At 38.4% G+C, this 72089-nt stretch overlaps 1 long non-coding RNA gene across 1 annotated transcript; it reads left to right on the forward strand.

Annotated features, from left to right (window-relative positions):
- The first annotated feature begins 15967 nt into the window (after window positions 1-15967).
- On the forward strand, window positions 15968-47216 carry LOC111941163 (uncharacterized). Its single transcript, XR_002869877.2, has 3 exons — window positions 15968-16087; window positions 30887-31030; window positions 43699-47216. It is a non-coding gene; the product is annotated as an uncharacterized LOC111941163 (long non-coding RNA).
- Window positions 47217-72089: the final 24873 nt, after the last annotated feature.

Here is a 72089-nt window from a genome sequence, read left to right on the forward strand (position 1 = left end):
TTTATTGATTTTGAATGAAAATGACACTTGCTGTAAAGGATTGATGTTCAAATTTATAAATACATAACAGACCAGAATTCCAACTCATTCTGTACAAAGTGGTATTTTTTTTCTTTTTCTCAGTCCCAGGATGCAAATATTTTAGTGGGTGTATTAAAGCAAAGTCAAACATTTCTAAGTAACATTTTCATGAGTCAGAGGTGTTGAGTTCATGAATGTGATTTTAACTTTAGCCAGAGCAGTGAGTGACCTGCACTTCTGAAAGTCAAGCTCTCAAGTCTGAATTTAATTTGGCCTTTGCAAAATAAATAGATGAATTGTTATGGCATTTCACAAGCATTAAAACAAACAAACAAACAGATGTTGTTTTGAATAAAAAATAAATAAAACATAGGCTCTAGAGGAACCATTTCAGTGGGAATCACAACATTTTACTTTATTCTGTTGGAAGTGGAAAAATCTATTTACTTCCACATGAGGGTATAAACAGAAAGGTTTCCCAACAAACTGAAGAAACAACCCCAAACTGGCATTTTCACAGCACAATTAACAACGTTTAAAAAGAGAAAATAAAACTGCATGATACCGTATCTATTTCCTTCAACACTCTCACTCATCTGCTGACCACACAGGACTCCACATCAGCTGTAAAAGCCATAAAACTCACAGCACAAGCCAGAAGCTCAACATATAATATCCCAAAATGCTTGTTAAAATTGGACAAGAGGGAGCTCCAGCTTTGCTTTCTGCTCTGGATTTTGTATTCTGAATGTCAGTGTGTCAAGCAAGTAATTCTGTTTCCTTGCATTCCACTGATAAAATTTTTTTTGGTTTGCAGAGGTTTAATTTTTAGATTGAATTAATGTTTGCAAAAGATATTTCAAAGATGTTTCCTTGTAACTATTGTAATAGGACTTCTTAGTATTATTGCCACTGATAACAAATCCATTTAATAGCTGCTTTTCATGTTATCTGTTCCATACATCCTGTTTTTAATGAAGGCTGTTTTTCAACATCCTCTGTACTTGCAACCCCAAAGACCAGATATCATCTTTTTTAATTTCGTTGTAATAATAGAGGCTACTTGAAAGTATTATTCTAGACATGAAAAGAGATTTCAAGATCCTGAGGTAGGTGTTTTTTCAGACAATACTATCAAAGTATTGTCTGAATAATACTTTCAGCTGAGAATGAGGTTCTTACTGAGATTAATATCTGACCTAAAATTCTGATTATTTTATGTTGAATCATTTTCTCTCCATCCTTTGCCTTGAGAATCACAGTCATAGCATTTGGGTACGTCACACTCAAGTACAGTTTTTTCCTTAACAAACCCTCTGAGAAGGATAAATGATCTCTATTCCACAGAAGAATAAAATATGGTGGGCCAAAAGCCTTGTCTGTAGTCACATGAGCCATACTCAAGAAGGAGAAAAAAGATAAAATCTATTGCTATCCATTGTCACCCAGCCTGCCTAGCAGCCAGGAAAAGAAATGAAGATTTGCATGAATAGCTCTTTAGAAGTCTTTAAATAGATAATGTGTCCCCAAAACACATTTAACACCAAGGTGTAAATCATGTTCCTACATCAAGATGATGGCTGGAGGATTTGTGTTGTTATTGCTTGGCTCATGTTGACTGGGGACTAGGTTCTGTACAAAACCCATCTTTGAGCACTAAAACAGAAGTGTTTGTTTCAGTGCAGTGTGTCTTCATCAGGGATGTCTCAAGTCTGACTGGTGACATACAATGATACATATTTCATCAGCCTAGTTAACACAGGCAGCTCTACAGAAGTCATCCTTATATTCTGTGGAAATTTTCAGAAAGAGTAGCGAGCTGTGTATCTGTGATCACATGCGTGAGATTTATATTTGCACACAGTTGATAAGTTTTGAGACAGTCCTTCCAGACTTTCTTAGTTTCTTTGGATGCCTTTGGATATTTGTACAGAAGTATAAGAAACATATAAGAGTGTTTTCCAGGGTTGAAATTCTATCTGTGTGATTAGACCTATTTAAAAAAACAAGTATTTGGTCTAATGAACTCACAAGGTTGCTTCTTTAGTCCCCTCTTGAGAGACATTTGTGGCATGTGAAGATATCTTAGAGCTGAGCAGAAGAACATCTCTTAAGAGGTTCTTTTTGATAGAAAATTATACTCACCAGACTTCTGGACATGAAACTTACAGATTATTTTCACTTTGGAGTGGAACTCTGAAAATTTAGCCTTAAAAGCACCTAGGAACTTGCAATCAACCTACTTGATAAAAATGATCCTTTCTGACAAGTTCAGTTTTCAACAAGACTGTCTATGGCTCTTTATCTCTAGGAAACAGCATTCACAGGAAAAAACATAGATAATATTTTCATAATGTACATTTTTAATACCCACTCAAGAATTTTCACCAAAAGCTAATTTCAAGGCTTAGTAACATCAAATCTGCCTGAGCATTTTCACTTTGTGATGGGAAGGGTTTAAGGGGAAGTAGCTTCATGCTCATCTCCTCTATACCAAGGTACATATAGACTGGGAAAAGGCTTTGCAGGGAAGGCAAAAAAGGCTTTATTTGTTTTTTAAACCAATTTATTATAACTGAAAACTGATCACTTCTTGTACTCCAGATGACCTTTTTAAAATATTTAGTCCTAGAAGTTTACTCAAAAGCTGAAATAAATTTATAGGGTGGATAGCACACAAAAATAATCTCTCTCATGTACACACAGCCTTTTAAATAACATCCTCTATGAGGCACTAAAGCTTTAATATCAACAATATTCCTGAAATGAGGGTAGTGAAAAAAAAACAAAACATGAAGTGCAGAAACTGCTATCAATTCCAGTCACAGTGGCAGAATGACTCTAATAGCTGAGACGTTTATGAGTCATAAATTACCATTTATAAATGCAGTGTTTAGCATTCATTTCAATGGACAACATATGGTAGCAACATTTCCAAATAGCTTGAACTGATAAATAGGCCAGTGAAGTGGCTCAATTTGTTAAAATGCTAACACATTAACTACTGCATGTGGTGGTGGCATGTTTGCATCCCTAACACTGCCTGTCTGCTTGGGCCTTATGGAAATAGACACTTGCCTTGAATTTATGAACTGGCAAAGTCAGTCTATTTTTCATAATGATTTATGAGGAATCACCGTTTGCAGACTGGGTGATCCATCTATGACTGTGTTAGCCTCAGTCCCGCCACGGAGCGTAGCATGACTGCATCCCACACACTTTAACCCCTGGTACCCTGTCTGGAGAGCCTGATGATTCCTTAGCAATGCTTGGATCTCCTCAAAACACTTTCTCCTTATAAAGGATTTAGGTAATGCTTTGAACCTGATCATTACTACGGTGAGATAGGTTAGCACACAATGATCAGCTGATGACTCACCTGAGGTCATCCCAGCTTGTATTAAAATCGTGGTGTTTCATACACACCATTCACAGCTGCTTTTGCTTTAGTATTATGTAATAACAATCTCTTTTTTCTCTTCAGTAAAGAGAAAAAAAATCAGTGCTACGTTTGAAGAAAACAGAAATGGCCTAGCAACTGTGACATTACAGTAATACAAACTTTGATTAATAATTATGGAGCTTTGGGCTGTATTTTTTCATACTCTAACTGTATTTAATTAGCTTTCTGTTGTCAATGATTTTTAAAAAAACACTTTTGTGCATAAAACCAAAGCAAAACCCCAGGTGTCCAAAATATAGTGGAGATTGATGTGTTCAGATCCTCCAGCACAGCTAAATAAAAACTACCAAAATTCAACACATCAATTTCTTTTTCTTTTTCCCCTTATATTTTTTTCCTTTCCCTTTCCCTTTCCCTTTCCCTTTCCCTTTCCCTTTCCCTTTCCCTTTCCCTTTCCCTTTCCCTTTCCCTTTCCCTTTCCCTTTCCCTTTCCCTTTCCCTTTCCCTTTCCCTTTCCCTTTCCCTTTCCCTTTCCCTTTCTCTTCTCTTTTTTGTTTCTTTTTTTCCTTTCTCTTTTTTTCTTTTCTTCACTCTTCTTATTTTTTTACCTGTCTACTCTCTTTTACCACAATTCTCAATAACATTCACTGCATGGCTATATTTTTTAATGGGAGAGGAGGTTCCTTCATAACTTTCTTTCCTCATTGCTGACTGTAGAACTACAGATTCACAGGGCTGTTCTGTGACAGACTAATAATACGTGAGATACAGTTTATCAAAAATCAAAATCACTGTGGAGCAGGTTTCTGCATTCTGCTAACACTATAAAAAATATTTTGGGTGTGTTTCATGTCAGGTTTAAAAAGAATAATAAAAAAAAAAGATTACTGAGTGCTTTGGAAAAGGACCATCCCCTAAAAATGGTGGGTGTCATCCAACAGAAACATCTACAGTGGAGACTGTAATCTCCAAACTTTTTAGGGACAAATTCATCATATTATAAAGTGGATTTATAAACCAGGTCAGGTGAATTTCTCTTCATCAGCTATAAAGAGAGACTAAAATTTTGATCGAGCACCAACTAAGAACATATTTATCCTTTCCTAATAAGGTTTTTATCCTGATAGAATTTTGTTTTGGAATGAGGATGCTTTAATCACAACAACTGCAACAATATTAATATGAATGATGATAATGACAGCAATAACGATGATAACAATGAAGACAAAATGCAGTGCTGCCTATTTAATCATTTTATGCAGGGTGGGTCCAATTGTGTTAGGTATAATAGAAACTTTGGGAATTAATCAAATGTGCTAAACTAAGATTCTGAAAAACCAACCACACATACACACAAATGTGAGTTTTTTCTTCATGCTTCAGGAAGGGAATAGAAATGGAGTACATCCTTGCTTTCACTTGATAAATCCCCTAGTCCCATTTACGTTTGTAATGGCAAAACTCTAGGTATGTAATCTCAAGGTGAGTAATTCAAAAGTCCTCTGCCCATTTCTACAGAGCATCCTTCAAGAGGAGGTGCTCTGGTAAACTTGTATTTTCAATTTCTTCCCAGAAGGAGCTGAGAGGCTGGTGTTGCTCAGTATTTACAGTTTCAAAATGTGGGAATATATAAGGATTGGTTGCATTATTGATTTTGAAGCTGCAACCATTTGAGAAGTGATGCTGCTCAACAGTTAAAGGAAATAGCTTAGGTAACTTCTCAATCTTAACTGCTAGAGAGAATAAAATGAGCAGAATTCAACCTTTCACACTGGGATCAGTAAAGAAAGCAATGAAAACGTCTATTCTGCAATGAAAATGTCCACCTGCAAGCTATTCTTTGTGTTGGTTTTTATGTTTAAAACAGTTTGTATGGAAATCCCAAGCTTTCATGAGTGGTTATTGCTAAAAGAACAAATCAGGAAATTTCAAGAAAAGGAAGAAGGTCTGTCTGACTATGAAACATGATCTGAAACTTACCAACATGTGCAAAAGTTCTTCAAGGGAAACATTGTCTTTAAGTGCAAGCTTCTCAATAGGCCAGATGCCCTCACAGACTTGATTTCTGGAGAAGCTGGGCAGATCACCTCTATCTTTAAAAAAATCTTCAGAGAATAATATCTGGTCAGCACTTTAAAAATCAAGCCCTGAAAACTGACCTAAAAATTATCATCCCAAAGGATTTAGAAGTTTACTTTTTATTTAAGGAATGTCCCTTCACATTACAGTTGTATTTTTCCCTTATGGTTGGCAAAACAGACAAGACAGGATTGTCTCTGCTGATCACACATAGCTCAAGGTGGTGTGGAGCTGAGCTCAACCCAAATATCTGAGGAGTATAATACTATGGAGAGGGGACTTTTTCTCTTTTATACTTCAGAGATTGCCCTACAGAGTCCTTTCAGATTGCCTTAACAGCTTTGCCACTGTACACCTCATTAGTTCTTGCTCTCTCTTAACGGAACAGCTGGGTAAAACATGTTTAATTTATACCCAGCTTAGGACTGAAATATATTCTCCATAAAACTTTAAAAAAGGAGAAAAATGATATAAAAAATGTTCCTTCCAGCATAACCATCACTAACAAATAATGAGCTTGTTTATCATTGCTTTTTTATGTCTGATACTTCAGGCATTTCAGAGCCCTTTCCAGACTATTATCTACTGCCCTTCAAACCCTTCATGTTGTTATCCTGTCTTTTATATCAGTAATAGGTTTTAAGACTCATAGTAATGAATGCAAATATATGACTGTTTTAGGGCAATAAAATTGTTCTGTAGCAGTTAACTACGCTCTTTGCAACAGTGAAAAGCATTTTAAATTAGCAGTTGGAGAAAACTAGGACATTGGAACACAGAGACAATATAAGTGAGCAGCAATCTATTGGCTGTTACCTAATGGAAAAGTTAGTTCACTAATGCTCAAGTCAGTTGTTGATCACTAAGGGCTGCAATGTAAAGTTTGACTCCTGTCTAATGTGTTGTTGTTAGCTGAAATGGTTTTCTAGAGTTTGTGTCTAGACTTTATCACAAGTTTTAAAAGAGAGAAAATGTGGTAGTTGGTTGTTGCTGCTATTTTTTGTTTGTTGTTTTTGTTTTGTGTCATTGAATTTTCTTCATTTCTAGAAGTTCAGCAATTTTTTCTTCTGTTTTTCTCCAGTTTTTCTTCAGTTTCCCAGGAATCCCTACCTGTAGTAACAACTTGGTGATGCATGTGGGTCCTTTCCAGCTCAGGATATTCCATGATTCCATGTCCTGGCCCTAGTTACAGCAAGAAGCTGGGAACATGCATCTCTAAACATAGATATGGGTAAGCAAGTTAAAACCAGAGGCACTCTCTATCCACCTCCTTGGAGACAAGAATCCATCCATTAGGATAATAGTGTTGAAGTCATAATGATGCCTGAACATTTTTACTGTCTATATTTTTTTCATCTATTTGTTGCTTTGTAAACTGTTAATACATGGCTATACAGCTCCTGGTATTTTTCTACCCTTTCTCCTAGATTTTAGAATAGCAAGCTAACCACCTAACACATTCCTGAAATACTGTTTAGTCTTATTTTCAAGAGGACCTCCACAAAGAATTTTTTTTTTTTTCTTTTCCAAACAGAATCTGAGAGGACATAAGAAGAAATGGGACAAAGAAGCCCTTGGACCAATTCCAGTGGGGCAGTAGCTGGGCAAAATTACCAAACCAATATCTTCTCTGAGTGGACAAAATTTGTTACATTTGTGCTAAGTTGTTAAAGTAATAAAAAATGTAGAAATCCAATGTCATGTGGTCCCATAACCATAACAGAGTCACCTGGAAGTTCCAGATAAAGACATTTTAACAGTCGCAAGAGTTTTGTGTTTTGCCATTAGGCAATGATAAAGCCGGATTCAGTCTTGCTGCATTCTGGAGGACTGATGGGTGACCAGTGCAAAGATACATAAATCTACACTGTGGATACTACTGCTCCCCTAGCTCAAACCATCCTGTAGGGTGTCCATGAGAAAAAGGACTCCACAGTTCTCCACAATGCTCTGTTCCAGGGCTGGCAGCATCCCACAGCACGAGGATGCTGCTGTTCCCACACTCACAAGCCCTGCTCATAAGCTGGCTGAGCTGGGTAAATCTGAGTGGTTCAGGTCTCTGTGCCATGCTTCACTTGTGTCTTATGTCCAGATCTCTAGCCCCAGATCCTCGAAAGAAAAGCACTAGAAATCTCCTCTAAATGTATTTAAGCTCCCTCCAGTAAATCAGGGATAATAGATGGATGACGCTGTCAACTGCACAATAGAGAGGATAAATATATTAAAACTTCAGAGCTACTAAGTTACTCTCACACTGAGATTATTTAGTTCTGTTTCTCTGATAGATGGATGAACTTTAGCACATTTTTTAATTCTTTCCTTGACCATAGTCAGTGCTGTGGGAAACTCCTCGAAACTGATCTGTCAGCCAACGATCTGTTTCCTGGGTTATAATGATCTCTAATTTTGTTAGTGGCAAGATGCACATGAAGCAGCTTTCGCTTCATTTCCTTATGAAGACACCACACTGATGGATGGCTTAATTCAAAAGCCAATGTGTTCTTGCAGAAGAACTCCACATTCAGAGTCCAAATCCTGTCATTTATGTCTGTTTAATATCTCCTAAATGTGTCTTTGTTTTTGCCCTACCTCTACTGCTAGAATGAAATAAGACTGGTTTAGTCATCACTTCCATCGATTACTATTCTGCTCTCCTCCTTGGTTCTTCCCATCACCCTACACAAGCAATCATTCATCTTACCCATCTTACCCTGTGCTCAGACTTTGTGTAACAACACATTTATTCTGTGTGCATTTTCACTGGAAATGCTGCCTTGGGTGAAAAATGTGCTTAACCGAAGACAGAGTTGTCTATAGAAATAAAATATTTATTCTCATAATTTTATTGTAAACAAAAATTGATTCCTGTTTTGTTCACAAGCTACACAAATAAGGGGTAGAGGAGATGTAGCTTGGCTGACCAATCCCCTCTAAGCTTGCTTAGCAGTCAAATACCCAAGAAAATGAAACTTTGCAAGTTTAGGGTTTTCAATGATTGACACATACAAAAATGTCAGCAAAAGTGAAACATTATTCTTGCTTTTTTTTTTTTTTTTTTTTTTTTCAAATTTCCTGACATGCTTGTGGTGCAACTAACATTTTTCAGAACAAGATACACAAAGAAGATTTTAGTTCTACCACCTATTCAAAATTCAGTATTCAGTCTTGGGCAAGTTATATGTGTGGGCAGTATCATTGCTCAAAAGTATGGAAGTAAACAGCCTCCAAAAGGTCATTCTTAAAAATGGCATTTACTGTTGCTGAGATAAAGGGTATTTGCTGTGAACTGGATTTTTATTTTTTTTTTTTAATATCTGGTGTTGGTTTTTTTTTCTTATAAATTTAATCTGTGGATTTTTCAGTTCTCTCAAAAGCTTGATTAAGATGAGGTGTAATGGCAGAGAGAGTTTCTGGAACCAGATGATGTTCCCTGGAAATGGAGGTAGTATTTGCATTTAGACTGTTCAGTGATGTTCTGGCATCCCTGAGAGTTCAGCTTGCACACTTTCAGCACTAAATCATGTACAGGTAAGCCGGAAAAGTCATTATCCCTGTAAATACACAATTAGGAAAACTAGGCTGTGGTCATTTCCATCATGTTTCACAAGCCCTCAGTCCAGCTAATGAGTTTGTGGACCCTAAAAAGTGATTAGATGTGGCTGTTTCTCAGTCATGACACAATCTCAGTGATTTTATTCCAGACCCAAGTGATCTACTTTTTTTCTTGGGTTTCATGTAGAAAATAATATTCTAGTTATGGCTAGCTGAACTAACCATGGTATTTCTTTCTCTGCAGTGAAATGGTTATAAAACTGGACCATTCAGCCCATTCAGACCTGAGTTTTATATAATAAGGACTGCCATAATATAAATAAATAACAGAGAAAATGGGGCATTAAAAAACATTAATGCCTCCAGATTTCAGCACATTGTCACAAAACCTGCTTCCATTAATTTTCTACAGATTCAAGAAGCAAGTCTGACTTTTCAGACGATTTGCTGTGGAAATGCATTGAGAATTACTGCTGCTTTAAAACATGGAAAGACACCCACAAGGATCTCTGCATGGAGCTAGCTCAAGCACAGCAAGGTCAGTGCTATGGTTGAGCACAAAAATGATGTTAAACCCAAGCTACTATGCTTTGTCCCTGTACCAAACTCCCCAGGACTACTTAATTCAAGAGAAACATGCAGAGATGCCCTGTTTCTGCATGGGGCTGGCTTGTGTCCTCCGTGCTAATTAACTTGGGCTCTGAACACCATGAGAAGAGGGCTATCTGGTCTTGAAATAGCCTTGGAAGCAGTTTTCTTTCACGTAGTGCTGTGCCAGAGCCAAAGCTCTGGTGGACCCAGCTGGCTGTCACCAGTTCTGTCAGACATGAGCTGGCTCTGAGAGTGGCATTCATCTCATTTAATGTTGGATGTCTGCACTACAGACATCTACATCTCGATTAGTCACCCTTGTCTCCCTTTATAGTCAATGGAGAGAAACAAGCATGAGTCACCCCATCCTAAAACAGACATCTCAAATGTGGATGAATCATGCCTCAACAGTGTCTGTTTTGTGCAGGCAGTGAGAGGAAATGATGGAAACACAGGACTGATGTCAGGAAGGAAATCAGAGCTTGGAATTTACCGAGTAGCAGCACTGCAGGAGAAGAGTATTTGTGGGACATACAGGTAAGCAGAGACAGAAAAACCCACATAAACTACTTATTTATGGTCACATGGCAATTACTTTGAAAACCCAGGAGCCAGAGCATCATCTCTGAGTCAGGATGGTCATTTTGGTGTTAGTTTCAGATTAATGATAAAAACCACTGTGTTTTATCAATGACCTACGTGCATTTGCCTCCTCTAAGGCAGATGATTATGTATGATACACCTCTCCATAATTTGAAAACACTATTTGAAATAACAGCATTATTTGAAATAAGTGAGATACAGAGAACTTCACTGGGTTTGGTGATCAATTTTGATACCATTTGTTGTTCATTTTTTCTTTTCTTTCTGGTGATTTATCATAAAGAGTGAAGCCAAGCTGAAGTGGTGTCCCATGGCTCCTATAATCCAGGCAGGTTACTTCATCTCTTCACTTACTGCATTTACTGCCTCAAAAGGTACAATAACAATTTTTTCATTTCTGCCCAGTAACTTCCCCTTAAAAAGAAAATTTAGTATTATGTAATGCTATATCACAGCTGGACTTTCTCCCCTCTAATAGTGACAGAATTAAGTTTTTCATCCAAACAAATGAGAAAGCTTATGCAATAAAATTTGGATGTTCACAGAATTCATAGTTTTGGGCAGCCTTTGCTTCTGACTTTTTTTGCATCGGCAAGAAGCCTGGGGGGTCCTGTGGTCTAAAATAACAAAAATCAGTGTGAAATTAAAAAAAAACATCTAAATGTGACATTCTTCCACAGCTTGAAGCACAAGCAGTTAGTCAGGGGTACACAATGTGATGCCCTCATTTTCTCAAAGTGGAGCTCTTTAAAGCTTGCATCTCATGCCTTTCCTTTTGACATTCAAATTGACTTTCTGCATTTCATAATGGTAGTTCCTGACTTGCTTTTCACTTTATCTGCCAAACCCAGTGCTGGGTCTTTCTCAGATGCACAAGAGTCAGGGATAAAGCTGACAGAAAATGCATCACTTATTGCAGTCATTTTGCTAAAGTACACCCCAATACCAACAAAGTAAGACAGGAAATTATTAGAATTGGACTGCTGTCATCAACTGCTATTTCATCAATTGCTCAGTTTTCTGACAAGCCCAAACTCCTCTTAGCTTTAAGCCATTAAAAGAGTAATAATAATAATAATAACAATCATAATGCATCCAGAGAAAAACAAGGCAGCACTTTAGAGATAAAAATACAGTGTTCTTTTCAGTGAAGGCTATCATCTCCATGTGAGCTACCACAGAAATGTCTCCAACCCACTCTTCCCAAGCTACTGCACTGCCAGGGTGCCTTGTCTGCCTGGTCTCTAGGATTCTTGTTTCTGCAGGAGTGAAAGGACTTATCACAGGGTCTGCTCTCATAATTCCCTCCTGTCTGTTGGAGAAGGAATGAGACACTGAGCAACATTTTACTTGAAATGCAGGTGATGGGGAAGAAAGTACCCTCTCAGTACTGAAGGAGCTAATTTCTGCTTTTCAGCTTCTAGGAAGTGTTATTGCTCTGTAGAAACACTTGCTGGCAATCCAGGCCCCTGCTCTGCACATCTACCAGAGAGCCCTACCACATGAGTTCTTTGGGCATGAAATATTCCCCATTGTGTAACTGGACAATGTCCAGCCTACAGTGCCCATGGCTCTACAGCAAAGAATAATTAGGCAGATTTTGGGGCAGAAACCACACATATTCTATTTTTACAGACGAACCAGGCCAAATTATCCTGTTTAGCACCACCAGCCTGTACCCAAACAATCCCATTGACCTCAGCTGAGTGTAGCTAAGAGGAGAGCTCAGCCTCAGCGCGTGTCTCCTACGGCTGTACCACAGTGTGTAATTATTGCTGTTTGTTATTTCTATTGCTTCAGAACCCACAGGATCAAATAAAGATCAGGATACCAACTGTGCTGGGTGCAGTGCAAACATATAAGCAGTCATGGTGCCTGCACTGAAGAGCTTACAGCTGTGTCTCTTAGGAGAACATTTCTTCGTCTAATAGACTTCTCTATTAAGAACTGTTAATTGCTTCACTCAGCCTAATTTTTTTTTTTGTGAGTGTGCCTAGTTTCTTCTATTTTTCCTGCCTGGCCCCCCTAGATCATCTTTAATAATTCTCCTTCCTTCACAGTATCAACAGCTTTCCACGCTGGGCTGACAATTATTATTCCCCTCTTGCTTCTTGATTTTCAGATCAGACACTTCTCCCCCAGTCACTTTCTGCTTTTTTTTTTTTATTATTTCTTTAAAACAACTATTTGTCCTATTCTTTTTATTGTGACAATGCTTTTGGATCATTATAATTCCAGCATGGCTGAGTGACACTACCTGTGCCTTCTCTCTGAGCCATGATGTCATGTTCCCTTGAAGGACTCCCCAAAAGCACATTCACACTCTGCTATTCCCTTTTCCTGTGTTTTACTACCAGAGAAATGGCTCATTGTCACCCCACAGGTTTCCTTCGCTGTTGCTACCTAAATATCACATCTTCCATTTGCCAAATGTCTGCTTCAGATTACCTCTTTACACACCTCTCTCCAGAGGCATTAGATGATTGGTTTTTTCCACTCTTCCAGGCTGAATCTCTTTTCACTGTTTCCTGCTCATATTTCTAAGGTCTCTTGGTCCCTTTGTATAACTTTTGCGCTTTAATTCACACACAGCAATCTCAGCAGACCTTTCCTAGGGGAGGGTCTCTGTGGCTTTCAGAGGCAAAGTGTTCCCACTGCAGTGCAGTTACACCTTAAAAGGACCATGGGCTTGCAGTAGAAGCTCTGACTCCCATCACTGCAACTGTGATGCTCCATGGCCAGCACTGGTTTCTACTCCACTACTGGAACAGCAAAACTACGCTCCTGAGAGGGATTTTTCAGAAATACAATGATCATGTTGCTTGTTTCTTATAAAACACGTACAGTGTTGAAATAGTGGTCACATTAGTCCATGAACAATTTAACATTCTGTTGAAGTTCCCCATAAAAGCTCCTTAAAAGAAAGAGTATTCCTTAAATGCAATTGTGATCTGGTCTGACATTGGCTGCCAGACTAGAGCAGGGCATGGCAGAAATGGTGGGTGGTTCTTCTTATTTCTATGCATTTTTAAAGGTTGAAAATCCATCAGACAGCTTTAAACTTGTAGTCATTAAACATATCTTGTTGGACATTTCTTGCCAATCAAATTTTCAAGAGGGAAACCTAAAAAAAAAACCCATCACATCTGGCAATAGGTGGTTAGACACCCCAAAGGAAATCTCTTGAACCACTTTCAAGAGGAGAAAATTTTCTTGTTCTTTCACTACAAGCACTATCTCTCATCAAAAGTAATTTTCTTAACATTATATAAGATGCAGTCCCTACCTCATTTCTGTTTGGAAAGCAATCATGTAAGGATTAGGTAGACACCCTGTTTAGTCTAGAAAACTGTACTAGCTTTCAGAGATTATAGTGCTCTGACAATTTTCCTAATGAGAAAAAAGTAGGTGACCATGTTCCCTTTGATGGTATCTGAATTTGATACAAAGACAAGTCACATCAATGATGTCATTAAGTGGGAGTTATTTTGACTAACCACTAATGCCAAAGCACTTTTATTACCAAAATTAATTTGCTAATTGGTCTACTGTTATCTTTTAGCTGTTTCCTTGGAACAATCAAAAATGGTGGGGAAGAATTACTTAGTAAATGGAATCTTCTTCAGTCTCAGACTTTTGACAAAGTTGCTTCAGTTTAAGGGACCCTCATTCTGTAATTTAAACTTATTGTCTATACCTTATATGCAGGCTTTAACATCAGTATATTTAGAGTTTTTTAGCTGGGATTAACTCCTTCCCATACGTGGCAAATCAAATTACCACTTATTTGCTGCATTTAAGAATATCATCACATTCACAGAATCACAGAATGGCTTGGGTTAAAAGGGACATTAAAGATCACCTCATTCCAACTCCCCTGTCATGAGCAGGGACATATTCCACTAGACCAACGTGATCAGACAGTGGATTGTGGCTCAGAGGATATGTGATAATAATTAAGTATAGTAACTTAAATATGAGTTTTGTCTCTCTGAGTTGCTTGCAAAAATATCAGGCAAAACCAAATGATGGGGGATAAGGAAGAAAATTTGTTTTGGTACACGGAAACATCCAGATATTTTCTACTGCTCTGCAACATCACTGAAAAACCACAGAAACAGTGGCTAAATGTAAATCTCACTTTACATCTGTTCAAGCATTTAAAAGTTGGCTATCTAGGTCCACTGCATTCTTCATACTCTCACTAGGGGAAATCTGACAATTTACTCTGAGGTTACACCATTTAAAACTTTAAGTACATTTGAAGAAATACTTTAGTGCATGGGCTTGATTTTTTTTTTGCTTCAAGTTAAACTAATTTCTACTGTTGAAAGAAATGCTTCCTTGGTTTAGGGGCAGGAAAAAGAAACTTCTCTGCAGTAGATTAACTAATTCTTTATGTCATAAGGCTACTTTGTAATGATCAAAATTAAACCATATTAATATTGATAGGATATCTTCTGCAGGTTCTTGAGCAGTTTTGAACATATCACTTCAAGAAAAGCATGGCCTGGGTATTCAGAAAACATAATTAGGGAGGGAGGGAGGTCAGAGGGGGTCTGGAAAAATGACCTAAGCATAGGGATTGAAAGGATTCAGGTTGTTTAGTCTAGAGAAGATATCCTAGGGGTGCTGCTGATAGCAGTCACACATTCTTCCTCAGTCTTCCTGAGACCACTGCCGAGGAAGAAGAAATGATGTATACATGACATCTCTGGCAGGAAGCTCCATACGTAATTTCAGGAAAAAAAAAAAAATTAAAATAAGAGTTGTATCAGTGAAGATAAAAATGCCATGGAAGAGAACATCTTGGAAATTTTTGAGTTTCCTGTGTTAAAATCTTGGGCCAGGGTAAGAAGGGCTCCAGACTGCTAAAGCCAGTGGTCTGCTCAGACCACAGAAGTGATATATGAATATCCCTACTTTTGCCAGGATGGAAGGAGACACCTGAAGTACCCAGCAGTCATATACACACAAACTCACAAAAATCTCATTAAATCAAGATAATGCACACAGCAGTATACTGTATTGTAAAAAACGCCTCAGCTTCTGTCGCAGGGTTAACTGAACTTACCCCTAGCTTTGTGCATTGTTTCATAATCATAAATGTATTTGTCTTAATTGCTTATTCATTTAAATGCATGCATGATAGGCCTGACCACCTTTTGCCAATGCATTTCTTTTGAGATTTCTTTTTATCTTCCTTTTCAGATTTTGCATATCTTTTGTTTCAGTAGCTGTCACTAGATTTTGCATAAAAGGTAATGCAAAAAATTAAAGCAAATACTGTGAATACATTTTTCTCCTGTCTGAATATGAAGTCCTTCTCACCCTGGCCCAGTGCTATCACACTTCCACCAGCCTGGGGGCTTTTTAGATGGAATCTGAAAGGAAGAAACAGCTAGCTGAGGAGCTGACAGAGAGCAATTGAAGCAACACATCCCCTGACAAGTTGTTTCAGCTTCAAGGTCAATTAGATATTTTTCAGTCAAATAAGATTCTGAGCCCCCGTGTACGGCCGATCAAATTGCCCAGCTTTCTTATCTTGCCTCTCCTTTAAACAGCTTGTCTATGGCTACTGCAGTGATCCTTTCTGGATGAAAACTCTGGGGAAGAGTGTCCTTCATCACAGTGTCTCAGGCTCATTTGTTTTGTCAACAAACCGCAGTGTTTTTGAAGCTGCTGTGGGAACCACAGGGAAGATGTTACAAGCACAATAACGCATTGTCTGAGGAAGCATTTACAGGTAGCGAAGGAGTCAGATGTCACTGGAACATGTTGCTTCTTATTTCTGTGGTGAGGCTGAGCGAAAGGAAGTAATCCATGAAAGACACCCAGGTACACTCATGCTTTCACTTTCATTATTCTATTCACTGGTTGCAGCGAGAAGGGATTTAAAATAATTGTTTAAACTGTGCAAGTTCTAAAATGGCTTCCTGCTGACTTAGAGTGTCGTATTCTTGCTGTCTGTCTGCCTGCACTTCTAAAGCTTATATTTGCGTAATATCTATTTTGGCACCTGCATATTGACAGTAATGGAGAGTGATGATTATCTGCAGAGGATGTGGAGGCAGTGAAATATTCCCCATTGTCTTGCAAGCCCAGCTGGGTCAGACTTCAAACAGACTAGCCACCTCTGGGTGAAGGAAGAGAGGATACCTTTCTTTTCACTGCCTTTTCATATTCGGGCTTTTCTCTGTTCCTCCTGATTTTTAAGAAGTTGTATCTCATTAATGGGCACAGTCAGCAAAAGAATGTAGTACAAAATGCAGCTCTTTTGTGCCTTATAATATCTACCTGGTGTAAAATGTAGATTTTTTTCAAGCAATGATGATGCTTTCTGATTTCTCCTGGGCTCTGAAAGACCTTTGTCACTTTGCTGTTGTAAAAAATTCAGAATAATGTTTCATAAAATCAGAGAAAGGCTTGGGTTGGAAGGTACCTTTGAAGCCATCTAATTCCACCCCTCTGCCATGCTTAGGGACACCTTCCACTATCCCAGGTTGCTCCAAGTCCTGCTCAACCTGGCCTGGAACACTTCCAGGGATGGGACAGCTTCTGTGGGAAACCAGAGCCAGGGCCTCACCACGCTCACAGGGAAGAATTCCTTCCTGATATCCAGTCTAAACCTGCTGTCTGTTTGAAGCCATTTCCCCATTGTCCAATCACTTCATACCTCTTGTAAATTCATTCTAAGGTGAAATAAGTTATTGCACTGGGTCCAGTTGTCTCAAGTTTTTTGAGCTGTTCCATTTAGATCACAACTCTCGGTGTGGGCTTGTCACAAAATGTACTTGCAGGTCAATGCTCTGATCTTTACTTTTGGGATCTCTCAAGGTTTGTCCCATGTTATGGAAGAGCAGTGGTCACAACCTCTTTCCTCAATTGAATAAATAGTTAAAATAAAAATACTGACCTGAGAAAAAACAGTACCAATCAACTTTTTCTTCAAGTGCAAAGACTGCTTCTTGGATTTTTAACTAACTCTGCTCTGAAAAGGGACATGGAAATAGGCATACTTTTATCAAACAGAAATTAACAAAAAAACTACCAGATTTTTTTACCTGACACGGTGTGGATAAAACTCAGAAAAATACATAAAGTCAGTTGAGGCAGGCACTACATGATGAATCAGAATAAGGTAAGACAGGACAAGACAGAACAAAAATTAGATGAATGCCCAGAAGTTTGTTTGCTTCCCACCAGCACAACCATTTCCATCTCACATTCATTAATCCTTCATGAGCCTCAAAAAATTGAGTTTATTAAACCAGATTGAAGTCAAACCACCCATGGATTTTCAGCATGATTGTGATTCAGTTCCCCCTTTTCACACAGCTACGAAAAATGTAAATACCTTGCCATGTCTGTGTAGAAAAATTGTGAAGAAATAAAATTTGCCAGTGTCTGGAAAACAGAGAATTAATTTCACACAAATCAAAGGTTAGTGTTTATTTCCACCCAGGGTGATAGAAAAGATGCACTTCTATATTTGTAAAAAACACTTTAAATTAAGTTGTCTGTTTGGCCTGCAAGGGACAGAGGTGGAATTTTTATTGTTTTAATACTAAATATTAATTTGAACAAAAATTACCATTGGATTGATACTTGGTTATTGATACAATCTTTATCAATGTTAGGACACTGCAGGAGTTAGCTTTTCCTGACTTATTTATGCACTCTAAATATAGCAGTCATGCATCAAATAAGAAACACATTTATAAATAATTTATGGAAGATGAATAATGGATTGTTAGATGTCTTAATAAATGACTAATCAATCGTTATAGAATCCACAGGTCAGAGGTTACTTTTAAACATGGCTAATAAACTACATGAATAATAAGCTGTCCAGAAAGCATCATCCTTGCAACTGCATAGAAAGCCATTCATATCCATAATATGCATAAAACAAGGCCTGATGAATAATACAATAAGAAACAAAATGTAAAACACACACATTTGTTGAGTATACTCCTGAAAACCATTCATCCTTCTGGTCTAGGGGTTCTAAAGCTGGCAAAAAACAATGGGAGCTTGAAAATTGTCCGTGAAGATAGGGGTACCTCGTCAAAAGCATATTCTTGGTTTTCATCTGGTTTAGGGAAGGTGCAGGTATTGTGCAAATCTTTTATAAGATCAGGACGTGATTAGCATGGTGAGGGATATAGGTTATTTCTGTACTGTTGCTACTCAAGATTCTTTCAGAGATCTATCTATATTTGTAAACAGGAAGACAAGTTTCCTCATCAGCAGTTCCTTATGCTACAAAGAACTTATTCTGCAGCATATTTAGCTGGTGGATGCACAGACCAGTTACTAATGGCAAGCAAGACAGACTGCAGAAAATCTAAAATTGGTAGGATTGTAAAAGTTGTAGGACTGCAGCCTGACCCCAGACTGGAGTATCTGAGCAGCACCTTACATGTCCATCCTGTAGATCTTCACTGTGCTCCTGCCCAGCACAGGAGAGGAGCAATGGAACACTCTCTGGTGACCTTCAAAGCCTTGTCCCTGAGTGGCAGGTTATACATATTGCATAGCTTTGATTAACTACTCTTGAAGGCCTCAAAAGAACACAATAATGAAAAGAAAAGCCAGATATAGGCAGCAAGCAATGCAGCATTTGGGAAAATGGAAACTCAGGCTGTGGGCATTTTTCTTCCTGAAAGAGTAAGAATATATACAAGAAAAAACTACTCTTATCACATTTTTAATAAGATGGCAGAATTAATTCATGGTACAGTCTTATTTTTGTTTTTCTTAAACCCTGAGCTGTTTCTGAGAGCCTTTAAAAGTCAAGAAGTCTATAAGACTGTTTCAGCATGTTAAATAATCCAAAGGAAAAACCTGAAAGACAACTGAATGTGTCAGCTAAACAGTTTAAGCTCTCCAGCTTTAGTCTCTATAGGCAGCAATTACATTTCGAAGGAAAATGTTTTACAATTGTAATTACACATAATAGGAGGAATGTATTTTTTCCCTTTATCCTACTCCCATGGTGAGTCAATTTAATTTTTAAATACAAGAGACATAATTGATTTTAGCCCTAGATTAGTACTGAAAATGATCTATATGTGCTCTCACTAATGGAACAAGAGAATTGGCATTCCTTGGGGACCTTAACCCAACCCCGTTCATGGCAACAATTATTAGACCCTGACAGGTTAGCTACTAGGAAGAGGGGGGCATAGAATACCCTGCTGATTAACAATCTAGTGAAATAATTAATGTTATGCTCTTCTCATTTAATTACGGATTATTCACAAATATATTATTATTAGAGACCACAAAGGGAAGTGGCTGTGCAGAGTTTTGACTTCATCTGTGCTGCTTTTAAGGCCTTTTGTAAAGGGTTTAGGGAAGCCTCTTGCTTTGATTTGCTTCTGAGCATATCTTAAACAAATGGGGAGCTTTTACAATTTCATTAAGGTCTGATCCAACAGCCATGGAAATAAAAAATTTCACACGGATATCAGCAGAATTATATCAGGCTTAAAAGTATTATATCAAGAAGACGTGCTTGCTTGATATATTAGAGTAATTGGTGAACAATCAGCAACACTGCACCTTGTTCAATTTCTAATACCTTGTTTTTCCTGTGTGTCATAAGAGTTTATATCAATCAGAACACGTCCTTTACAGGCTAATACGAATAGCAAGAATAGGCACAAGACTTCACATCTGAGTGTATATTTTTTTTATCTGCAATAATCTCAGTAATTTTAAATGTCAAGTAGTTTTTTTTTTTAAATAAAATGAAAGTGAAGTGAATAGAAAAATGTTCATGGCATCTGGGAAATGCCAGTCCCTGTGGTTCACTGACCAGACAGATAATTTATGGGTAATTTGGCTCACCTATAATTTCAAGTGACATACACACACGGGCATATAGACTAAGCTACCTTACTTTGATAGGAAAAATGTGCTTTGTTCTGCTGAATATTTGTCTGTTTTCTGGAAAATAGGATCTCCCAGATCTCACATGAGTTGCAGTCCTGCTGGTTTCCAGTTGGATGAATCCTGGGTTTCAAATGTATTTTATGTTCTCCACCGAATTTGCACAAGGACGTAGATATGTCAAAGATAGGGAGAAAATAAATAAAAAACAAACAAACAAAAACCACAAAAAAAAAAAAAAACCAAAAAAACCCCACCCAAACAAACAAAAACAAAGCAAAAGAGCTCAGACTTTCAAACATGGGAGTTCAGAGTTAGACTCATAGCTAATAACACTTGGTATTTGTAGTGACAACATGCTTGTGTTGTAGATCTTCAATCCTTTCCACCATCCAGAAAATAAGAACAGAGAAAGAGACTCTAAAGAAGGTGCAGTGCAGATTTTTTAACTAAGCCATGTGGTCAGGATGTTCTTGCCATTCTTGTTTCTTGCCACACAGAATTTTGTGTGAGGAAAGTCTTGCTGAGTCCTGCTGAGCCCAGGCTAGGCAGGCCACCAACACATTCTCAGCACTAAACTTGTACAATAAACTCTGTCCTGGCTCCTTTCTCTGCGTACTCTTTTTGTCCTTGATTTTCAGCTACTGATTGGGTTTTTAAAATATATTGCCACTCTTATGAACATTTATTGAACAACACAGGTAATAGTGCAAATCTTCACTCCTTCAGAGGGATAAGACTCATCTGGGAAGGATCATGATGCTGACTTACAGCAACCCACAAGAGAACAAACTGATCAGAGCCTGGGCATGACACATGAGAACCAATGTTGAAGATGTCCCTGCTCAGTGGAGGATGGAGTAGATAACCTTTAGAGGAGCCTTCCAACCCAAACCTTTCTATGATTGTGTAATTTTACGAGTGTGTCAACAAGTGATATCAATGCCTCACTTCAGAAGCATTCTGGAATCATCAGTGAGAACATACATGCAAAGGAAGTGTGTTATATTGTTAAAAGAGTAAATAAAGCTGCTTTACACCAATGGCCACACTTAAGAATCCCCTAGACTTGTCCTCAAGTGAAAACTCTGCAAGCACAGGACTATGTCTATTTGCAGCAAGCATCTCTTGAGGTGTATGGCAGCCCAAAGGGTTACACATGGCACTTGCATTTAGCAATATTTTGTATGTCTCCTATGGCTTTACAGTTACAGCTTTGTGCTCTGTCTCATAAAGACCATTCTCAGTCTTAGCAAAACAGACATGAATAATAACATCATCTGGTCTGGCCTGGAACAGGAAAAACACTGTTTCTAGATAAAAAGAGAAAAAATACTATTCTGGAGTGTGTGCAGCAGAACTTTGGGAATGGAAATACGAACACAAAGCTAGTCCCTAGATAATGATGTAAGATATCAGCAATCAACTGTCCTTCTTGGTGTCTCTCTAGCTTTTTTCATCACTTCAGTTTTACTGCAGGACTAGTGCAGCCTTGCTCTTGTTTTGGACTGGACCAGGATGACATCTGACCTTCTCAGAGCACAGGAAGAACACATAGATGAAAAATCCCCCTTTTAGAAAAGCCAGCAGTGTAGACAGTGGCCCACAGCTGTTTACCATCACTGTGCAAGGCGACACAATATTGATAAGGGATAATTCAGTGGTACAGCTTTAAATCTGCTCAGAATTTTGAAGTCTGTTGAGGAAAACCAACTGCTAACCCATTATGCTCAAACTTTTTTCTCTCAACACACATTCTAACAAAAAAGAAAGAAAAAAGAAAAAAAAAAAAAGCACAATGATGTGTGTGCAACTGGTACTTCCTGGCTTCATCTGTAATGTAAGAGAGAGGATATGGATTCAACTAAGAACAGAATTTTCCAAACACCCAAATATTGCCTGAAGAAATGTGGGGGTGTCTATTGCGGGAGATGTTAAGCTAGAATTTATTCTGGTAAAAGAAAAGAGAGGTTGAATGCTGGGTTTCGTTCCCTGTTTTCTGCTCTTTCAGGGTTTCTCTCTTTTCTGATACATAAACAGGGAGGCTGTGATATCATTCTCCTGTGATATCATTCTGATGACTTCCCTTCTCCGTGTTGCCCAGCAATAGGAGAGGAGGCAATGGTGGAAAATTATGTCCAGAAGTTCCCCCTGAACATGAAGAACAACTTCTGTCCTGTAAAATGACTGAGCACAGAGCAGATTGTCCAGACAGGTTGTGGAGTCTCCTTCACTGTGGATATTCCAGACCTTTCTGGACACAGTCTTGTGCCCTGTGCTCTGGGATGATCCTGCTGGATCAGATGACTCGCTGATATCCCTTCCAGCTTGCCCATTCTGTGATTTCGTGATCAGCTACCCCAAATGGTCATGTATAGAGTGCTCCTCTCCTGACACTGCTTGTGATTTCATCTTGAATGGATGAAAGTGGGATGCTCTGTCTGAAGCACTGCTTACTGGGGCCCCCCTTCTACTATCCCCATGGGACTGGAAGTATAAGCCTTACCAGATGCACTCACAGATTCAGCCCCACACCCTCACAAGCAAATTTTCAATTGAAACTGAATGTTTCATGATAATATATTTAGGGAAGGACAGGTGCTGTTTATTCCTACCTTTGCATTTGCACACAAATCCTTATTGCCTTACTTTCCAAATAAACACAAGCTTTCTGTGGCACATCAAGGACGACCAGCAGAGTGCAGCAACCATTTGAGAAGCAGGTTTTGCACGTTTCTCTTTTTAGCATGTGCCAGGACAAAGAAGAGTGCCCTAAAGGCAGATTTCAAGCCCAGATGTGCACACACACCAGTAACCAGGACTAGAAATTCCTCAGTGAAGCACTTCCAGAAGGCTGCTGTAGAAAAGAGAAAAATTGTTCTTCGTACCTAATTCTGTGTTAATCAGTCTAAGCCAGGAAAAAAAAAAAAAAAAAAAAAAAAGATGCAGAAACTGAGAAAAGAGACACTAAATGCACTTTTTTATATACAAGTAGCAATTAAAAGGTCTAAGTATCCTGCTGTGAGGTCCATTACATGGACATTTTTCATCCATTTATTGATGATCAGGATAATGATGGAGAGTAAGCTTTCACAGTTTGACCACATAGAGGCTCCTAGAAGGTCAGGGAGGCTCTGCTGGTGAGAGGATGGCGCAGGATGGCTCCTGGCTGTGGCACTCCACGTTGGACACACCAAAGGCAGAAATAAAAAAGGATGTTAAAAATGTTATCAAGCCACTGATTCCAGGCAATGCATAGTAAACAGGAAGGATAAAGTAGGTTAAAATTGGGCTACTGACTTCTTTTAATGTGCCTGAAAACAAGTGTGTAAATAATTCATGCAAACTCAAAAAAGGATATATGAAGACTGACAGTGGATCACGTATATTTCATTTCCTCACGATAAAAGGTAGCTGTCCTACCTTTTAAGAAAACATCTTGTTCAGTTTTTAAGATGAAGCACAAAGCAGACCAACAGCAAAGTGACTGGTTTGAAGAGTAATTCACATAAAGGCACCCAACATGATTTCTCAGAGGGGTTGGAAGTATTGTGAGAAAGATGGGATTTCCTTAGCCCCATTACACAGATTTACCTAGAGCATCCTCTGTGCTGGATAGGACAGGGAGTACCATAGACAGGCCATAAAATTAAAAGCATTATCTTCCCTCGTGTTTGTTTAACAATCTTGATGCAAGTTTAACAATTGGAAGGAATTACAGGTGAGATTTTTGGTATATTATGACAAAGCTGAAGACATTCAGCAATTCCAACACCTTATGAATCACTTTGTATGGAATGCTGGATAGAAGGGAGGATAACTCTTAGGGCTTCTTAAAATGCAGACCTTGAAATATAGGTAAGAAAAATAACTTTTCTGTGTAAGAGATCTAGTACACATTGTGATATTCAGGATTTAACTTTCAGATGTGTGTACTTATTATGGAAAATGGTAATGGGTAGAGAAAAAAAATCATAAAGCAGCAGGTGTGAAAGAGTTCAAGTCTCTAGATTATTTACCTACTCCTTCTCATTAAATTAGATTGCTTCCATATACTTAGTGGTGTAAATATCAGTTTAACAACTAAATTTGTAGCTGAATTTGGTCAGAACCTTTCTGAGGTATTTATGTTCCAAATCCAAGTACTTGAGCTGATACTTATTCTTGTCTTCCCTATTCAACCATGGGCTTGTAAGTTTTCTTCCTGGTTTCCCCTTACTTGATCCTAGCTCCACAGGAGAATGTCATAGCAGATAATTCACTTTGCCCCTTCCTGAAAACAGCTCCTGCTTCTGTAACATGCAGCTGGGTACAGATAATAACTGAATGCTGGGCTGCCCTCAAGGTCAGGCCTCCAAAACCATGCACACACTGCCAGGAGCATCCAAAGGAGATTCTCTCCCTGGTTTCAGTGCTTTATATCCTTTCCTCACACATTAAGAGATCTAGTCTTGCACTTTTTTACCAAATGCTGGAGGAGTATAATGCCACCCTCAAGCCAAAAAACTCAAAACTTGGTCTACCATGATAACAGTTTATTGAGCACAGGCTTACAGAGGAAAACTTGTGGATAATGGGTGATGAAAAACCCATGAGCCAGCTGTGTGCACTCAGAGCCCAAAAAGCCAAATGTGTCCTGGGTTGCATCCAAAGGAGTGTGGACAGCCGGTACAAGATGATTTTCCCATTTTGCTCCTCTGAGACCCCACCTGGAATATCATTTTCAGACCTGGTACCCCCAACAGAATGGAATTGTTGGAGAAAACCCTGCTGAGGTGGTGGAGAATTTGATAAGAGGGTGGGAGCACCTCCTCTGTGAAGACAGGATGAGGAAACTGGGGCTGTTCAGCCTGGAGAAGAGCAGGAACGTGGAGACCTCACAGCACCTTCCAGTGTCTGAAGGGGGCCTACAGGGAAGCTGGACAGGGATCCTTCATCAGGAGCTGTAGTGGCAGGACAAGGACTAAAGGGGTTAAATTGAAAGACGAGATATATAGCTTAAATTTTAGAAAAAAAAAAAAATCTTTACTCTGAGGGTTCTGGCACAGGTTCCCCAGAGCTGCTGTGGCTGCTCCGTACCTAAAATTGTCCAAGGCCAGGTTGGACAGGGTTTGGAGCAGGCTGGGATAGTGGAAGGTGATCCTGCCCATGGCAGAGGGTGGGATGGGATGACTTTTAAGGTACCTTTTTACCCAAACCATTCTGTGATTTTACCAGTCAAGAACTCCTGCTGTGAGAGAGTTTGATTTAGAGCTACCCGTTTACTTAGGATACTTACCTATTTAACACTTTATATTTACTTAGGATACAAAAGCCTTTATCTGAGATTCAGTGAAGCCCTACTGAATTGTGACCCATCAAGTGACTTTCAATTATTCTCTACCTGGATCTATTGGAAATATTTTGTGGTCACATCACCTTACCTAGTGATTATCTGTTCTGTTGATTGCTAAGTAGAACTGCATTCTGTTTGCTCATTGATGATTTTTAATTATAATCTGAACTCTGTCATGGGCTCTAATCAATAAAGTGCCAGGAAACCTCAGAAGCTGAAAGAGGGAGAAATAATCATTAGATGTTATTAAAGTGATGGCCAATAGAAGCACAATTCTTTGTATAATGGCCAATGTTTCAAGTGCTTATTGATTTGCTTTTATAACAATTATACTGCACTCAGGGAAGCTGGGAAGTTAGAGGAGGAAGGAGAAAAGTCAAGGAAAAAGAAAAAAGAAAAACACAAATGTGCAGCAGTTATTCATGCCTCAGAAAGCACAAGTTGGAATATGCCCACTTATAAGATAACCTGTTCTCCTAAAGCTTTACAAAGAAGCCATGCTTTCTGAATGTGTTTTCTTTAATTTTTCATGTCATATATTTTAATACTGCCATTGCCTACCACGGGCCTACAAAACACAGTGCTAGCCATACCGTGATATCCCCATTCCATGCAGTGTGATAATTCTTCAGACAGCTTTAATATGAAAAAAAGTGTTCCCCATGCATGATTTATAACAGCTTTATAAGGTGAAGTAATTACATTATCAGATATCCCTGATGTGTTTGAGCAATAAGGCACCTTCATAATAACAGACGACATCTTATAATTACCACAAGGCAATTGCACTCCTGGGGAAAGGAGGAGGTCAAAATACATGTCTTGCCTATACAATGCCCCCAAGGAAGTTATTATCCAGATATAAATAAATAAATACAAGGAAAAGAAGAACAAGGAGGAAGAAGCCGATACTGAATAATGTTCAGCTGTCTTATAATGTAATTCAAGATTTATGGGAAAGGGCAAAAGTGTATTTTCATGCTAGGATGCAATGTGACAGTTCAGAATATCTAAACAGCAATTTTGAATGAGCAGAGCTAATCACAGAAGTTGACCCATCTCCTCGGAAATCTCCTTGGCCAATCAAAGCCATTTGGTAAATAATCAGACTGGACTCAGAAACACATTAAATATGCAACATGCTTTTACTGGTCACAAAACTCTTGCATATGTGTTTCTAGCTGATTTAGCACAATCCTGATTCTTACATCAAGGTTTCTGCCTCCTCCCAAATGTACTTATGGGTATGTTAATGGAATCCTAGAAACCAACCATGTCCTGAGCTGCACCCCCAGGAGTATGGGAAGCAGTTAAAGGGAGAGGATTCTGCTCCCCTGTTCCATTCTTGTGAGACTCCCATCTCCAGAGCTGCCTCCAATTCTGGGGCCCCCATAAACAGAAGGACGTGGAGCTGGTGGAGCAAGTCCAGAGGAAATCAAAAAGTTGCTCTGAGGGCTGGAGCACCCCCTGCTCTGGAGGCAGCCTGGGAGAGCTGGGGCTGCTCCCCTGCACAAGTATTCAGGCTCCAGGGAGAGCTGAGAGCCCCTGGCAGGGCCTAAAGGGGCTCCAGGAGAGCTGCCCAGGGACTGGGGACAAGGCCTGCAGGGACAGCACAAGAGGGAGTGGTCTTGAGGGAGGGCTGGTTTACAGGAGGTATTTGGAAGAAATTCTTGGCTGTGAGTGTAGTCACTGGATCTGGCACAGGCTGCCCAGAGAGGCTGTGGCTGTCCCATTCCTGAGGGCAGGTTGGTCACTTTGGAATGGCTTGGAGCAACCTGGGATAGTGGAAGCTGTCCCTTCCCACGGCAAGGTGTTGGAATGAGATGAACTTTAAGGTCCCTTCCAGCTCAAACCTGTGATTCTGTGATCCAATAAAACTAAGTTTTATTTTCTTTTTTTTCACAGAATGCAAGAGGGGACAAAAAAACCCTTTTTGTCAGCAGAATCTTGTTTATTTTTTTTAAGCTAATTGTGCTTACTTTTGTGAAAATTCTAATTAGCCAGATCTCTGGTGTGTGTTATACTCAGAGGTCCATTCCATTATTCTCCATTCACTGCTTCTAAGACGTTGTTAATTTCATGGAAAGCCAAAAAAAAAAATTAAGCTTGTGACTTATCTGATGGGCAACAAGATAGGCAACTTCTACATATGTTGAGAGAGGATCCAACATCTGTTGGTGGGAATTAACAAGATGATGTTCCCAAACTCTTTCCAGGAGGAGCAGATCAGAAGATAAATAGAGACTGTGGTGTGGGAAGGCAGTGCAGCGCTGCAAGAGGTTACACAGACCAACTTAAATACTCAAAGGACTCGATTTATTTTCCTTTCCTCTACCATCCCACATGCTTCTAGTTGAACACAGGACATGGAAATAAATTTATGTGCCCTTTCCCACCCAAAAGTTACTTGGTGTTTTTTTTTTGGCTCAAAGGGATTACATGTCTTATGTTGCTGTTTCCATTTTACAATTAAACTGAAGTGCTTAATCAAATAAAATCATGTCTCAGCAGGAAGCCAGAAGTCAGTAAATAGGCTGTAGGGGGCAGGGAGAATGCATAGTGTTACCTAGCAGTGCATGTGACTCAAACATTACCCAAATAATCAGTAAATCAAAGAAGCTTTGTCTCCTATACTGCATAGGGCAGAGCAGGCCATTAACTTACTCACAGTGACAAATGGGAATAGATGGATTTTAGTTTCAGGTTTCATTCCTGAGGTGCATTTCACGGTACTCTCCACAGCTTCACAATGTGCTTTGTTTCCCATCAGAACTCCCCTGACAACTGCTACTAAAGCTATTTATGCTTTGGGAGCTTTAAGGTGGAGGCAGTTCTGCCTGGTTCCTGCTAGCCTTAAGACCTAGCTATTGCTAGCACAATGCACAACCAACTAGAGATGTCACAGCAAATTCTTGGAAATTTGTCTGAGAATACATGAAACCTGTTTTGTGCAGACAGGATGGCAATTGTAGACTTAATCCAGCCCTCATTCCTTCTATCTTCTTTTCTTTATTCTTCTGTCTCCAATTTTAGTTTGTTCCTTTTTTTATGCCCCATCTTTTCTTCCCCAGGACTCCCAACTTTTTCCTTTTTTTTTTTTTTAAATTTGTCCTTGTCAGAAAACATCCCTACACTTTAGCATAAACAAACATATTTCCCAAAACAAAATTCTTTCTGGAGCACACAGAGTACTCTCTAATCTGATTCTAATGACCATGTTCAGCTAGTGGTATGATTCAACCTGTTGGTTAAAGTACATAAATTTAGAGATTGGCATGTAGATAACTACGTGTGGCCTCAGTGAGTGCATTGTCATTGAGGACAGGGACATGAGTCAGCAGCTTTGGCACAAAAACTAAACACTCTTTGAGATTCCTAAGGCATCTTGAGTAATCTCCAAATGACCAGAAGTACCCTGTAGATCCTGGGTGATGTGTGCCAGGGGGAGCTTGGAGCCCAGCACGTTTTCAGTGGCAGTCAGCGCTATGTGTAGGACAGAACCAAGCCCCAAGAAGTTCAGTGGGTGCAGATTTAGCCATCCTGATGTAAAGAAGACAATCACCTTCATTTAGTGAGCTGTACTGACTAGATCTACAATGGTTACAGTGGGAATGATGCCAGAAGCATGTTTGTGAAAACCTATATTCACCCTTTTTGCATCCTAGTCTTTCAGTTGAATCCCAGCTTGCTTGCCTCCTAAAACTAGGGTTGAACTTCATGAGTTTACATGCCACAAAGAAAGATGAATGAAGTAAAGGACTTCTGCTGTTTTTGCCTGACTTTTCCAGCACACTGGCAGATATGTATGAGCAGTAGGGATGTGCACAGGTGAAAATAGGAAATCTGGATTTGTTTCCCACCGCTGATACCCTTCCAGGCCTCTGTTAAGCATTTATAAATGTTTATAAAATATCTCTCAGTATTTTTTTATATTTTTTCCTTCTTTTTTTTAACTATAACAGGGATATATGTTCATTTTTCAAAAACAATATCAGCTTTTCCAGCTTTCCTGGGAGGTATTGGTCTTTCATGTACACTTATATGTTATGTCCTAATTAGAAATAAAACCTTTAGAAATACCTCAAGTATTTTTATTAGTTTGAGATATACTCAGCGTACATTATGTTCTGGTTTTGGTCATTTTTTTTGTTGTTGTTTTTTGCATTTCTTTTTCCCATTTTTTTCTGTTTCCTTTGTCTTTTGCATTCTTGAAATAATGGAATCTCTGTGCCAATTCAGTAAAAAAAAAAAATCATATTTTCCTTCGGCTACCTGAAAGTTACTGCAAGAACACACATCACAAAGAGTATAATTCAAACACTAAGATGACTGTATCTATATTAATAGGTTTATGTGAGAAAGTATTTAGTTCTTTCAGCTGACAAACATTGAGGGACATGGAAATAGTTGGCAAAAAATGCTGGTGATATAACAGAAGGAAATCTGTAAGCAAGCTCATAAGAATTAAAATGTTCCATCATTAAAGAAAACAAATAAGAGTTCTCACAGTGCACTCACAAGGAGGACAGATGCTGGATTCCATATCTGGTCAAAAAGTTATTTATCAAATCAAAGCCAACATCTTAATGGGTAGAATGTTCTCATTAAACTCTAATAAAAGTCTCAACCATGAGATAAAATCCATAAGACTTTATTTTAATCCTACTAAATCCTGTCAGGAACTTTTGTTATCAGTATTACACACTATTCCCATACTATTCCAAAAAGAGTCTGAAGTTTCTATGCTCTGCATCATTTTTTTTCCATTAAAATTTATTCTTACTCTTATATTAGAAAAGTACTATACAAGTAAAACATCCAATAAAAATCCCTTTTAAGAATGTTATGTTACTATTAAACATTGCATACATTTAATATGAATTAGATTCTATTAAATTTAATAGGTTTTGAGTTATTGAGTTTAATTCATTTTCAATAAATTTCAATTAAGCCTAATTTGTTTCAATTTTTTATTAATTCCAGTCATTATCAATTACCTTCAATTAATTTCATCTTGAGCTACATTTTCAGGTAATTCTCCATTACTTTCAATTAGGTTCTATTAATTTCAAGTGGGTTTTGTGTCTGTTAACTGATTTCATAAGAAACAAACGTCCTTCTTTAATGTGGGTCTGCATTATTACTGCTTGTCCTTGTGTCATAAATGGGTAATTCAGGGCCAAACTCTCATGTGAGGATTCTGGCATAGTCCCAGCAGTGTCAGTGTAGCATTGTTAAGCAAGAACAGTCAGAAAACTGATGCTTCCCGAGAAATAAAGAGTGTCTGGGAGCTGAAATCCGCATGAATTTCACCTGAATCTTCCATGAGGTCTGGATTTCACCCTAATCTTTCCAACCAAGTATTCTAGTTGTCCTGCTTTGCTTGTCTCGTTTACCAGTAGCACTGTGACACAGAAGCTTCATGGTCAAGAAAATGTGACTCCTTCTCATCCTAAAAGAAGATAAAATCACCTGCATTGAGGGAAGTCCTGTGATTCTGCATCTGTAAGCCATATTATCCATATTGACTGCCTGCACTGATTACAGTAAGAATTTAATATTTTATTTATATATTACATATTACATATTACATATTACATATTATAGAGTATAGATTATAGGTTATAGATTATAGGTTATAGATTATAGATTATATATAAATGTATATATAAAGTGTCTTTAATTAAGACATTTAAGTTTAGATGCAGACACTGGCAGAACAGAAATGTGAAAGTAGGTTAGATGATCATCAATTCAAACATATGGTTTGGTAACTGGCCTGGTTTCCATGAGGAGCAGATGAAAGATAAAGGAGTGATCTTCTGTGTTGTTTCCAGTTCAGTGCTCAGTTTAAGCTTTTGATGGCTGTAATTAAAGCTCTCAGTACCCTAAGTACATAGTTGTTTTGGGTAAAAACAATTGTTGAGATGAGAAAATTCATGTGGTAGAACAGCATATAAACATCCTTTAAGAACATGGATGAAGAGATTGGTGATGGAGTTCCATAGAATAATGGACTCACAGGTGAGATTGAAAGGGGCTTTAAAGATCATTCAGTCCCCCTGCAATGAACAGGGACATTTTTAACAAGATCAGGTTGTTCAGAGCCCTGTCAAAAATGCCTTTCATGTTTCTGGGGATGAGACATCCACTACCGCTCTGGGCAACCTCTGCCAGTGTTTAACCACCCTCATTGTAAAAATCTGACCTAACTCTACTCTCCTTTGGGTTAAAATCACTACCCCTTGTCCTGTTGCAAAAGAGTCTGTCCTCACCTTTCTGTTTGTATAATTGTACTGATTTATTTACTGTCAAAGCAGAAGTTACCTCCAAACAAGCTCTGCAAAGTGAGGCAATAATCTTGCAACTGCACCAACGTCACCCACACCAAACTTTTAGTTTTATTATGTAAAAATGAAGTTAAATATCCTCTTCAAAATTTCTGAGCAGCAAAATTAATGAGAGATACCAGCAGGTTTTACATGCTAGAAACGAAATTAAATCTTCACACCATTCAAAAGTGAGGGAAAACTGTAATGTAGTTTAGCTGGAATACATTTCTGGCTGCTCAGCTTAGTTGGGTCTCTTCTATCCATGAGCCACTTCTGCTGTAACATGTGCCAGACATCAAAATCTGAGGGGGAAGAGCCAAGGTTGGTTTAGATAATTAGGGGGTTCACATTTTCCTCCACTGAACTTTTGGGTAATGTCTTGAAGCACAAGCAGCCCACGGTTTTGGTGGTGAACCCTTTGTGTTTATTTTAGTCTGATATTATACGTCCAGAAACCTGAAACTCAAAAGGTCTGCTGAAGCACAGTGTGTCTGACCAGGTTTTCCAGACTCAGTATGCAGGGAGGGCTGGCTGCTTATTCTCACCAGGAGTGAGAGTGAAACACACCTGGAGCTAGGAAGCAATTTCACTATGCAGCCTCACAATTATGCAGTTTATTTTAACTGACTATTTCTCACCTCCTCCAAAATTAGTATGAGCTACAGATTTCTGGTGCTGGTGAACCACACCAAAACAGTTCAATTTTTTTTTTAATTTAGCAGCAGAACCTGCAAGGGATGCAAGAATACATTCTCTTTTCAGCCTCTGAAAATGTGAGTGACAGATGCACTTTTCTGGATTAGTATATTCAACCAATATAATAACAGTTTTTCTTGTGCAGATCGGTGCTCAAAATAAGTTACTAAATTCAGACCAACCAGGTAGAAATGTCTCAGCACCTCTTTTCTAAAAGCTTTTTCCTTTGGGTGGCTCCATTCCATGACTATTTCAGAATACACAGATGTCAAGGACAGGGAGAACTGAAAAATAACTACAGGTATATATTGGAAAGTTGCCTTCCCTTCCAGATTAATTTATAACATTGGACTGCTACTGAGAAACTGTAGAATGAACCTGGAATCAAAGGCAAGAATTCTGCTTTTGAAAGTGTTTCTATCAGAAACAAAATAAATCACACTAAACAAATATAGAAAGATGTTCAATAAAGATGAAATTGAAAAGAAGAAAGATAGCATGTTATCCACTGCTGTGTCAGCTGACATTCAGGAAGCTGGTGGTTTTTATTGAATATACACTGCTCTGGAAAAATATATATCCATTTGCATTATAAAAGCTCATCTACAAATGTACTTTGGGTTTAAAATCCCATATGTTGGCTGCCTTACTAATATTGGTTCAAGCAAATTATGGCTTGGCTTTACTAAATGCACATATCTATTTCAGTTAGAGTGTTCTAATTTGGTAACAAATGCTGTATTATTTATTCTGTGGCACAGATCAGGTTATATAAAATTAATGGCTGAACTTCATTCATATGGACTGAATTAAAATGCGTTGGTCAGAATGGAAATGAAGGGGAGAGAGAAAAAGAAACCTGAATTTGATTATATTTATGTCTGTTCCAGTATCAGCACAGAACAATGATGAACCAGTGCTGGCTGCACTTAATACATACTAATTCCAAAAAAAACCCAAAAAAGCACTGGCATAGGTTTTGCTTATAGAGGTTTTAATTTGCAACACATTGGGTTTTGTAGGTACCAATTTAATTTGAATTTGTTTTAGAATGCCCAAAAATATTTATTAACATCAAGTATCCCTAGTTTGCTTTGGTTTTTATGTATACAAGTTTCAGGCAAATGCATTCTGGATGCCCTGAATCCTGCTTCTTTCTACAAAAAAATTCTTGTGTTACCTTGTCCACATACATAGCTGAGAACCCTCCTGCAATGCTATAGTAACCAGCTTTGCCCAGTAGTGACAATCCTTCCCTAAAGATTCCTCATCCTGTCCCATCCTTACCAGCATGGCAGAGAGGCAGAGTCAGCCAGGACTCTGGGGGCTCTGAGGGCAGATAAGAATGACTGCAGAAACTAGTTGTGTTATGGATAACTATCTCCCTTTCTTATGGCACATCAAGGACAGAGATCCCTTATTGCAGAGCCAGGCAAGGTCTGGATTTCACTGCAGATCTTTGGAGTTAAAGATTAGCAACAGTGTTGAAAAGCATCAGACTTGACATCCATCCATCCATCCATCCATCCTTGCATCCTTGCATCCTTGCATCCATCCATCCATCCATCCATCCATCCATCCCTCCATCCATCCATCCATCCATCCATCCATCCTTGCATCCATCCTTGCATCCATCCTTGCATCCATCCATCCATCCATCCTTGCATCCATCCTTGCATCCATCCTTGCATCCATCCATCCATCCATCCATCCATCCATCCATCCATCCTTGCATCCATCCTTGCATCCATCCTTGCATCCATCCTTGCATCCATCCATCCATCCATCCATCCATCCATCCATCCATCCATCCATCATCCATCCATCCATCCATCCATCCATCCATCCATCCATCCCTCCATCCATCCCTCCATCCATCCCTCCATCCATCCATCCATCCATCCATCCATCCATCCATCCCTCCATCCATCCCTCCATCCATCCCTCCATCCATCCATCCATCCATCCATCCATCCTTGCATCCATCCTTGCATCCATCCATCCATCCATCCATCCATCCATCCATCCTTGCATCCATCCTTGCATCCATCCTTGCATCCATCCTTGCATCCATCCATCCATCATCCATCATCCATCCATCCATCCATCCATCCATCCATCCATCCATCCCTCCATCCATCCCTCCATCCATCCCTCCATCCATCCATCCATCCATCCATCCATCATAATTCCATTGTCTGCCCCCCTACGTGGCACAGTAGAGCTGAGGTTCTGCTGCCTTCCCTCAGATGATACAACACCACAACTTGGCCATGTCTCACACCTTCCTCTAACTACTCTTTGCCCTTTTCATTTGAGATTACCACTGTGTACACTTCCCTCTGGGACCTGGTTTGAGCCTCATTCTGTCCAACCTCCCCATGAAGAGTGAAAATTCTGACATATCATGGACAAGAACTCCAGAAGCAAACAAGAAGGTTTTAGCCCTGGATCACCTCATTCAAATATTGCCATTCCCAAGATATACTCCATTTTTTTTTAGTCTTTTGTCTTCATGGTTAAAGAACAACTCAACAATTGAAGAACAGCTATTTTTTTAATTTTTTTTTGCTAGATCTCAGTAAAGCAGGTGCAATTCTTTCTTTCATTCAAGCTTTCTGCTTTTATTCACATGTCTAAAGAGAAGGTACTTCCACCTACTCCCTACATGCTCTGTGGGCACCCAAAATGTCATGTCTCAGGCTCAGCCACATTACTACTGCCCTTCATTTGGTGAGCTCTGGCTGAATCTTCAAATAGTGACACCCCTGCCTACCCAGCCCAACACCTCCTGACTTTGTGGCTACATCAGACTGAAATAGACAAGTGTCTCTTAAGCTTAAAAAATATATATTTTTTAAATACACACATATATATATATATATATGTGTGTATATGTACATGTACATGTACATGCATATGTATATATGTATATGTAATACATTCTGATAGAAAACACAGCAATCCACCTCCTGAACAAGCAACAGCTGGAAGTAAACTTGTATTTGAGCTGGCACTGAAAACTTAATACAAGAAATCAAGTATTTTCTCCTCAGTTTCCAAAAAATGTCGTAGTGCTTTATCCATGTTATCAGAGAGATGGCAGAGGGAAGCTTCACTCCTCACAAAATTCCAGAAGGAAACTCACAAAAGAAGGAGACAAAGGTGTTTTGGCTACTGGTGCACATTTTGAGAGTTGCTTCTGGAACACATCAGTGGCTGTAAACCTCAGCAGTTTCAGAACAAAATGTAAAACATTCTTCCATTGACCTCGCTTTCCCACAAAAACACCACATAAAATAACAGAGAAAGGGAAAAAAAAATAGAGAGTGCTTTATGAGTGCACTTTAATAAATCAATAGGGGGTTTAGATACCACAGTGGTAGCTGCTGTATAAATACCCAGACAGGAAGATCCTGTCCTGGAAAATTAGAATAGGCAGTTCCTGAACCTGTTATTGTCCAGTTTTGCTTGAAGTAGGAGAAAGTGTTATTTTTTCCCCACTGTCAGAGAAAACTCCGTTATAAATAAATATATCTCCATGTCATTGCTGGGTATAGCACCCAAGATGTTTTCTGTGTGATCCAGTCAAGGGAAAAACTATAACTTGTTTGTATATCTGGGTATAAAGAGATACGGAAAAAGCACAGCAGAGATGAAATTAGCTTTCATGTCTGCATGTAAATAATAAAAACAGAAGAAAAAAAAGCAAATGGTGTGCAAGATAGCCGTGTATTATTTCTGAGTTTCAGAAAAACACTCAGAGATATTTTACACTCTTGATGATTTCCCTTGTTTTACTGATGCTTTCAACATGTTGCATTATCCTCTTCTGAGACAATACTGTGTATTAAGCTAAATTAACTGGTTTTAGTCTGAGACCTAAGGACTGACTATCACACAAATTTTCCAAAATGCAGCACAGTGAACACACTGCATTTCATTACAGTAAAATGTTCTCTTTTAGCTTTGAAAAGAAGACGTGGAATGGATGCCATCTACAGAGACAAAGAAAAAAATAGCCTTGATTAAGCTGAAAAGCAGGAATTCCAAGAAGGCAATATTTTAAGGAAAACAGCTGAAGAGAAGGAAATGCATAACATGAAAGCTGGAGGAGATCAGGCTTAGAAACAGGCAGGGCAGAGTGCTATGGGAAGGTCAAAAGCCAATTAAGAGCATGATGGAGCAAGGGCCATGCTTCTTGCAACGAAGTGGGTGATAATGTCAGGAAGGTGCAAGGAGGATCCCAGCAGAAAGCAGAAGAGCAATAATAGTATATTGCTGTGAAAGGAAGCTGTGAAGAATTGAATGTAATTGGGAGTAGAAATAAGGCTGCAATGGATGAAAGGAGGAAAGAGAAATGAAAATTAGATAGAAGATCTCTAGGAATGGATTAGCCAAAGTCCATCTTTGCAGGCTGAAAGATGAAAGAACAGGAAAAGCTAGTCTGGGGCTTAATTGCTGCTGTCATAGCTAATGAATTATTAACAAGTAAATGATGAAATTGAATAAATTCTTCCTCTGTCTCAGCGAGCTTGCACTTCTGACAGTCACCAGTGAAATGCAAAACTCTTTTTACAATTCCTTACCATTCTCTCATGCTATGGATGACAGCACAGTCATTGGATGGTTTCCTTCAGAGCTGTTGGAACCTCTCCCTTGGCTCTTTTGGGTGGAATTCTCCCACCACAGGCCTCCACAACACGATGAGTTCTTGATAAAACTCTGTTAATGACATCTCTACAGAAGTTGCTCCATTACTTCTATGGGTTATCCCAGATTTAAAGGCCATCATTGTTACCATGAATTTATTTGAAATCAGTGCAGTAAGCCGAGCTTAGTGATGTAAAGAAATGTGTAAAACCACAGACCACAATGCTAGATTTAGGTTCTTCTTGGTCAGAGAACTTCCTGTCCAGAATATACTGGAACAAGCAAGGGACAGGTAGTTAGGAGCCCTCTTTTAAAATGTCCACCATGATTTAATTTATAATTGACAAAAAAAAATAATTAAAAGATAAGTTATTACAATATCATTGAAACAAAACTAGCCACAACAGTTTTCTAATCTTGGGTACAGGCATCATACAGGTCTCTGTCTTTTGGGTGATGCTTCTGCATCCTTTTCCAGCTAGAGGAGGCAACCAGAATTTTGTCATGCCTCAAAAAAGGGATATAAATAGCTACCTGCCAGGGTTTGAGGATAGAAGAGGTGAGGTGCTTCATCCTCCACCAGTTCTAATGAAGTTATAAGTCCTAAACCTTAGAAATCCTGTTCCATCCTCTATATCTCCAGAAAAAATTTAGCTATTTGTCCTTAAGGACTTAAGGAAATATATAATTATTTTTATTTTCCTAAACAGAGGAGAAATAAAAAGAGGGAAATGACACAATCTCCCGACCATGATTTTTCAGAAATTTCAAAGAAGGTAGCTGTTTAACCTAAACTCAGAAAATGCTCAACCAAAGCTTACATCTTCTGTCTACAGTAGATTCTGCTAATTTTAGTCAAAACAACTTTTCATTGGTGAGTTTTTTTTCAACTAACATTTACTGACTATTTTTGGCTTAGCTGTAGGGTTGTACGTGCCTGCTTCCATAAGCCTGGTGTAGACATTAAACGTGCTTGCAAAATGAGAAAATGCACAAATGTCACTTAACTGGTCCTTGAGGTGATACAGGCAGAGAAGAGAATTCTGCAGCACCTTCTATGCAAAGGCAACCAGAACAGGCCAAGGAAAATAAGCACAGCCAGATTTAGAGAAGACATTAAACATGAGGAGCTTCTGGTGGATACAAAAATACGGGCATCATTAACCCAGAGTAAGATCAGCACTTGTGGATCAGCAGCCACCAAAGGGAGGAATCAGAAGATCTTCTGCTGTTCTGTTTAGCTTGCTGGGATGTGTTGCAGCTCACAAATTCTCTGTTTCCTTCAAAAAGGGACAACACAGCATGAAGCAGTCACTATCTGGTGATGCTGACCAGAAACAAAGCCTTGCTGTTTTCAGCTCCAACAGTTTTGTATTTTATTTTTCTCCTTGCCAGCTCAATGAGCAGCTGTTTGCTCTCCTCCCCGGTGCAAACCATGAGTAGCTTCAGCCAACATGGTACTGTTTCTCTGTTCATCATGTGGTAAAGGTCTAATACATTCTTCCTTCTGGAAGAGCAAAATGCTGCCAAAGATCTGTGTTGTCCTTGTTTGCCTTGCTCTTACATCAGCATGCAATTGTTACCGTAAGAGATTTGGTTTATTTGTTTGTTTGTTTGTTTGTTTGTTTTGGGGTTTGTTTTTTTTGGGGGGGGGAGAGTGTTGGTTTGGTTTGGGTTGTTTTGGTTTTTTTTTAATGAGAAACAGTATCCATCTAGATGAAAATCAGGAGGAATCAGCCCTATGTGGTCCATCTTTTTTTAAGTACAATAACGTGAAAGCAGAGCAAGGAATAGAGTGGGGAGTTGTATTGAGGTGAAGACATCTGTGCCCAAAGCCAGGCAGAGCTGATCATGTTCTCAGGAACTCCTGCAAATGGGATAATCAGTGGGATCTCCCCACAGCCAACTCAAATTCCCACATCCTTCAGCACAGTTTCAGCTTTCTCAGAAAACTGCTGGTAGCCTGAAGATCTGGTACAAAAGGAGTACCATATTAAACACTTCTACTTACTACCACAATGTATGAAGATGTGTTTTCTGGCTTGTAAGACTTGAGAAATTTGAGGCTTGGAAGTGATCCTCACATAAGTTGATTTCATGACAAGGTGTCAAATCCACCCTGACCTTTATCAGTTGAAAACCAGCACAACTTCAGAAACTTAACAGGGGCAACCAACTTCTGTCCAGTGTCAATACCCAGTTACATTGGGGTTTGAGAGGGATTCTCTCATGCATTAGCAAGTCCATGTAAATAAACAAGTGGTAAGGCCATGGGATGAAAATGCAGCTGTTGACAAACTTTGCTAACCTCAGCTGAGGGCAGCAGAAGTCATGGAATCATAGGATCACAGAATCATTTAGGTTGTACAAGATCTCTAAGGTCATCCAGCCCACCCATTCCCCAGCACTGCTGAGTCTACCACTAAACCGTGCCCCCAAATGTAAGATTGACACATTTTTGAAATCCCTCTGGGAGAGGTTTAGACTGGAAATTAGGAAAAACTTCTGCAACAGGAAGATTTTCCAGCCCTGGCACAGTCTGTGCAGGGCAGTGGTGGAGTACATTATCATAGGCTGAAAATTTCTCCTCTTGGGAGTGGCTAAGAGATAAGGAAAAAAAGTAGTGGAAACACAAAATTTAGTTTTCCAGTGGGGAGAATTTAGCAGATGGTATCCCCATGAGCCACACACTTTGCCCACTGCTCTTCACAGTATCCACGTGTAATCTGAGAAAGGAACAGCACTTGCAGGTGTTAAAAGTTATACAGGGCAGTCAAATCTAATACAGACTGCAAAGAGTCACAGAATTATCTTGAGGTACAGTCTAACTGGGTAATAAAATGGTAGAGCAAATTTAATTTCTACAAATGCAAAGTAACGTGCATGTGGAAAAATAACCCTAACTATACATATTCCCTGATGGCTCCAAATAAGATTTGTATTGCTGCATTTAATTTATGTATTCTGAATGGGATATGCTATCACATTGTCTTGCAAAGGATATAGTAGAACTGGAAGACATAGAGAGAAGGTGACAAAGACAATTAAAGGCATAAAACACCCTCTGCAAAATTAAAATAAACTGTTGTGGTGGATATAACAGAGATCTGTAGAATGAGGAATGGTGTGAAGAAAGTAAGGAGGGGAAATAATTCACTTCTTCACATTACAATATCTTCAACACTCCAAAGGTTAGACAGAAAATTTAAAAAGTGGGCTTTCTTTTTGTTTCTTTTGGTTTGCTTTTGTTTTTCTTTCTTTTTTGTTTGTTTGTTTGTTTTTCTTGTTTTGGTTTTGGTTTCATTTGGGGTTGTTTTCCCAAGCTGCACATTGAACTATGAAGCTTTGTCACAGAATTTTCCAGAAAATAAAGAATTATCCAGAGGTTCAAAGAGGAGAATTGACATCTATGGAAGTCCACACATCAAGCTGCTATTAAACACAGCAGCCCATCTGTGGCCTCCAGTTCAGCACTCCCTGTAATACTTTCTGCTGGAAAGTTGTCCCAGGGGGATCACAATGCCCTTTTCACACACCCCAGGCTTTTTTTTTTTACACTCTTCTGGGCATCTGTTGTAGCTACTATGGAAACAACATCCTAATAAATATCTGTCCTGATCCAGTATCTTACATCTCTCCATTGTGAGGGGAAAAACCCATGAAAACCCTGACTAGATTAGTAAGATTAGTAAGATTATTAATTTAACCCAGATCCTGCTGTTTTGCTTCTCACAGAAATCATCTGAGCCCACAAAAATTCTGTGACCAATTGTAAATACAATTTGCATAAATGATCATGCTCATTTGCATATAGTTGCTTCCTTTGCTTCCTTCCCTCAGGGACTGACAATCTGTTCCCTCTTCAGTGAATTTGGGATTGCCTTGCACCTCTGAATTATATAATTTTACTTCCTTTTCTTTCCCTCTCATTCATTTCTTACATTATATCATACTTCTTTTCAGGCTCAGCTGAGTCCTCACCTTACCATAGCTCTGCATTGCCTTGTGACTTTTCACTCTTTCCAAGAAAATTCACTGTTCTTTTTGGTGGGTATCTGAACAGTCCCTACAATGTGTAAATAAATCAAAAGAAAATATTACGAACTTTTTATCCTTTTGATGTACATTCAGCTGGCTCTAATTCAAAACTGCAAAATACGTACAGACAATGTGCAAAACTGTTTAGTATAAGGCAAATATACTCTTATTTACTGCACCCCTCCATTTCTTAAATTGTGCTAAAATGGCCCAAATTGTAACTTTCAGGAGAATGAGATTGACAGGCACTTTAGGTAATTTAAGTCACCTTTCTACCTTGAAAATCAAACTTCCTAATTCAAGCAGAAAAATTCTCAAAGCAGATCCTATTTTATTTCCTTTTAGTGAGAAAATTTTAAAAATAAAGGGTCTTTCTGAACAACTCAGCCCCTTTATTCCAGTTTTTAATCCAACTCTCACATAAAGCAAGATGAAGAATATTTTTATTATGAATAAACAGACCTTTACTGCTCTGCTGTTCACTGCCCATAGATGGCTGAGGAGGCTCAGAGTTCAAACCTGTCCTTTTTCCATCAAGGTGTGCCTGGTCTTTCCTCTGTGACTGCTGTTGTCTTCTGCTCAGCATTATTTTAGATCTGCAATAATAAGACTATACAAGATGTACCAAAAATCTGGTAAAATACCATAAAAAGCTGAGTTTCAGACTGGAAAGTTTTAAAATTAAAGCAGCCAATGTTTTCTTGCTCCACAGCACTCTTAAGAAGAATTCACAAGGTTATAGGGATACCAAACCACCTGAAGATTAAAACCTCCTGTCAGACAAGATTGCTGTGGATCATTGCAGCTGTTTTCTGGTCATCAAACACCCATCATAGAGGAGATAAAATAATTTATAGGGTGAATACAGTTAAAGGATACTTCAACCATAGGAACACAACTTTCCCAGCCTCTTTGCTAATGAGAAATTACATCATTCTTGTGATTTTCATACGCTGCTAAAATTGAGGGATACTATGTGAGGCTGTAATTGAGGGAGGGACTTGTATTAAAGGATTGTTCTGGTGTTCCCATTCCAGGGGTGCCAGATGTGGGGCTGTTGGGCTGAGTTTTCATTGTTTCACAGGATGTGCAGATGTCTCCTGTGGGGTAATGAATGAGCACCTCATGGAGTACCCACACAGAAGAATTTCCCTGCCATAAGCAGGTGTTCAAATATCAGTACTGGGATGTGTGCTGGAGTCCCTGGTAAAACACAAGCAACAGAATAAGATGGGATCCACTTCACAGGCAGCACATGTGAGGCACGGAGCCACTGGTCCCACAAGTCTATGCAAATGTGTGGAGCAAATCCGATTTGGCTAATAGCCAGCTGTATATTTTAACCACCAGGCAGCCCTTTCTCTCCCATTAGAGGCTACAGTCATCACCTCTGCAAAGCTAGAGTATCACTAAGAAGAGACCAGCTGAGCTTCCCTTCTGTTTCCTCGAGATGTGTGATGCTGTGAAAATACTACAGGCAGTGAGAGCTGGTACATGAACAGTGCCGTGGATTAAAGTGCAGCATTCTTTTCAGCTCTTGTGCTGGGAGCCAATGCACAGAGAGGAAACCAGCAATGATAGATGGGCTCACTCTGCATAAATCACTGAGGTAGAGGGAGGGAATATTAAAATGTGGTGGCACTTTGGGACAGCGTGGTCCAAATCGGACAATCTCTGGTCAAGTACAGTACCAGTAGCGTGAACCGCTGTCTCCTTTCCAGGCCATCTCCAAGCTGTGCTGCATATCTTCTATGGGCTGTTATTAGTTCATGATAATCACACTCTCTGCAGTTCTTTTACTGCTATTATAAAAATGCTTTTATGTTGGGTAGATGTGTTATTTATTACGTGCTAGGAGGAAATGAAGTTGGTAGTTCTGAATGTTGAACAGCAGTTGGAGCTGAGCTGCACAGTTCCCGGTCCCAAAGAACCCTGTCTCCCATTTCATAATAATAATAGTGATTTATCCCCCATGTTATTAAGCCATTTGAATGACTCCATGCAGATCTCAAGGCCAGCATTTTATTTTTGTCATCTAAGATGAAGCTGTAATAGCAAGGACTTCTTTCTTTTCTTTCTTTCTTTCTTTCTTTCTTTCTTTCTTTCTTTCTTTCTTTCTTTCTTTCTTTCTTTCTTTCTTTCTTTCTTTCTTTCTTTCTTTCTTTCTTTCTTTCTTCTTTTTTATTTTTTCTCTTTTCTCTTTTTTTTTCTTTTATCTTTTTTTTTTTTCTCTTATCCTCCCTTCCTTCTTTCCACACTTCCTTCCCACTGTCCCTCTCGCCTTCCTTCCATAAAACTTCCTTCAGGGAAATGTCCATAGCTGGGCAGATGATACAGTTCAACTTTTTTTGGCTCATACCTCTGTCATTAGGGCTGTTTTGAAGTTGGTATTATTACCCACTAAATGAAAATTTGTTTTAAACTTCATTTAAAATTCCATTTTAAATTAGGAAAAAAAATTAAAATATGTAAATTTATTCCTTTTTTTTTGGCAGGACACTGATGCAACTCCAGTGAAATGGGACATCCTTCTCAATGATAAAGAATTTTTTTAGACCAAGCTTTTTGAACACCCATATGTTGTCTGAGTATTGAAAGCTTTGGATGAGGTCAATGGGTTTACAAAAAAATCCAAGCAAAGAAAAATTCAAAATGAAACCAGTGGCTCCATGCTTTTCTCTTGCTCCATGATGTAAACTACCTGTAAAAAACAATAATCAATCCCTTGTGCACTGTGCAGGCTTCATCCCACCTAAATTTCAGAAGTAGGACTCAGTTCACTGATGTAAAGATCTAAGCAAATCATTATCTATGTACATAAATAAGTTCATTTTCCAGCTAGCACAGGTTTCATTTGGTTCCCCAGACTCCATGAGAAGGATCTCACAGTGATGTCTGGAGATGGAGGTGGGACAGTTTCCCCTTTTGTAAAGATATTTTCTCCATAGCAGAGGAATAGAGATTACTTCATTCTTTCAATGTATATGCCACCAACTGTGCAATGAAATTCCTTAAATTATGATGAAATTGCTCATTTCCTGAAGTGAACACAACAAACTAACAGGCACAGTAATTTTTAGTAGATTTGGATTCAATTCAATTTTCCAGATGTTCGCCTGCAATCAGCCTAGGAACTCAAATCTCAGAACGGTGCTATTCACACAACAGCTGTTGCAAATTTTTCTTTTGAATCACACCAATCTAAGTGTGGATTTGTTTACAGGCAGCCTCAGTCTTACATGAGGAACTGACTGATTACATAAAAAAAAAAAAATTCAAAGATTTCTTCTGACCATTTATGCAGTTTCACTATTATTACATTACGGCTCCTTTTTAAAGTAATTTTTCTCATGAATTAGTAAATTTAGTTTTCTTCACCAGTCAGTGAATTTTGTTGGTGACTTTGATTTTTTTTGAAAAATACTTTTTTTTTTTTTTTATTAGAGTCAGCTTCCTATCAGGAATGTGTTAGAAGGAAACAGCAGGTTAGAAGGAAATAGCAGTCACTGAAGACTTATTTGGAGTCCATTGTCGTCAGTATTTGCACAAGAAAACCTGCTCCAAGGAGTGTAATTAACAGATGCTCAGTCTGCAAAGATTAACAGCACCTTTAGTCAGACCTTGAATAGTTCACACCTTAAAATATCACCCTCTACAGAACTCAGTGTCCTTTTTATGATTTACAGGGGGGAAAAAATTTATCCAGCACTTCTCTTGATAATTTATTCTGATGGTCAGCTATTTTAACAGTGTCCACCTTTGTATTTGACTTCTGGCATACTGTAAACACAGTTTTTTTTATTATGCCTGGAATTGTTTCATTGAAGCAGCCATTTAACCTTTTCTAGCTCATCCACTTGTAGCTGGAGAGCAGAATGATTCATGCATGATTCCTATTGTGTACACAATTTATGTCCAACTTTTGCTGCCTAAGTGTGGTTCATCTGGACCTACAGTTAATGGAGGCAAAAATAAGATGACATTTCTCATATTTAAATCTGCCCCTTGGTTCTTTCAGATCCATCTGCCTGTGTCCCCTGGCCACAAGAGACAAAAATTAGACAACCACATCTGGATCACGTTATTTTTCACTTGGTTTTGTATGATGTATTTGCATCTTCTGCCTCTCCAATCCCTGCCCCAGCCAGAAAAGAGCACCCCCAGATTTCCAAATCCAGTCTTTACCTTATGGGGGGAGGTAGATCCTGGATGCAGCATATAGGAATGCTGCCATGCTGCACAATTACTTGACAGAGGCTGTTTGAAGGTGGCTTGTGAAAAACAGGGAGAAAACCATTTACATAGGCAGATAGTGATAGAATTGGAGGAAGTGGTTTTAAAATAAAATATATCTTTTTACTAAGAAGGTGATGGGGCCCTGGCACAGCGTGCCCAGAGCAGCTGTGGCCGCCTCTGGATCCCTGGAAGAGTCCAAGGCCAGGGTGGATGGGGTTTATGGGGTTTAGAGCACCCTGGGACAGTGGAAGTTGTCCTTGCCCATGGCAAGGAGTTAAAAAAAGATGAACTTTAAGGTACCTTCCATCCCAAACCATTCTGTCATTGTTTGAAATATCATGGATGGAAACCTGGAGATGGCTGTAGCTGAGGGATTGATGTATTTGTGACCAAGCTCTCATTAACAGGCATCTCACCAATGAGGAATTACAATTAAAAAGCTAGCTAAATGGCTAGCTAAATTATGGTAAACTCTTTTATTTTTTTTATTTTTATTATTTTTATGTAAGGGAGAGCAATGTTAAGTTTTTTGTATTTGCAAGGAAATTGTCGCTGTTAATGATGTAATCCAAGCAATTAACACTGCAAATTCACTAGATATTAGGGACTAGGTAATAAAGGAGATTTAGTGTCAAGAGTTCTTATAAAAAATTAATGAACCTGGGGTACCTTTTTTCAAGCTGCCTACAAAGTTGGTGTTTGACAACACAGTGTGTCTGGTGATATTCTAGTGCAAGTGTCATACTGATTGATAGACAAAAGTAATTTGACCAGGGGGTTTATTGTACAGGGTTACATACAGAAAGAAAAGCTCAGTTACATGAGTTACACAGTATCTTTAATTCATAGCTCTACTGAGCCAAAGGTGTAGGGAATATGGTATTCACATTTTCTGAAGTCCTTAATGTTTATACTGCTAAAAGACTCTGCAGCGTCTTAATAAGGAAGATGAAATCTGAGGGTTTTTTCTTTTTCATTGTTGCTTCTTCTAGCATCTTTCCAAATTTTTGTGTGACTGTTTGGAAGTGTGAATTAAACAGTGGGTATTTAATTGACTTGTTCCATCTATTTATACAAGACCACTCTTTTCTAATTTTAAGGCAATGGATACCGTGCTCTTATAATACATCTAAAGAGAATAACATTTTCCTTAAAGTCAGTGGAATGATTTATTTTTTTCAGACTATTTCCCTGTTTGACAATCTGTATTATGAAAGAACTTATCTGTTACACACTTCCTTCTGCTATGTGGAACTACCTAGACTTTTGTAGACCTTTTATAATGTTCTTTCCTTCAGATCTGCTATGGATTTAGACAACAATGTTCTGTTCTGTAATATCAGAGACCCAGAAATCTGCTAAAGTAAAAAGACCTGCTTTTGGAGTGGATGCTCCTGAATGCTCCTTCCAAATAGGATGATGTATACAAACATGCATGCTTATGTGAGAAAACTTTACAGAATAAATCTGCAGCAGTTAACATTCCCCAGTTTCCTCACAAGGGAATTGAGACTAGAGAAGAAATACATGGCAATGAAATAAACCAGATTAATTTTCACATGAAGAAGTTTTCACCACTGAGGATTTTGGTTTCTGTTGTTATTGTTTTAATTTTTAACATATGTATGTGCATAGAAATAGCTAGAGCCTGCTTTTAAAACCACTGGGGTAATTAAATGAAATTAACTTGATGAATGCTATCGTGTGCATCCTGATTGCTGAGTACTGAAGTTCTGGCTGCCTTTAATAACTTGGTGAGATAAAGTGATTTTAAACTGAATGTGATGTATTCAATTCAGCAGGCAGCAACTGGAGAAATCCAAACTCATCCAACAGATAAAGAAAGCTGTGTGGCTTGTGAAATACACATGTTGAATTCACATCACACTCTCTTCGTTCAAGAAAAGTTGTCTGAGACACCATCAGTGAAGTGACTTTGTTTCATTCAGATGTGTTGTAGATGACACACATACCCAGTTGCGGTTACTGGAGAAGACTAATTGCAGCTGCTAGGATGGACAAAAGCCTCTCAAGAAGAGGAAATATTTCTATTTTCTACTCTTTTCCTTCTTCTCCCCTTCTTCTTTTAACTCTTGTTTTCTTCCTCTTGTCAAAATGTCTTCCTACACTTGTATCAATTTTCCTCACTTTTTCTTACCCTTTAAATGAATCAGTTTCTCTTTTCCTCCCATGTATTATCTCAGACTAACACCCTTCCTAGAGAAGGTTCCCACATTTTCATTCTTTCCTTGCAACCCAAGCCTTCAGGTTCTCTTCCCATATCCTGACATTGTTCATGTTCCCTCTGTGTTTTATATTTCCTTTTTCTTTTTTGCTGCAGAATGACCGTTTCAGTAAAACAAACTGAGTATTATTTTCTCAAATGATATGTTTCTTAGGTAATTAATATAGCTAAGTACCTCACATTGTTATTAGAGTCAGTATCTCCCCTTCTCCTGACTGATGGTTGAAAATCAGTGGAGCTTCCAAAGCATCCAAAAAACATGTAAATGTGGCAACTGGGGACATGGTTTAGTGGTGAACTTGACAGAGCTGAGCTAATGACTGGACTCAATAAACTTGGAGGGCTTTTCTAACCTAAAGGATCTTATGATTTTATAATTTTTTGCCTAAATATAGCTTTTTTAAAGCCACTGTGATTCAAGCTGCTTTGGCTCGAAGATTTTGGGTTTGGCAGACTTTTTCTGTATCCCACATACTGCTCTAGGCAAACTCCTTGTGGAGAAAAACAAAAACAGGAATCCTGAGTCCTGGTACACTTTATCCTCTGACTGATCTGCTGAACATGGCCTGAAACCCTGAAGGGTCTTCAGCTGTAAGTTTCTAATTATGAGATTGAGTCATCAATTAAGTAGGAAGAAATCCTTCTCTCTGGAGGTGGTGAGGCCCTAGCACAGAGAAGCTGTGACCAGCACCCCTGGAAGTGTCCAAGACCAGGCTGGACAGGGCTTGGAGCAACCTGGGATAGTGGAAGATGTCCCTACCCATGGCAGGGTGCTGGGCTTGATGATACCTAAGGTCCTTTTTAGCTAAAACTCTGATTCTATTCTAAACTCACTGAGGCTGCAAGCCCTGGACAGTTCCCTTAAAGGCACATCAACATCTAAAACTCACTTTGGGCCACGTTCAAAATCCAAATAGCCAAAATTTACCTCAGAATGGAAGCCTTGCTAGTTCAGGTGTACCCACTTTTAATTTGATTTGTACTATGTGCACAAAATGATTATTTTGTCCCTATGGTTGATGTTGGCAGTCACCATTAGCAGCAGCCACTGAATGGCTAGTGGGTGTAATTTAAGGGCTGAACTGAAAAAATCTTAGACATGAATGAAAAACAAACTCTGTTATATGTCAGCAGGTTTGAGTTTTTGGTTTTTTTTTTAAATCAAATTAATATCCTGTTCATTCATTAAAAAAGGCGGTAATATTTTCAGGGTTCCTCAGTGCAGAAGTTCACTTGAAAATCAGACAGGGTGGAGGTGTTTAATGAGAAGTTGAAAATTTCAGTCTCCCTCTCGTCCTTGAACAACCATTAAATAATTCAATGTCTGACTCTCCCCTTATGAAATAGGGATAACTGCACTTCCCTTACTAGTAGGGAGAATGGAAGTTCACAGAATAAATAATATTTCTTGCATGTTATGAAGGCATTTTGAGCCAGCCAAAACTCTGTCATCAACTGTGAGGTCTAACCTTTCCTTGTTAAGTGTTACCAACCTTTTATTCAGGGATATTTTTTTTTTTCAAATGGGACACTATTCCTTTGCACAAAATGACCATCACAAAAACCTTAGCAAATCATGATTTTCAAAACTAGTAGTAAAAATTAGAAATTAACCATAATGGTGTTCCAGAATATCCTATTTTGTTTTTATAGGCGTATCTTCCAGGAGAAGTCAGAGCAGAAGGGAGACATGCATAATATATTTCTCAGTATTAATAAGTTCTTCTGCTTGCACATAACAAAAGAGATTTTAATCACCATGGTTATCTCTCTCTTTGAAGTGAATATCACATATTAATCTTTTGACAAAATTGGAGCAAATGAAGGTAAAAATCTAGAATATAAAAGGACCCTTGGAATTCTTATCGAAAACAACAACGACCCTTATTGAAACCATCATATTAAAGTATCCAGTTGTTTATTATTTTTTTTCATTTTTTTTTTCCACAGGAGCTCCTTATTTTCTGCTCTTGAATAGTATTTCCCTAAATAAAACTGCACCACACAAAGTGCCATTATGATTTCCAGCATTCATTTCCAGAGGGGCTCCTGTAGTCCGTAGCTATAACTATGATGAAAAGGGGCTGTGGACAGCCTGTTGCAGTAATGCTAACTCCCCATCTATCAACCCAGCAGATTATATGAGTAGCATGTCCTTAGAATAGAAACTAGGAGATGTAATAATCAATGAGATCTGGCATGCTGAGTGCCTACACGAATCCATTGCTATAAAGGATGCCAAATTATTAGTGCTTCACAAAAATCTATGGAATTGTAGTCAGCGGGGCTGAAACCAGGAATAAAAGCTTTAGGGATTGATTGAATATTTTGGTGATGGTCTCTGTTTTTACAGTACTATATGCCATTATAGTGTGTGTTTTGGAAGTTCTGCTTTTTCATGTTGTGATTTCAGGATGCAGGAACCTTAGTGGCCAAAACAGGGTCAGAAGTGACTGTGTCCTTTCCACATTACTTTCTCCTCCCTTGGCACAACCTGGTTATGGACAGCATCTGTGTGTGAGATGGATCAGGAAGCTGACCTTTCTCCCTCTGGTTCTGAAGGCAAATATCTTGCTTTTGTGTTATTCTAGTTCAAAGTACTGAAGATTTTTAACACAGACATGTTTCTTCCTGCAATGAGAATGTAGGAAGAAGCAATCAAAGGCAGAAAGGAGCAGCTGTAACTCCTTAGTCTAATATTCCCTCCAGACATCTCTGATCAAAACCTTACAGAATGCAGAATCTGGTCATCAACCCAAGGTCTGATTTGCACTCTGTAGGCTCATTCACTCTTCAGTGACACCACAAGACCAAAGACAAGCAGTAGCTTAATTTAGAAATAGCTGCTGAGGGCCTCAGTGGAGTGAGATGAGAAAAATCTCACCATTAATGTCTTATATTAGAGCTTTTCCAGCTTGTCCAGCTACCCAGATTCTGGAAACAGGATCATGAGGATTGGACAGATCCAGTTTAATCAGGAGTATAAGAAAGATAAGAACTTTCACACACCTGGAGTTTATACGCTCTTCAACTGATGACATTGCTTCATAGACAGTTACATGCATAGTACGTAAGTTATAATTATCAAGTTACTACAAGTACAAGCTCAGGTCTTCATACTCCTGTGGCATGCTCACTGTTAGAGGTGCACCTCATATTTTGTCCCCAGTGTTCCTGAAGTGTAGAGATCTTCATGAGCTATCTAGACAGAGTGAGAGATTACACAGCTGTACCCAAGAGAAATAAGTTCTGCTTAACCAGTTCTCTTACACCGCACTGTTGACCTTTCTTGTATTTGAAACTATACACAAAAAACACCTTCAAGCACATGAAATATAAAACACTAGAAGGAAATTGGGCAGTGATCCAAGATTCAGTCCTACCCCAACACTTTAATTTGCCTTATGACGCTATAGGTGTTTACTAGAGAAGAGGGGAATGAGGAAACACCTCATTGTGGTCTACAGCTTTGTCATGATGGGAAAGGGAGGGGCAGGCACCTGTCCCTCCTCTCTGGGGAGTAATGACATGGGCAATTGCCTGAAGCTGTGTCTGAAGCAGGGGAGGTTTATCTTGGTTATCAGGAAAAGGTTCTTCACCCAGAGGGGTGACTGGGCACTGGAACAGTGTCCCCAGAGAGTGGTCACAGCACCCAGCTTCACAGAGTCCAAGGAGAGATTTGCCTGCACTTTCAGGAACATGGTGTGACTCTTGGAGTGCCCTGTGCAGGTTCAGGGGATGTACTAAATGATTCTCATGGGTTCCTTACAGCTCAGGACACTCTATGATTTTATAAAATTTTCTGAATGGATTGAGCCAGCCCTCTGTTTCAGCAGGACCTGCAGCAAACATCCCACTGTGCTGCCCACCGCTGCTGGGGGTTGTAGCAATTGGCATAAGCGTGGCACCCACTGCCCTCAGAGGCTGAGCACGACCTGCAGTGCATTGTCTGCAAAGCTCTTTTCAGACCAACAGCTCCTTCACTGACCCACATTGCCTTTCATAAGGAGCAAAATATTAGGAGGCGTCTCATTCCAACAATTTAACATTAGATGAGAATATTTAAAATTCCTAGGAAAGGCTTTTGTTCGTAGTCTGAGGCTGGGTTTTGAAGTCTTTACAGACTCTCTCTCCAGGGAGGCTGTGTGGAGAGAGCCATCCTTTCAGCTCACCCTTGAATGCACTTTGAACAAGCAGCTGCTCTTACTGTAAGCATGTTATTAATGGTCTCTTCTCAAAAGCAGATATAGTACCCTGGAAAACGTTCTATTGATTTTTTCCCTTTCCCTGTCCCTGTTTCAATCACACTCGTTTGAATGGTTTTCATTTTTAGCAACAACAAGAGATTTCTTCGAAGAAAAGTGGTGTCTAGGTGTAGCCTTAAATAAAATCACTGCTCAATTTAAGCTCGGAAAAATACTATTGATATTTTAATAGAAGATTGGAGAACCAATTGCTGGTTCAATACAAGCTACAAGGAGTTTATACATAGAAAACATGCACGAGGATGATTTTATTTCTTTTGCTCTACGTGTTAACAGAAAACAGCAGCCTAAATCTTGACTCACTGGATTATTACATGTCAAGGATCTCAGGAACATGGAAATATTTCATTCCAATTTTCTAAAGTGGAAGTGTGCACTGAGATATCTGTGTGCAGCGTGCAGAAGATAGGAATGCAAATAATATTCCACCATGTATTTCTATGTAATATATAAAAAATATAATAAAGATATATATCAATATAATAAAGATATAATATATAATACATATTATATATCTAAAACGTATTTAAAATATAATAAAACTCATGCAGAGGAATATTATGTAATAAATTGTGCACAACTGGAGACATGATTTTGCTTTTGGCTTTGATTAACATTATTAATTGCTTATATTGCATAGAGTCAAACAAATTTTTCCTTAACTTTTTTTTGCTGGGGACCAGAGGATAAATCACAACAACTGTTTTGGAAACCTCTAAACTGAGGACACGAAACCCACATGGAATTCTGTGCTACATTAACACCTAGGGAGAGACTGGTAATGCCAGTTGCCAGGAGTACATCTCAGAGTGGCTGATATTTATTCCTCATCCCTGAAAGTGTCGAAGGCCAGGCTGGATGGGGCTTGGAGCAACCTGGTCTAATAGAAGGTGTCCCTGCCCATGGCAGAGGGTTAAAAACAGATGAGCTTTAAGGCCCCTTCATAGATACACTCCATGATTCTGTAACTGAGCTCCTGGAAATATGACATGATGTGAGAGGTCCTGCAGGAAGGACAGGAATGGGGCCATGGGTAGAAAGACAAGGCAAGGCAAGATAATCTTGCTTTTGGGGAAAGAATCTTGAGGATGTATCATAAATGAACTTACTCTTTCATTCCAAAATCTTTATAAAATAATATGTTTATACAAATAGATAAAATGTATATACGTAATTCGAATATATAAAATAAATAAAGATCTATCATTAAAGAAAGAATCCATATAGAAGCCACCCATATGAGGAACAGCAGAGGGAGATGGGATTATTTAGCCTTGAGAAAAGAAGGCTCAGGAGTGACCTTATTGCTCTCTTACTTCCTGACTGGAGGGTGGGGCCAGGTGGGGGTCAGTCCCTTTTCACAGGCAACAAGTGACAGGAAAAGGGGAAAGGCCCTCAAGCTGTGCCAGGGGAGGTCCAGTTTGGACATCAGGAGGAATTTATTCATGGAAAGGGTGGTTAAAAATTAGAATGGGCTGCCCAGGGAGGTTTGGAGTGTCCATCCCTGTAGGTGTCCAAGGAAGGCCGGGAAGTGGCACCCAGAGCCCTGGGCTGGGGACAAGGTGGGCATCAGGCACGGGCTGGACTCCATGGTCTTGGAGGTCTTTTCCAACTCAAATGATTCTACCACTCTAAGACAGGATATTTTCATCAGACTCCAGTATTCCAAGGACTTTTATAATGCTGGTAACTGAAAAATTCTACCTTTATGTACCTTTTCAGACACAGTGAGTAGAGAAAATAACTCTCATGAATATTAGAAGCTGTTGGGTAGGAGCCAGTAGTCTAACTTCTACTTACTGATCAAGATGCTCAATTACGTTGTGCATAAAATTTACACAACTTTGCTCATAAATCCATTTGACAATTGTTTTTGTTTCCTGAGATCAGTTGTGTTTTTCACTTAACACTGAAAATTAAAGTTCTTCTTTATAACCAAGACACACATTTGAGTATGGGTAATTGCTTTAAAATTCAGGCTTGACTATCTAAACTGTTTTCAACCAAGATTATTGATTTGTCCTTTCACATGTAGAAAAAGCAGCAACCAACTGAAAAAAAAATAAGCCCTTCATGAAGGGCTGTCTTTGTACTCTCAACCCTTTGCCCATAAAGACTTAGATGTTTATCTGATGGCTGCTTGCCTTCTTTAACAGACTGTGGTTACCAGTGTGAGCTTCCACAGGAGAGCTGTTACATTTTTATTTTAACACTATGTCCTACATAAATTTGGCAATAAGAGAAAGTACTCTATAGGATATGACTCCCCCATGGACTCTTCCTTCACAGGCTGACATTTTTTACATGTCAACAATGCTTGAGTGAAGATATCTTATTTAAAAAAAGACAAAGAGGAAGGGAAAAGAGGGTGGGTGAAGACAAATAAAATAAGCTCAGGGATCTTCTGGTCATGATAATAATCCAGATGTTTCTTTTTAGTTAAAACTAACAGAGGAGTTTATGAGAAATTGATACAGATGTAAAAGAGTGTGTGAATTAGACAGCCTGATACAGATATGAATATTTGGTTCTTCAGCAACATTAACTGCTCAGATCTCCTTTCCTTTGCCTTGACTGCATTCTTTCCAATGGAATCACACCTCAGATTTGGTCTCTGGCTCCACTCACTCTCACATGAATGTTTATATATGTAGCTGTAGACAGCCTCTGCTCTCTCCTGCTTGCTGTCTCTTACAAACTTGGTGTTAAAGTCCATAGTTTATGTTATCAGCTTTTAATTAGATGTGTTTTCTGTTGGAATGTGATCTTAATCAGGTCTTCACAAATATTCCCTTTAGGTTCTGCTTCTATCTTGCAATATAGAGCTGGTAAATTCAAGAAGTCGTATTCTTTGTTCCTTACCTTAATACAATGATTGTTCTCCAAAACAATGCAAAATCATTATATTATATTTAGCTTGTGGTCCTTAATGCTGTCCTACAGAGCATCTATCAAGCCTATGATTTCCATCTTAAACCTGATTATGCCTCCCAAAATATGTTGCCAGTAATTTTCTTCACTGAATTTCAATCTAGATAAGTTTCAAAACATTTTCCTAACAAATATGAGTCAATTTGAATAAAATTTCTTTCCATCAAAATTCATCAAAATTTTCCCACCTGTCTTCAGATCCAAGAAGAAGTCAGACTTTATTTCACCATAACACCACATCACTGATAACAGGAATTTAAAGGTAAAATTGAACATTCCATTCCCTTCCATTGACTGAGAACTGTTGATAAATCCTATACATGATTTTTTTTATTTTCTTTTTACTCACTAACTTCTATTGTAAAAAAATGCTCATTTAGGTTTCTTAGCAGAGATGGATATGTGATGTAGTTATAAATCTTGCTTATTTTCTGTCATGTTTTCAGTTGATTAGCTAAAATCCAAATAAGCAGAGCAATTATTTTCTCATTCTGCAAATGAGAATATTTTGCATTAGATCACAATAAGTAGCACCACTGAATCAACATGGTGTAAGCTGATTTAAACAATAATACAAAATTTTGTCATTGCTGTACTCCCTCAATTTTCCCTAGTTTATTACCTATAGTATGTCAACTACTCTGATGACTCTTTCATGTGCTCTTTGTTTTTTAACTACCCTTCCTATTAATACAAATTTAAAAAAAAACTCTCTTTAATTTCCTCCTCTGCTTGTACACTGCTCTTGGTATTATTTTTTGCTGTATTTTGCCATTTGTGTTCTTCTTTATCCTGGGTGCTATGCTAAACACTGCTTAGTTATGAATATAATTGCTGCATTTTTGATCATGTGGTTCATAAATTCCACCATGGGAGGCTCATCACATTTGTATCTTAAGATTTCCTTTTATCTGATTAGTTCACCAAGTGGCTTCTTGAGATCTATTGTTCTCTCTGGTCTGAAAAATACCCAACTAAACAAAACAACAAAAAACACCACTGAAAAAATAACATTCAGAAAGTGTCAAAAAATTCTATTAAAAGTAATTACATGATCAGCTATAGAATAATCCATGAACTATAAATGGAGAAGCCATTCAACCCTACCTGGAGAAAAAGAAAAGTCAGCTTTGCTACACATACAGGAGCTGTTCACATTTCTTTATGCTTCCCTGAAGAGGTAGTCTCTCTGATAATTTGCAGTTCATTATTCTCTTCCCCACTGAATTAAAAGATTCACTATTTCCTAAAGTTAAAAAGATAGAAAGAAGGAAAGTGTCATCTATTAGTAGAGTCCATATGCTGAAAAAAAAAAAAATTATAACATCTGTGAACACACTGTAAGTAACAGTTTTTACATTATGAGCTAGATAAGGGAATGGGAAGATTTAAACTGAAAAAGGAGATTTAGGTCAGATGTTAGGAGAAAATTCTTTATTCAAAATGGTAGGAAGTCACTGGCACAGGTTTCCCAGAGCAGCTGTGACTGTCCCATCCCTGGAAGTGCCCAAGGCCAGGCTGGACAGGGCTTGGACCAACCTGGGACAGTGGAAGGTGTCCCTGCCCATGGCAGAGGGTGGGACTGAATGAACTTTAAGGGTCCCTTCCAAAGTAAACCTTTCTGTGATTCTTTCTTCATTAATTATATTATCAGCACTAACCTCTCAGTACGCCCAACAAGTCAGCATTATGAAACAGTCATGGAGAGGGTGAATGTTGGAGTTTTTGGGAATGGCCTGATGAGGTTGTAATGTCTTGAGTGAAATCCCAGACCAGAGATAATGTTCTGGTAGAAAGGCTTCTTTTCACTTTTTTTAATCTTGTTGCCAATTTAATAATCCAAAGCCGAATTCTGCGCTATACAGATTATTTAATTTCCTGTACTATACTGCACTTCATTTCCTCTGTTCTTTAAATCATGTTTAGTTGTTTCAAGAAGATATGACAGGAACTGTCCTGTCTCCTCAGAAAGCAGTGAATCAACATACAGCACAGAGACACCCGCTGAACCATTCAGAACATATTTTTAAACTCTCAAGTAAGGATGGCAAGTCACAGCTGCAAGGATCAACTTGAGAACTGGTGTCACCAAGTGCCAAGTCTGTAGAGAGCTGGTGTCACTCTCTGTAGAACTCAGGACTACTATTTAGACAGTATTTTACAGTATAATAACTTCTTCCATGCTTCTGGCCAGACCCCTTTTTTCCTACTTTCAAATGGCAAGTCTTGTTTACCAGGACTATTCCCTTCACCCTGCAATTTCTTCCATTTCATACGGTCTGTCTGCTGAAAACAGTGCCCAACTCTTCAGAAAACCAGCCTTTTTTTTTCCTTTTCATGTTTTTCTGCATCTTCTAAGAGAAACCTTTGATTGATTTGGTCCTGCTTAGATTTCATTCACCTACATTTTACAGGTGATATGACTGATCATCAAATGATCAGTACAAATATATAGTCAGTGAACAGAATAATCTGAATTTGAGTGGCTATATTGACAATCTTTTTTTGCTTCACCTGAGCATCCACCTGAATATCTCAAGTCAACAATGTTACAATGATTTTTTAAATTTTTTTTTAGCTGTGGTATGTATCACCCAAGCACAATATTCCACAGATGCCTCAAATTCATCATTACACACCTTCTTTACCATGAATTCCCTCTGTTCTCCAAGTTCTTTAAGTTGGCTCATATCTGTTCTCTTGTCTTTTTCAAACACTAAAACATGAATTCTCACTCAAGCTGGCAAAAAAGTTAGTGGAATCCCTTTGAATAAAGACTTTATTTAATTCCAGTAATTAGCATGGCACTTTGAACCTGTGTACTTTTATTTTTCACTCCATATTCTTTTCAAACTCCCTTCATGTGTCTAAAATATACATAAATGTGATACCAGTTTTCTAATGATAGGCACTGTCAGTGTGTGCTGCTGAACTCCTTCAAGTGTGATAACCTAGGAATGGTGGGCTGCTGAACACACGTGATGATTCTTGGTTGGACTTACACAACACTAACAGTGAGTCCACAAATATCAGGGAAATAGAATCACAGGCTTAGAGAATGGTTGGTTTGAAAAGAGCCTTAAAGATCATCTCATTCCAACCCCCTGCCATGGGCAGGGACCACCTTCCACTAGACCAGAGCTCTGAGCCTCACTCAAGCTGGCTTTGAAAATTTCCAGGCTTGTGGCAGCCCATCTTCACTGTGCTTCTTGCAGCCAAGAATTTATCTCTAATATCTGGTCTAACCCTTCCCCTGTCCTACCATTTCATCCCCATATGAAAAGTCCTTCTACAGCCACTGGTCTCCACTCTTTCAGCCAATTCCTTATTCACCACGTGGTCCATCTGCCAAATCTTGTCTCTCCAGTGACTGTGGTGTGGGACAATGTCAAATGCTTTGTACAAATGCAACTAGATGGCATCTGTTACTCTTCAATCCTGTAATTTTATGACTGCTTTTTGCTGCAAGTTGCCAGGGACCTGAGGGCAATAAGAGGCCTTAATTCCTCTGACCAGGCTCCCAGGGTCCCGCATGTGCCCCGGGCCTTCAATCATTCCTTCTCAGTAGATCTCAGAACTTCACTGTTCTTAGCTCCTCTCCTGTATGAGCCTACAAGAGATACACTCTGGCTTGCTCCAGCCTTCTCCTCTGTTAAAACATTGAAGATTCTTCAGGTCAAACAGAAATCCTAAACCTTGTAATTTCCATTGACCTCAAGAAATTCCTCCACATCTTTGCACAAAAAGGCCATCACCCAGTGAAAAGGTGTCTTGTAGTCCCAAAATGTAAAATCTACCCCCTTGAAAATATTTAAAGGGTTTTTTTGTTTTGTTTTGTTTTGTTTTGTTTTGTTTTGTTGTTTTTTGTTGTTTTTTTTTCTCCAGAGACTGGAAAACTAGCTCAATCCATCTACAATACAAGAGCCACTGTCCCCAGGGGGAAGCACCTCACTGCCAGATGAGGGGAGGTTGCAGGAATGGCTCCTGAAGGCAGACCTTGCTTTGCTTTTTTAACTATGAAAGGAGTTGGAATAAAGGACAAAACCACTCTTTAGAGAGATGTGGCAATTTGTGATCTCTGAGAAACATCTAATACTCTGCCGATTGGAAAGTTACAGCTATGTCAAAGGGGTGAAATGAGAAGTCACAGGAGCTGCTGAGGACCTGACACTGCACAAATAATGAAGAAAGAGTAGGAAAGAATATGTAAGAATATATTGCTCACTTTGTAAGTCCCTAGTGAAAGATCTTTCATGTCAAAAGCAAATAGTGTCAGTCACCACTGATAGTGATATGTCTTTTCATGTGTTTGGCATATTTAATTGCTGATGGATGGTCAGGCTCACAGCCATTGGGACAAAACTTCCCCTCATCTACGTCAGCTGAAATCTGAAGAAAGCCCACCAGAGTCAATTTAAATTCCTTCAAGTTTACAAGAAATATCTGTGAGGCATGTTTGGCTCACAAACACAGTAACGGGAGAGGACCAGAATCGTTTTGTTTTCACATGTGTTTTCATCCTGAATGAATAAAGAAATGAAACCTTAAAATGTTTCATGGAATGAAAATTTATTAAAAATTATATAGGTAGTTAAATCATTCATTCCTGGTAGTTTTGATATTCGCTCTCATCTCTCCAAGCAGTTCTGTGCTTCATGGGAATTGTACACCAACAGCTGAACATCTCGAACACTTGACTATGGGATCCTTACCTGCACTGTGCCTTCTTTAGGTAGGCACCCATTTGTACACACAATTAAAGCTGAACAAGAGCAGGTCTGAGGATAAAAACCAATAGCAACCACAATTACTTACCTTCACTGGACTTTTATTCTATTTATGCTGAATTACGTTGAGGCTGGAGGAATTTGTCAATGGGGAAGAAGTTTTCTCTGGAGTAGGAGTAATACCAGTTGGGATCAAAAGTCAGCTTTATTCCCTTTCTCCTTTCTCTTTTAACCCCTGTGAAGGGTGCATTAATCACTCTGTGGTTAAATAGGATAGATGATAACAAGGACAGCTGGTAGGATGAAACTGAAGAGCTACAATATGGACAAATGACACCCCAAAACTGCAGTCTGAGTGGAGCTTATCAGCTCATTCTAGGGAAAATTTCATTTAATTGGGTGGGTGAGAGCAGTCTCAAAGTATTATACATTTAATACTGGATGAAGGAAAAGCCTTTAATAATGGAAATTACAGCACTTACTAGCTTAGCACATTACATGAAGAGCAAGCTGAGTGGTAATTCCTACTCATCATTTTACACTGTTTAATCCTCCCATGTGCAACCCAGAAACGCTGAGCTGAGATCAGGCTGGTTTCCAGGATGTCTGGTCCATTAAAGATCACCTTTGGAAGGATATTTCAAGCCTATCAAGGAAAAAGAGTGGTCAACTACTTTTGTGGGAAAAATTCTATGTCTCCAGTTGATAACAAAACATGCTGTAATTTCAGCCAAGGCAGGATTCCATCTGCTAGTTTTTAAATCTCTGGACATCAATTTTGTTTCTGTACCTACATGCCCTATCAACACCAACAGTGAGCCTAGCTTTTGGCAACCAGGGAGCTGTTCATTTCCTTCAGCCACTCCTACCTGTTGCCAATGCTTTCCAGAATGACAAAAAACAGGGAACAACTTGTATTTTGCCTCTTTCCTGTCTCAATGGGGAAAAAAAAAAAAAAAAAAAATTATCTTATAATTTTATATTTTTATATTCATGTGCAACAATATCGAGTTTGATTTGTTTTGCTCACTGACACATGTTGCTGCCTTGGAAGTAACTCCTGTCTCTGCCTTTTGCACATTCTCCAGGTATAAGATCCAAGGAATGTCTTATCTACATGGCACCACACCACTTTCACTTACACCTCTGAAATGACTTCTGCATTTGTGAGAAGAAAATGCACAGGCAAATACTCTTATCCAAACCCCATGTAAATAAACACCTTCTAACTGCACTAATGCCAACAAAAATTTGGGATCTAAGCTGTTAGAAGAAAACCTGTGTCTGAAAACAAACAGTGTTATTGATTCAGACTCTGTGACAACTTCATGGGATGTATAGGTAAATCCGGTTCCCCCAAACAACAATTAAAAGAAAGCTAATTTGTGCTATCTGGCATTTTGATTTCTGTGATAATGGTCATATATGTATTTCTTCAGCTCAATTTCTTCAGTGTCAGTAGCAAGTGGTAAAGAAAAAAAGCAAAGCATCTAAAGGTGATTTTTTTTTTTTTCCTTTCAAGAGTCATTCATTTAGGCAGCACAGGTTGGTTGGCCTTGGAGCCAATAAATTACTACACATCATTTTATAAATCAAGGTCAAGAGCAGATTTCTTAAAACAAGGGAAAAAATTACTTTAAGCCAGATCTTTTGCCTGAACAACAGAAAACCCTGATCCATGGTCATCATTAGACAGGGAAAGAAAAAATACAGAAACCTGTGATCTCTTGGCAAATGTTGCTCACTTTTTTTTAGCTGCATTTCCCTTAAGGGAAAAATTTCCCTTAAGTCAATGTAACTCTGGGAAATTATATTATATGTGAATGAAATTATCAACTCTATTAGTGAGAGTATCCAAGACTAACTGCTGAGGTAAAGCAGAAAATGAAAAATTGTGCATATGGAAGATATGTTTTTTACAATAGAGATCATTGTGGGTTTAGTACAGCCAAAAATTCATCCCTTCCCAATAAGAATAACTAATTTGGCAATAATTTGGTCCCTCCAGATTTTAGAAATGTGGGAAACTGTACTGGTGAAACATCAATTTTTTTTCCCCAAAAGGAGGACCTGGACTGCAGCTGACCATGAATGCATGGGACAAATCTTCTCTTATACTGAAAGTCTGAAATCAAAGTTTGTGGGAAGACCAAGGAATTTCATATATGAAAGTTGTTCTCAGTATATATTCATATATGAAATATATATGAAATATATATGAAATATATATATATATATGAAATATATACGAAAGTAGTCCTCAGTAGAGCACCCATACTACTGGAGCAACATCAAAGAGCCTGAAGCATAGCCCAATTAAAATTATTTATCTTCATTCAAGTCTGTCCTACAAATGCGTTACTTGAATGCAGAAATACTGTTTAACATCACAGGAACTTGCTTTGGATCAAAACCAAAAGTGGTCAGTTCCCCTTTCACCACTGCAAAACTTCAAATAAAAAAAAAAACAACCAAAAAAAACCCAAAAAAGCAAACAAGCAAACAAAAAATAGGTCAGATTTAACTTTAATCATGGTGCTGTTACTTAGGGGATTTCTCTTGCTGTATTGGAGGTGTTTAAGAGGGAACTAACTGTATATATATATATGTATATATATGTGTGTGTGTGTGTGTAGGTGTATATGTGTGTATACATTTATATGTATGTGTGTGTATATATATATGTGTGTACATATATATATATATATATATATATATATATATATATATATATGTGTATAATGGTTTTGAGGTACTCTACCTTAACATTTTTCTGTGTTCTCTGCTTCTGAAGCATCCAGTTTGGCCTCAGTTCAGTGCTGCCATATGCACATATACTTTCCTAGAAGTTTTTTTTATTTCACAGCTTGTCTACATGGAGAAGTTAGATTAGTGTATGAATTTACAACACTCTAGATACTGCATATGGTTGAAGCACAAGCTACCCTGAACTTCATGAACTCCAAGTTTCTTTTCACCTTTGTGGAGGCCAGGAGAAGCTAAAAAGTAAGTAACAAATACAAGAAAACCATCCCCTTTTATGTTTGGTCTTGCTCAAGACTAATCTATTAAGAGGGTATGGAAGACAGCTTGAGTTCATATTGAGATGAGGGAACTTAAGTAGCAATTACCAATTTCTGCCAAGGATTTAAGATTTTTCAGATGATGTTGAGGAGAATAGAGAAAGCAGAGGCTCTTCTCATTTTTCATTCATGGAAAAGGTGATGATGGTTCCATTGTTCTGGGGACTGTGCTGCCTGCATGAAAACTACATGTGGAAACTACATGGGAATTGCTGCAAAGGTTCAGCAGTGGCATTTACAGAAAGGATGATGTGCCAGGATTATGCATTGGCACCATTGTATCTTCCACCAACACACGTGGAGATACACCTGAATTTAGTGTTGCTAACATCAGCAAAAGGGCCAGTAGGCAGACCACACACACATAGATAAAACATTTCTCAATTTACAGTCATTCTTCTACATATATGGAAATGACTATATGCCCCACACAATAATTGTGAAAGTTACCAACCACCCAGTACCTGAAAGGAACCCAGAAATAAAAAGGGGAGAGGCCATGGTAGTGATAGGACAAGAGGGGACTGAAAGAGAATAGATCTATACTTTATATTAGAATTAAACTCTTTACTGTGAAGGTATTGAGGCCCTGGCACAGATTGCCCAGAGAAGCTGTGGCTGCCCCATCTCTGGAATTGTAAATTCAAGGCCAGGTTGGATGGGGCTTGCAGCAAACCTGGGGTAGTGGAAGGTGTCCCTGCCCATGGTGGGGGATGGAATGAGATGAGCTTTCAGGTCCATTTCAACCCAGGTTTTTCTGTGATTCTATGAAGAATCAGATATTCATTTAAGAAACTAAAATAATGAAAACATAAATTTAATATTTTTTTAGATTTCCATTTTCCCAGTTAATTAAAAAGCCTTTTTTAATCCTATTTATTCTACAGCCACCTATAAAATCTAAGTAACCATGATTGAAAAATGAGGACAATGAGACAATGAGTCTATAATTGTGCTCTGGTTCCATTTCCTAACCGTGGTAAAACCATGGAAATTAGGAGAAGATTCAAGCCTCTGTTTGAGTCTGTTACAAATGACAGAAGAAGAACATTTCTGAAAAATCTTATTCTACAAAGTTCTAGGCTAGATGCATAGAGGTAACTTAAAGTGAAATTAATTAAAAAAAAAATCTGTGTAAATGGTCTTGCTATATGCAAACTTCTCAATTTTGCATTTCAGTTATCACAAGCTGTCTGCCTGTTGAACTATGGTGTGATTTCAAGCAGTCATGGATTTTCAGGCAAGGATTGAAAACAGATGGTCTCTGTACCTTTTTCATTATAACTTCCCTAAGTTTTCAGAAATTTGTAGCTTTGTCTCCAGGTCTTTCACCTCTTCAGCCTTTGACTTCCAATCACTAAAGCAAAAAAATGTCAATATTCCTTAAAACAGCTGGGGTGCCTTATATATTCCAGGAACTGGCAAACCTTCTTAGGCTTTGGAGGTGAAGTAATAGACAACTAGAAGAAACTAAATGGTTTCTGACAAGGAAAAAAAAAAAAAAAAGTAAGTACGTCTGTACCAGAAAATGTTTATTGAGAAAAAAGAAATGAACTCCCAAGGTGGGTTCTGTAAAACACACGATACCATGTCTGTGGTTTAATGGCTTCAGGCCAGGCAAAGAAAATAGATGAGGGATGGGTTAACTTTGCTGCTGCAGATGGTAAAGCAGTGGGATGTGTATTGCCTGCCCCAGTAGTGAAGTCTCCCAGACATTCAATTCCTAGAGAAATATCAGTGATAGCCACTGAAAAGTTTACTGTATCAAATCTGTTCAGACTCCAGAGCCCTTGCCAGCAGCTGAAGGACATTACAGCCAATTGATTTCTCCAGTGTAGACAACACCTGAAAATAACCTTGGCTGTCTGGAGTGAGTGGTTCTGTGTTTGTTAGTTTTGTCTTTAGTTACTGCCTCTTTTATATGCCTTTTGTGGATTGTTCACCTGGAAGTTGAGTACTTTCTTGCTTACTCTGTCAGCTTTTGTTTTTTCAACCCATTACAGGGTCACCTAAGAAAAACTTTGAAGGTTTGACTCACAGTCATGCAACAAAATTTGTTTCAGGTGGTAATGTTTCCCAGTAGGGAAGTGTTTGGATTGTTGGAAAAGTAGTTTGTTATGAGAACATAAAACCGTTTTCCAGGATGAACATGTGAAATTTTTTGTTCCTTTGCGGTGCAGAGTTAGCAAGCAATAGCCTGAGGGAGTTAACTCTAAATCAGGCTGGATAATTCCTTGCTTTTATTTTGATATTGTTTTGCCTCCATCTAGCCCTGTTCTTCAAAATTATTTTCTTTTTTTGTATATCTAGCTGGGGTTTGGTAAAATTATGATCAATATTGCAAGTGTGTGGGTAACCAAGTGATATGGACTCAATTCCCATGGCTGTGTGTGATAAATATGATATCTAGGCTGCCTCCATTATACTGGGCACCATGACACCTTTAGAGATATGGGTTCTGTGAGAAGCATTTGCCAACCTGTGCAAAAGGCTAATGTTAATATTCTGTTATATATAATGTTAATATTATATATGATATATATAATGTTAATGTTAATAGTCTGTTTTTACAGGTACATACTGAAACTGAAGCCATGCAGAGGTAACTGTTAGTTTATCCTCTTCTTCTTTGGAATTTCACTTGCTTTATTCTTTCACTTGCTTTATTCTTTCACCCTTGCCTGAAATGGTGAGCCTCTTTATCTTTGAAACTTACCAACATCTAGCTCTGCTTGTCAGGGGAGACTGAGCACAGCTCAGATCAAACGTATGCTGTAATAATAGTTACTACATCTCTGTGGGCAAACAATACACTGAGGGGCACCTGTGCACATTCACTCATAACACACTTGCCTTCAAAGGTCAGGATTTAATCTCTTCAAGCCCTTGGGATTAAGTGACTGTGCAACTAGGCAAAAATTTATTTAAAATCAATAGAATTTATTTTAGGATTGATACATTCAATGAGCTAGCCTGTGTCTCTGGAACTGGTGCCTGAAATAGATTAATTTCATCACTAACTTGAATCTTTAGGATGGATTTCTTCATTGGTTGCAAACCCAGTGAAAGACTCCAATTCCAGTTCAACCAAAGTATAAATGTGAAAATACACTGTTGAGAGAAGCATCATGAACAGGATGGATCAGGACATGGATTACAATGACATATAGCACAGTGCATTATCAACTAATAACTCTCAGCAAGAAGTTGGTGTTGTGTCTGCCTGCATATAACCTTAAAGCAAATCTACGTGTGTTACTGTAAGCAAATTACATCTGAATATAAAATGATTGGATGGAAGGAATCTTACCGGATTTAAAACACATAAAATCTAGGAATACAGCATTAGCAAGTTTACTTGGTTCCTTTTATCACTGGAAGGTGTGCTGAGTGCTCCCTCAGAGAATCTAAATTGAGGGAGAAAACACCTTTGTAGTACCATGTCAAAAGAAGAAACAAAGCTGAAGCTGGGCACAAATTTAGTGTTCATGAGACTGCACAGACAGGTGTGTTATGGGCCAACACAGAGGATTGAAGAAAGGAAGGCCATGGGATCCGAAAATCTTTTTTTTTTTTTGAAGCTTTTTCTGTCAGGCCCCATTCTTTAGTGAAAGAAGACTGATTCCTGTTATAATGGGCAATTTAGAAGGAGGGTGAAGCACCTTACTTGTATTCATTTTGTGATCTCTTCCTGGCATGCTAGGAGAATATAGTTGGCCTCATTCCTGTTTAAACCCATTAGGTACACCAAAAAAACAGAGCACTTGCAATGATAATTTTATAGTATATACTTCACACTTCTCACCTTGACTGAAAATGGAAATTATGGTAAAGAGTGCAAAATCCAGATTAAGTGTTACTATCAAATCACCTGCTATGTGTATGAACATAATAAGGATACATTTTAAAGATACACACATATAAAGTATAGATTGACATAATCTCTTGGCATCAGTTCTGCTCCTGAACTAACCTATGGAGGGTACTGGTGCTAACCTCATAATTCATTATAGTTCTGTGCCACAGCATGTGGACTACCAGTTCTGGTGGATGCTAATACAGATTTCAGTAATCTCTACTGTACCATTTAGACTTGACATTTTGAAGTGTGTGCACCAGCAGACTCATTAGAGGCCAAGCCTGTGTTTGTTGGTACTCTGGGGAGATGCAGCTGTAATATCTTTTGTGGAACATCATTGGATTTCTAGTGTAATATCTCTAGAACATGATCCATCTAAAACTTCTTGAGCTTTGCTCATCATTTCAAGGGGGAAATACTAATTAAATCTGTCAGCATTTGCATATAGAGTCTAGCAATTAGATGAAAGATTTAGCTCTGTAATTCTAGAGGGCAATAGCACAAATTATTAAAGAAATTTGAGCGCTACCTGGAGAAAACAGTCATCAGGATAAACAGCATCACTAGCACTCACAATTTTAATTTGCATACATAGACGGCTATAACGTAACTTCTCATGAAAATTGGAGATCTAAATTAGGAAGCCTTTTATTCTGGTCCTGAGCCAAATTTTATGGTAATTAGTGCATTTTTTATATTGACTACAATGAGGTCTGAATCAGGTTATAATAAAAATTTTCTCTGTAAGTGAATATAGTGAATGACAATTGTGAGAGCCCATCAAAATCCAGATCCAGAAGGGCTTCAATATTCACACATCTGACAGCCAAAGAGAATTTTTCACTGCTGCTTTTCCTCTAAACATTTTGTCAGGAGGTGATTAAAGAAAGGCTGACAACCAATTTCTGACAAAATCATTTCACAATTTCATGCTGGCTTGGGACCCTACTCCTTACAAATAAGCTTACTGATGACAAACCCGAAGAATCAGTGTATGGATCTCTGCTGTGGAAGAAGAGTAATACAACTACAGAGAGACTACATGTCTTCAATTTTTGCTTTGAAATCCCCTAAGGCATTAGGAATTCTCTAAAGATCTAGGACTGTCCAATCAGCAACTCAATTTAGCAAAGAATTTACCAAACTATTGTCTTTCCTCTTCATAAACAGTTTGATTAAATGTTCAGTATACAACAAGTGCCTTTCCAGAGCTGGTCTTAAAAATTATAGAATCTAAGTCATGGAAAATGTACAGAATGTGAACAACAAAAGATCCCAGTCTGACCAGTTTAAGATGTTGCTTAGGCAAAAAACAATTGCAACAGGAGACAGTAATAAATGCAGAAACAAAATGTCTAGAAAGATGGTAATAAACTATCTCTCATTAGGGGGATGTTCTGGTTAGGAGTTCCTTAGTTGGGTAAATAATCCCCACCATGATTTTATTGTGAATTCTTGGCCTGTCTTCCAAAAATTTGTCTGTTCTGATTTTGTCCCTCACAACATCCTACATTACTCAATTGCTAAGCACCTTTGCATCCTGTATGAAAAACCAAGCATCCCCAAACATCCCCAAAACAGAACAAAACCAGCAACAAAACAGCAACAAAGAATTTTTTTTTTTTTTCCTTGCTTTACACTTACTGGTATTTCAACATGTTCTTATCCTATAATAAACAACAGAAACTCATCCAGTTTCAGTTGATGGCTTTGCTCCATTTGACAACAGTAAATTCTGTTTAAGATTTTTTTTTGAGATCCCCTCATATATCTCCTTTTGAAGAAAATTCCTGACCTATTTATTCTCTCATTTAGAAGCTGTCACAATCATCCACATTACCCTTTTTGACAAAGACAGTGCAGTTGTGTGTCTATGAACATTTAGAGATTTTTTATTCAGGCTAAGGTCTTTTTACCCCCAACGTGACATTTTGCTTCCTCTTTTTGTAATAAAGCATTCTTTGGTTTATTCCTCATCCAAATGGTTACAAGTGAAAGTATGAACTGCTGCAGGCACCCATTATTAGTTATTTAGTTTATACAGGTTTTCAAGAGATGGGCAGTCCAGTGATGTTCATTACTTTTTGGAGATAGTTCTTGCTGCTACTATAAACCTTCCCTGCAGGCAAAGTAGTGGAGGTTGTCTTGAGAATGACTGTTCAGTGAAAAGCAATGAGCACTGAAGGATGAAAAAATGAAAGTTAGTATACCTTTGTTCACTGTGATTCATCATATTAGATGAATGGTCAACAATATCACCAGTTACTACACAGAATATGTATTGTATATTGTATATCCAAAGATGTATGTACAGCATCTTCCTTTAGAGAATAAGAGATACTAGATATTCATTAACTCATGGACTCCCTCCACCTGCCAATGCAGAATTATTCTCTGAAGTAAATTTCTGAGAGACCTGCTACATACCTGCACAGAAATGACATTCTGGTCAAAACTCAGGCATAATTTTATATGATATGTGGTTAGTTTTACAAGGTGTGGAAATTTAAAATGTCATTACTTTCTCTTGAATTTTTGGCCAGTAATTTTCCTGATTCTTTTGCATTACTTTGAAAATGTAAGTTTGCACTGTTCAGTCTGTACAAGACATTGGCCTGAGTTTTTGTGGTTATAAATGCAAATGACTGTTCAAGTGTAGAATAAATAAAAATAACAATATTTTCTATATTTTCATAAATAATGATGACAATATATTTTGAAAGACCATTACTTTGGGCTGTAAAGATACCCTACTGCTGCTCTAGGAATCAAGTTGAAATCAATCTTATAAAAGATAAATATGGCCCACCATGTCAGTTTCCAGCTAGACAACATTGCAGACTCAATGAGATGAAGTCCTCGTATCAGGGATAAAATTCATGGGAACATGTGGAAATTTAGTTGCAAAGAGACCTGTGTAATTCACTTTGTACAATCCTGCCTAAATCCAGGCTAAATTCAATAAAAGACCTGGTTACTTGTCCAGTCAAGAGTGTTGCAAATGCCTTTGTGGACAGGAGCTCAGATTTCTCCCTGTGCTTCTGTCCCTGTTGTGAACAACTGTGTTGGGAAGCATTTTTTAATACTCAGTGGAAATGCCCTCCCTCTGTTGCAACTGGAATTTGGTGTTCCTCTCCTCTTTCTCTGTGTGTGAATCTCTGGCAGGATCTTTTCTACAGCTCTTCTTGGCAGAGGATGAAGGACTTTGAAAAGTTTTTTCCAGAGGTACAATCAATCTTAAAATGAATCTTTTGCATACATTCAAGTTTCTTGATCTTCACTGTCATTTGTTGTAAGGTAAGCACAGACTAACTGTATCAGTGGTGGAGAGAAGCACTGCAGGTATCTTAAACTGCACAAAATTTGCCTCTGCCAAAGATGATTTGGCTAATGTATCCATAAGTTCTCACTGTGTGACAAAATTCTGTGAAAATTTACTTTGATGGCTGTTTTTATTTATTCACTGAATAGAATCTCCCCCAAAAAACCATAAAGTTGCTGGAATCAACAAAACTTTTCAGGCCAAATTTCTTTTAGCTGATGGGCAGAGCTGCATGGCACTTGAGCAGATTGCACAAGTGATGAGAGTGAATTTAGGAAAAAAAAGAAAAAAAAAAAAAGCCAACCAAAAACCAAAAAAACCAAAACCCTGCACTTCATAGTTTTATAGCACTGCCCTTTACTAAATTAATTGTGAACCCTGAAACCACTAGACTGATAATAGTCTGTGGACTGAAGTAAAGTACCTAGAAAATGTACAGCTCTGTGCCAAATGAGTATCCTGGAATTGCCGGGGTAATCATCATGGCTAGCTTTTTCCAGGAACAGTTGGATGGATGTTTTCCTTGGAATTAGTCTTGGAAAATGGGCTACCAAGAAGGGTGTATCTTTAATGGTTTATGGTAGCTGTGTCACCATTGTATAATGTAAGTGTTAGAGATGTTCTGAGCTGTGAGTGCCCAGTCATGCAAGGATGAGATAAGCAGTTCAGATGCCCTAAGAATGAGATTTTTTTGACTGTGGATCTAGAGAATCCTTTTTTTTTTTTTATTTGACCCTGCTGTGGAAGCAGGACCGGCTGCTGAAATACTAAAAGGTTTGTTCTTGATTTTTGCTTCACTTTTTTTATCTCCATAACAATATATGCCACTACAACAATCACACCATGAGTTACACAGCCAGGGAACAGGGAAATGAGAATTTTTGAGTGTGCTAGTACTGGAGTGAAAAAAAAAATATCAAACTCTTTTAAATGAACCCAAATGTTTTGGAATTCATATACTTGCTGTAGTGCTAATCATGCAAATTTTAGGATCAGTGCTCTAGTGTAAGTCATCTACATGTTAATCACCCTCTGCCATCAAGGAACAGACACACCCAGAGATGAACTCATCATGCTACAGTGGTCTGAGAGGTCTGTATCTACACTCTCTCTTCACCAGTCATGAAGAGAAGAAGAGCTTATACCATGTACTTAACATTTAAATGGCACACTGAAGAATCTTTAAAAAAAAAAATTATAATTGAGTTTTACTCCCCATTATTGTGATTTTTTTTTCCTTATTTCTCAACTGCAGTTTCATCAATTATCTCATAATCTTGCAATTAACTGGAACACAAAGCAAAATACTTAGTTTCCTTGTGTCAAAAGAGTAATTAAAATAAGAAAAATTTCCATTTGTCTTTACTGCTTTTTAGGTGACTACTTTCTTTACTTTTAGCTAAACAGTTAGACAGAGACTTTCTTAAAATAAGCATTATCACGAAACCTGTTTCATCTGCCTGTATGATGCTCGTTCTGGTGTCCAGGGCTGTCTGAAGCTTCAGAAGCAGCTTTGTGTTGTCATAGGCACATGGCAACCACTTACAAGAGCCACCTCAACAACAGAATTTAGAAAAATCTGATTATTGTCCCACCTTGGATTCACCTTTTATGACAATTTTGATGGACATGTTGAAGAACTTTTATTTCACCTCCAGCTTTAGTTACACGGAGAAAAGTTTCTTTCATCAAGGTTATTGCTCACCATGCTCCTGCAGAACCATAACAAAACACTACTCTGCCATAAATTTCTCAAAGGACAGGAATATATCCATGGCTAGCAGTGAGTACAGATGATGTTTAACTTGTTATAAATTAACACTGAACCTCTCATGCTCCATATTGAAAGGCATACTCCAGAGGCTGCCTCACTTCCACTTCCAGTGGAAGATGTCCCTGACTATGGCAGGAGGGTTGGAACTAGGTGATTTTGGAAGTTCCTTCCAGCACCAACCATTCTGTGATTCTAATACAGCTGGTAAAAAAGTTGGAATAAATATTTCACAGGACACTCAAAGACTGGTTTTATCCTAGGTCATGATGGAACTTCACAGGGACTGATCATGGGTGCAATTTTCCTAATCTTTTCCTTTTTTCCCTGACAGTCAGTTTAGCAGCAGTGCATTAGTGGAGCCTCATAACAGAACATAGGAGATTCCATCTAATTTTGCTGCTAAACTCACTTTGGAAAAATGCCTGATCTATAATGAACAAAGGG

Source organism: Cyanistes caeruleus, chromosome Z (genome assembly GCF_971803275.1).
Source record: "Cyanistes caeruleus chromosome Z, bCyaCae1.hap1.1, whole genome shotgun sequence".
In the NCBI taxonomy this organism is placed as follows: Eukaryota; Metazoa; Chordata; class Aves; order Passeriformes; family Paridae; genus Cyanistes; species Cyanistes caeruleus.